We start from the raw sequence: 72,089 nt of genomic DNA, 5'->3' as shown, positions 1-72,089 counted from the left end.
GAGGCCATGGAGCCCTCACAGGACGATACAGGTGCCCCCTCGATTTTGTCTTCCTGGTGCCAGGACATCCCCTAATGCGGTTGGAACCAGGTCACGTCGTCTTTATAAGCTTCCCTTCTCCTGCCTTCTCTTCAATCAATTTTCTGACCTCTTGATGCTAACTTTGAGAGGGGTAGAACCTGTAGAGGGACCTTGTCTTCATGGATCACCCAGCATCATTGCCAAGGGATTCATCCATGAGGGCAAGCGGCTAAGAAAGGTGAAGGAGGACAAGAAGAGAAAGAGGCAGCGGAAGCTGTAGGCATGGGAACAAGGGAAGGACACCAACAATGACAACAACGATGATGATGGCAATGACGATGAGGTAGCCGACAATGTCGACTGGGACATCCTAGAGAACGAGGATATGCTGATAGGTATCAATTCATCATTATAGGAGTAAGGACCCTTCCCATTCCATGGAGGGGTGGGTACGTCCGAGGAGCTAGTGGAGGCGGGACATACCATTAGCCTCCCCCAGGAGTCAACAGGGGCGGACAGCTCTGCTGCCCTGCCTGAGATGTCGGTGGAGGCGGGCAGCTCCGTCGTCGTGCTCCAAGAGCCAAGGGGAGCGAGCCCCTCTGCCCAGGAGCAGGGAGTGGGCTCAAAATGGCCTCGCCCTAATGAGGTGGAGCAAAGGTCGAGGGGTTTGCCCCCCCCCCCAAACATATCAGCCACCTGACAACACTGAGGTGAGTCATCAACTCCTCTGTTTTTTTTTCTATTTTAGTCATATTTCATTGTGACTTATGCTTTTCGTCTCTTGCAGCGTCGGGAGGTAGCGAAATCCTTTGGCGTTGGCGCCAAAGAAGAGCATTGCCGTTCAAGTGAGGCGACAGTCATCGGCCGGCATCATGCCCATTTTGGGTGGGAGCGGCGCCAGCGTGACTGCATCGCCGTCCGGTCAGGCGCTGCCCACGGTGGCGCCCGTGCCCTCGACGGGATGGATGGACATGGGGGCTCAAGGGACGCCTTCGGGGGTTGTGGAGCAACTGGTGATGGTGGTGATACCGCTGTCGATGATGGGGCAGATGGGGCTACCAATAGCGCTCGTGGCGCCAACTGTGGCGGGCACAACATAGCCAGTCAGGACCCCGCTGACGTGGGTGAAGGTGGCGATGATTGTGACATGCGGGTCATAGCTAGGCGCTATCGTGGCGGCGCCTGAGGAACTGGCAAGACCTGCACCATCAGTGGCCTAGGTGATGGCATTTGGCGTGGGCCGGATAGAGGGGGACATGGCCAAGGGGTCCCCAGAGGTCATGGTGCTTGGAGAGGAGTTAGCGTCCGTGCCGCTGACCCTTTCCATCGCCAGAGGGAGTGTCCCAACGGGGACATCACAACGAGGAGGGTCTATGGAGATCAGAGCTGGCGAGGAACCATCCCTAGCCCTGATGTCGGTGGGCAATGACTCACCTACACAGAGTGAGCCCCTACTCTGGTAGGCGAGTCCAGAGGATCTGGCGTCGACACTCTTCACTCTCGACGACGATGCAGAGAGCATGGAGCGGGAGAGCCTCGATGTGGGGATTGCGTCCGTGCTTGAAGCCCTAGACCACGCCCAAGGTGGCTTGCACAACATTGTCATTTCCTCTAGCTAGGTATTCGCTTGACCCTGCTTCTCGCTCTATTCTTTCTCTATATATTTTTGTATTTTGACCATCGTCTCCTTTCAGTCCCTTATCGCTCGCAGCCAAGGGAAGTCTTGGTTCCTTCATGAGCAGAAGGGAACCTAGGACCGCCTCATCGAGGAGGCACGACTGTGTAAGGCGGTGACTACTTAGCTTGTTGCTACCCAATAGAGGGTGGCCAAGCTAACTCCCCTCGCTGAGGAGGCAGACAGTCTTCGGTCACGGGTGGCCAAGGCCCGTCGGCATGCTAACAAGGCTGAGAGGGCATTTGAGGCCCTATCGGCGAGATCATGGAGGGACGAGGAGGAGGCTACCAAGGTCAGCAAGGAGCAGGATGAGCTGCTCTAGAAGGATGTCGAGACCTACCAGTAGATCCTCGACCTTCTAGCCAAGGTCGAGAAGGAGAGGGAGACGAAGCTGGGGGCCGAGGAGAAGCTCGCGGCCCTGGAGAAGAAGACAAGCCTAGATGCCGCAATGGTTGCTTAGATGAACAAGGAGTGGGTTGAGCTGCTCCAAACCGTGGAGAGGCTTCGCTCGGAGCATAGCACGACTCATGAGGAGCGTGACCAAGCCTACCAGGACTGTGATGACACGCAACAGAAGGTCGGCTCTCTTTAGGCTGAGCTTGGAAACACGACGGCCCAGAAGCTATAGGCCAAGAGCATTTCTATCGAGCTGGCCGTGGACCTCACTGAGGTGAGGAGGAATCTTCAGGCAGAGAGCGATGAGCTTGGTATCCTAAGCACCGCCCTCGGAGTGGTCTGCGATGACCTTGAAGTGGTGCGGTCGGAGGGGACTAGCTCGCTCGTGGCCTATGCCGTCAAGATCACAGCATGGGTGTGCCAGCTTGAGAGGGATGCCCTTCACGCTAGGGTCAATCAATCCTTCGTAATTGCTCATTCTCACTATGGGGACAACATCGATCTAGAGGCGATGAGCCATGGCTTTGCGTCTGGCTATGAAGCCCACAAACTGGAGGAGATGGAGACGGCGGTGGCTCCCCTTTTGTAGGACCTGGCGGATAGAATAGAAGACATAGTTCTTCCCCAGAGGGGCTAGTTAGTCAGATAGGTCAGATGATCATTTTTATAATCAACGGACAAGTGCTGACCTTTGTATAACACTTAAACAAACTTATCATTTTGTTTCGTTTGACCAAGTATGTTATTTTGTTTTGGTGCGTTTCGACCCTTCCATTTGTTAAGATCATAGAGCTCTAGAGAAACTCTAATCACGCTGGTAAGCAAGAGTGCTATAGCCGCTAGGGCATAGGTTTCTCACATTTCGACTAGTCTTGCTCAGTCGTTTGTTTCCGCTGACCTTGCTACTAGGTTTAACATGAGGAAGGGTGCCAGGCATGGTGACTGTTCCAAAAAGGGTGTATGTGTACCCTTATCCCGAGTGAGACCCGACCCCTTGCCGTTGCTGGGGTCAGGTGTTACTAAAGGATTGAGGAGAGGATAGCGAAACTAGTAGGAGAAAGCGTATCTTGTTTTCATGCGTACCCCCTCCCTAGGATCTGAGCTTTGTTCTATGGCCGTGCGTTCAGTCTCCTTGCGAGTCCAACTTTCTTTGAGCCCCCACGTGTAGCAGGGGTCCAGTCGAGGGTCGGCTCATCTTTATGATCATCGCCCCATCTATGGTTTCCGTAGCCAGAGGGGTTGAGCTAACGTCACTTGCCTCGATGGCTCGAGTGACGTGCTCGGTGAGCTCGCTAACGAGCATGTTTGAGTGTAATCCGGGTCCATCGTTTATGATGGGGTTGGCATAGCCCTCATGTGGTATTCCACTGCTCCTTAACTCGCCTCCTGGTAGATGCCCGTGTCGCTCTAGAGAGTGTCTCAGGTGGCCTACTGGCTACTGTCCTCTCCTTGATGGAGATTCTATGGGCTTGGTTCGAGGTTAGGATCAAACAAGAAGGTCAAGATGACCCTATCCACCTCTAAGCAGGTCGGGCGAAGGCTGCTGGGGCTCATCTGTGTTTTCCCCCTAGCTCTGTTCGAGGTGAGGTGGCCTCGGGCCCTTCATGAGCTAGCCTTCAAACCCTGGTCTCCTAATTTTGGGTTGGGTGGCTCAAGTCCCTGAGCCCCATGGGGGTCGGTAGGGGTCAGCCAGATTTCATGTGTCACCACATCCTTGGTTTCCATAAAATAGAGGGGCTAAGCTAATAACACTTGCCTTGATGGCTTGAGTGTCGCACTTGGTGAGCTCGCTAACGGGCACGTATGAGTGGAATCCGAGTCCGTCATTCGCTGATAGGGTTGGCATAGCCCTCATGTGGCATTCCACTGCTCCTTAACTTGCCTCCTGGCAGGTGCCTGAGCCGTTCGATTGGCTTGGGTGGCCCATTGGCCTCTGCTCGATGGAGATTCTATGGGCTTGGCTCAAGGTTAGGATCAAACGAGAAAGGTCTAGATGTCCCTGTCTGCTTTTGAGTGGGGTCAGGCAAGGCCACTAGGGCTCATCTAAGTTTTTCTCCCCTAGCTCTGTTTGACACGAGGCGGCCTCGATCCCTTCGCGGGCCAACCTTTGAACCTCGGTCGGTCGCCGCTCATGCCAAATGAGACGACTACCGCTTCGTGACTCGACGCCAAGCGTTGTGATGCAATAACTGCATATGCAATGCTTGGATGTATGAGATGAATATTTGGATGAATGTATGAATGACTGTATGAATGCATGCATGAGAATGGATGAATGAATGTTCATGTATTGGAAAAGTAAAGTGGGGGTTGGTAAAGTTACCTCGATGGCTCGAGTGACGGGTTTGGGGAGCTCTTACCAAAATATGCCCGTGCGGGGTCCGGGTCCTTTGTTCATGATGGGGTTGGCATAACCTGCATGGAGCATCCTATTTTTCCCTACCCATCTCTTGGCAATGGTTTGAGTCGTTCGATCGACTTGAGCGACCTACAGGCCTCTTCTCAGTGGAGATTCCACAAGTAGGCCCCTCAAAACCCTTCCAGGGAAGGAGGAGGCTAGAGCTTGGGGTACGAGGACAAAAACTCTAATCACGCTAGTGAGTAGAAACATCGTAGCCGTTGGGGCATAGGTTTCTAGTGGTCCGACTAGTTTTTTATAGAGTTTGTTTCCGCATACCTTGCTTTTTAGTTTTTTAACGTGAGAAGGAGTCGGACATAAAGAATGTCTAGCAAACAGATATTCTTGCCAGCCTCCGAGCGAGGCCCGACCCCCTACCGTTGCTGGGGTTAGGGCCTCGATAGCAAAATTAATGTGTGTAAAGTATGGGTGACCCACTGACACGGGAATTACCTCGATGGCACAAGTGACGGGTTTAGGGAGCGCTTACCGGATATGTTCAAGTGGAATCTAGGTCTGTCATTCATAACGGGGTTGGCATAACCTGTGTGGGGCATCCTGCTGCTCCCTACCCATCCCTTGGCAGTGGTTAAGCCATTCGGTTGACTTATATTGCCCCACTGGGATAGGACTTACTTGCAGAGATAGAGGATGAGAACATCCCGTGCAAGAATTTAGTTTGGCAGATAAGCCAGGCGGCGAACTTGTAATAAATGGACAAGCTCTTAAATTTTGTTACAGCCAAATAGCTTTTTAGCCCTTCCCCCCTTTTGTATAAAAAGGTTAGTGCATTTCAACAATTTCCATTGTTAAGGTCGTAAAGCTCGGGGTGCGGGTGAGCAAATTCTGATCACACTGGTGAGCAAAGGCTTCATAGCCGCTGAGGCGTAGGTTTCTCGTAGTCTGACCAGTTATACTCAGAGCTTGTTCCTGCAACCCTAGCTCCTAGGTCTTAACATGAGAGGGGGTCAGGCATGGAGAGTGTTCGTCAGGCAGATAGACTCTTAAACACGTACCAACACTTTCTGTGGCTATGGCCAAAAAGCCCAGGGTGTGGAAAAAAACTCTGATTACGCTAGTGAGCAAAGGTGTCGTAGCCACTGAGGCATAGGTTTCTCGTAGTCCGACTAGTTTTACTCAGTGTTTGTTTTCGTAAACTTCGCTTTTAGGTCTTAATCGTGAGACAGGGTCAGACGTAGAGACTGTCTATCGGATACGTATGCTCTTATTAGCCCCCGAGTGAGGCATGACCCTTTGCCATTGCTAGGGTCGGGTGTTACTAAAGGCCGGGGAGTTCGATAGCGAAACTAATAAGAGAAAGTGTGCGTTTATTAAGGGTAAAAGCGACGTAGCTGCTCGATGTTCTAGGCATTAGTGAAGATCTCACCGTCGATGGTCTTGAGCTTATAGGCGCCTGGCTGGAGCACCTCCGCAATGACATATGGTCCCTCTTGCGGCGGAGAGGACTTATGGCAGTTCTTATTGCTCTGGGTGATGCAGAGCAGTAGGTCCCCGACGTTGAAGGCCCGACCTCACACTCGATGGCCGTGGTACTAGCGCAACGCTTGCTGGTACTTGACTGAGCAGAGGAGGGCGACGTCATGCGCTTCATCTAGCTAGTCTCCTTCATGTGCTCTTCCTTGTTGAAGCCCCCAGACAAGAACCGCTTTAAGAGACCATAGTCCTTGTATAGGTGCTCGATGGAGAAAGCATGGTTCGGGCATGGCCTTTCGAGCAGCCTCTCGAAGTGGTTCGGTGTGGGGATATGACCCCCGGTATCCACAAGACAAGACATGGGCCGCACCATCAGAGGTGGCCCATCCCACAAGATCAAGGCGTGCACAACACTAGTCGACATGCACCGTAAGATATTGTATAGTACCAAATAGGATACTTTTCTTATAACCCTACTCCTCCAGAGTATATAAGGAGAGGTAGGGGTCCCCTAGTGGGCAGCTACATACATCTCCATAGATCTCATATTCAATACAATGCACTAAAGACACAGGACGTAGGGTATTACGTCGATCAGACGGCTCGAACCTATCTAAATCGCTGTCTCTACGCCTTGTGTCACCATCCGGTTCCTATCACATGCACCTCCGCAGATCAATCTACCTTTATGGGGTACCCCTCGGAGGACTGCCGAGCATCTTTTGTCGATATTCAGGGTACCCTCGATGGGCTTCTAGCCTCCCTTATGGTCGGCAGTGTCCATGAGCGAGCCCTCGCGCTGCTGTTTGTTCTTCTTGTTGGGACGGTTGGAGACACCTTCGTCGGCGTCCTCGTCCCATTTCACCTTACCCTTGAGGATGCGTCGGCCAAAGGCATGAGATCACAACAAGTCAGAGCTTGAGATTTGATCCTCGCCGCTGTCATAGCGTCTACCACGACATGGGTGGTAGCTATGGCTAGCCCCCTCCCTCGCATCGCCGTAGGTATGCCTACGGGCATGGAGGGTGTCGCGTGCGTCGTGGAGGAGGCCAAGATGCTCATGCACCAAAACCATGGCGCATGACCTGCTGCCTTGCTACGCCTGGTGGACCGACATGTCCTTGATGGGTTGTTTTGAGGGCACGTCATGCCTACGGGTGTTGAGGGCGCCGCATGCGTCATGGTGGGGGCCAAGACGCTCATGCATTGGAACCACGGCGCACGGCCTGCCTCCTTGCTACGCCTAGTGGACCGACACCTCCTCACCGGGTTGTTCTGAGGGCGCGCCACGCCTACGGGCATTGAGGGTGTCACGTGCGTCACATTGGGGGCCAAGACGCTCATGCACCGAAACTGCGGTATACGGCCTACATGGGAGCGCTGTCGGGGCGCTCTAGACGAGGTATTCCAGAGAGAGCATCTCTCCTTCGGTGAGCCATGTCTTGATGTTGGTGAACAAAAAGGTGAGGTGGCGCAGGTCCTCTCGGGATGGTCGAGGTCCTAGAAAGGCGCTGAGCTGGCACTCTAGCCTCCCGTAGTCGAAGCAGGAGGGCTAGTCGCTCCTGGAGGTGCAGGCCTCTAGTGCGTGTAGCTATAGCTCCTCCAGCGCCTCGGTGATTGCACCGAGGCCGGTGGAGTGGGGAGGTTGGACGGCGGTGGGAGCCTATGCCAACTCTCCTTGCATCATGACAATGAAGTCTAAGTCCCTAAAGCGCACACAGGCGTCTAGGACCCAACTGACATTGCGATTAGCCATCCGAGGCCTGGTGTAGATGTCGAGACACACAAAATGCCCCTACCTAGTGCACCAACTGTCGGTGTTTTGAGTTGCCACCAATAAGTAAATTTCTAATATTGTGCGTCCAGCTTGGATGGTGTGCTCAGAGGACACGGGGTTTATACTGGTTCAGGCAGAATATCCCTACATCCAGTTTGATGCTGTTGCTCATATTACTAGCACTGAAAGTTCATAGTAGGGGTTACAAATGATCGAGAGGCACAGATCCAAAGTCTCTGGTCAAAGGAATGGATGGGTGCCGAGAGCTCAGACACCTCTCGGCTGTATGTTTGTGTGCACTGATCAGTTCAGAGTTTGAGTGTGCAATGTGCTGTGATGTGATCCGATCGTTGGTTCGATGCCAGATGCCTCTTGTGGGATATCCTGCTTTCTCTTTTATAGGCCAAGGGAAAGCACGGGTTATAGTCGAGGGAAAAGGGGAGAACAAGAAGGAGAAGAAGTCTTCTAGGATCGCTGAGTCCTTCTTTTCCTCCACGTGGGTCCCGCCAACCCTATAGATGTCAATAGGGACAACTTCTCGTTGCGGCCTTGTCCTTCACTGGTGCTATGTGCAGGCGTCATCTGCCGGTCATGGCGCTTCACTCCGTCCTGGCAGGCGTTGTGGCGAACTGACGCGCCCGTCAGTGTTCGTATGGGGGTTAGGTAGAACAGTACTAGTACACCTGATGTGTACCTAACATGAAGCCCCAGGTTTGTCCCATTGTGGGTCATGGGCTACATCGAGGTGTGTCAGTCTCTTTCCTGGTGTCAAAGCTTTGACCCAGGCCCATGTGTTTGGACCTAGAGTGGTTGGCGGCGGTATGGGTCTTCGTCGGGCGAGACGGATGCACCTGCCTCAAGGTCAGGCGAGGCGAAGCCCATGGCCTCGATGTCGGGTGAGACAGAGCCAACCCTTAGGGGTCGGGCGAGGCAGAGCCTGTGGCCTCGATGTCAGGCAAGGTGGAGCCAATCCTTAGGGGTCGGGTGAGGTGGAGCCCGTGGCCTCGGTGTTGGGTGACATAGAGCCAACCCTTAGGGGTTGGGCGAGACAGAGCCCGCGGCCTCGGTATCGGGCGAGGTGGAGCCAACCCTTAGGTGTCGAGCGAGGTGGAGCCAGTGGTCTCGGTGTTGGGTGAGGAGGAGCCAACCCTCAGGGGTCAAGCGAGGCAGATCCCACGACCTTGGTGTCGGGCGAGGCATTGCCAACCCTTAGGGGTCGGGCAAGGCGGAGCCAGCCCTCAGAGGTCGGGCGAGGCGAAGCCCGCGACCTCGATGTTGGGCGAGGCAGAGCCAACCCTCAGGGGTTAGGCTAGGCAGAGCCTGCAGCCTCGGTGTTGGGCGAGGCGGAGCCAACCCTCAGTGGTCGGACGAGGCAGAGCCTGTGGCCTCGGTGTCGAGCGAGGTGGAGCCAACCCTCAGGGGTCGGGCGAGGCGGAGTTTGCGCTCTTGACAGCTCGGACGAATCAATATTGATAGTTATTAGCGCCTTCTCTTTGGGTACCCTATTATTGGTCCCCGATAGATACTAAGCTAACTATCATCTTCATCAAGCAAAGTATTGGATTCAACTAACAAACCCTTAGCTTGGTAGATTAAGGATATATCTTTATTTCTACTAGTGATTTAATATATATAGAAACAAAGAGCATTTAACTACCATAATGCTTAGTCTATTCTAAAGCTACAAAAATTACAGTGAGCACATAATAATACCATAAAGCTACTATAAAAATTCTAGGAGTAAAGTTGTCACCAATTTACCACAAAAATTCATACAATGATTAATTTAATTATACAAAGCATTCTCAAACGATTTAATAACTCCTAATATCAACACATATAAGTATAAACTAAATACACCAACAGATAGAGCACAATTTTAGAAACCTAAGAAAATTTGTTTTACAATTTCTGGACATCTACATGATCTTATATGATTTACCAAAGATCAGCTCAGAATTTAAATTAGAAAACCATTACTAATTCCTTATAAAAAAAGAAGATTGAATCTCCCGTGCAGCCCACACGCGAGGCCCGCGCGACGCAACGGCCCGCTGGCGCAGCCCACGTGGACACCAGCCCACGCACACGAGGCGGCCCGTGGCGAGGGAGTTTCGCGCGCGTTGGCGCTTTTGCTAAAGAGACCTCGCACTTCTCCTGAATTACAACTAAGTGCTAACACTATTTTCCCCTCTCTCAGACCTTCTCACTTAAACCCCTGGCCTTTCCCTAATTCCCCCGCGCACACACCCTGCGACTCAGCGCACGGCAGCGTGGCGGGCGGTGACACGGCGCGACTGCGCCGAACACCAGAGGCTCGCGCTGGCCCGTCGATCGGGCCGACCTTCGACTACGGTCCAACCACCTACACCAAGCAGCAACGCTGGGCGGTGGGACGCACTAGAGCGAGCTGCAGCGACGCGCGGCCGTCCGCGATGGTGGCGCGCCTGCTCCGGCGAACCAGGGCATCTAAGGACCTAACCAGCTAGCGAATGAGCATTAGTAGACTGCCATGGACCTAGCCGAGGTGACGGTTGGAGAAGAGGGTGATGGAGAAGGGCTGGCCACGTGCGGCCGAGCCATGCGGCAGTGCACCGTGATGGCACGGTCGCGTCAGCGACAACGGGGAGGCGGTAGCGGTTCCTCAGGCATGCACAAGGTGGAGAGGGAGGGAAGACAAAGCTAGTGGTGCAGGTGAATTGGCTCGAGAGGGATGGTAGGAGGGATGCCCTCGACCATGGCCGAGTACGGCCTTAATGGCAAGGCGACGGGAAAAGCTCCAAATTGGAGCTTGGCCTTGCACGGTTCAAGGTTGGGTGGGGCCGGGCAGCGAGAGAACCTGATGGTGAAGCCGCAAACATGCTGAATTGAATGGAGGTGATCACATGAAAACCAAATTGATGGCATGGCTCGACGGCGACAGCAGAGAGAGAGACGGGACGCGCTTTGGTCGTCCTCACCTTGGTAGCTAGCGGTCGACCGAACTCATGACTGTGCCTGCGCACTCGCTACGCGACACGTGACCAGACCACGTGCGTGTGCGGGGAGGCAAATGGGGGCGCAGCCTACGCAGCCACAGTGCCATTAAGGCGAGGCGGCGGCGCGAGCATAGCCAGGATAGCCCATTTGCACGCGGTGGCAGAGCAAGCGGCAGCAACGCAGCACGGCGTCATGGTGGCGTCGGTAGCGGCAACGCGAGGCAGAGCAGGAGTGCGCGGACACAATGACGAGGTGATGGCGCCGGTAGCGACTTCGTCGTGGCGCGGGGCGGGGCAGGCGGCAGTAGCGGCGGCACCGTGCGGCGGGGCCAGCGGTGGCCGGGTTGCAGCCAGGCCAGAGGCAGCCACGGCCGGCCACGCGTGCACGCACGACCAGCGCGGTGATGCCGAGCGCCCGAACTTGGTGACCACGTCCACCCGACGAGCCAGCCCAAGAACATGTCGTGCACACATTTTAAAACACCTATAACAACTAAACGGTTGTTTCTAGACCTACACCATTTTCACCATGCTCAGGATGGCATATGAGGCTACCAACCCATGCTAAAACACGACACCACCTCCTTACTCGATTTCACAAAATAAATTGTCAAACATGGCATTGTCTAGCTATCAACATACTTGAAAATATTCTGTCTTTGAACTAAATTCAATTTCAAGTTGCATTTCTAGGCTATTAGAAAAGTTAGCTAGCAATGTTATTTTTCCACGGCAATTATTTCATTGCCATCTACAAAGTTCATACTCCAAACTTTATTTAAGCGCCACATATATGTTCTATAGCATTTTTGTTTAATAAAAATTAGTTCTAAACCCTACTTGATATACATGAACTATTGAATCAACTTTCATTTAACATTTTTATGTCATTTTAGGTTACAAGAAATTGATCTACACACTTTATCATATGTTTTATCACATAAACATGATACTCATGACATGTTTTAGTAGTGTGTTTAGGGCGTTACACCGAGGGTGTTACAGCTAAGCCCTTGTTTCTATGCGCTTTCTCTGAACAAAAAAAAATCAAAAGTAGAATTACATATGCTATTTGTTTTACCCCATAATCTGTTGTAGAATTCATAAGATACCCTATATTTTAAGATGGAGAGAGTCTCAGGGTGTTGATCCCTTTGGAGTTTGATGGGAGACTTGGTGAGATGGTTGACGATTGGCTCGACGGTGATGCCATATTGAGGGAACTGAGGCAAGAACGGCAATGAAGCGGCATAGTGGGATACTAGATGGAAGAACCAAAGGAGGATTACCGCGGGGAGAAGAGTGTAAGTGACGTTATTAACTGTCACCGCATGGTGCAGTAGATTCCCATCTTCTACTCTTGAGTCCTGAACTCAGGGACAGGTCCAGGGGGGCTGCCCGGGCTGCAGCCCCCCTCGGGAGCCTTAAATTACATGTAAAATACTGTTCATTAGCCTCTAAATTATCATTTTTTTTAACTATAATTCTAATCTTTATTATTTAGCCCCCCCCCCCCCCCCGGGGGCTTATCCTGGATCCGCCCCTGCCTGAACTCATTTGCCCCAACCAAAGATGATCCTACGAGCAAGTGCGGCCCCGTCCATGGACTTGCTGCTTCTAGCCGCCCTCAAGTCCAGGTCCTATTCCTGCCCCTTTCTTCGAGGCATTTCTTGAGGGCGCAACGAGCATGGAACCATCACAGATTATAGTATGGTTACTTCTTGTTCAAGCTCCGCACTCTCAAGACTTCATTCTCCAGATTCATTATTTCTTCTTCCTGATAAATTGTGAAACAAGCTTCTGAATGGATAAAGATTACAATCACTTGTTCATAATCCGTTCCATGCATGTCTTAATCATGAGTTTCACGTGCATGATGTATACTTTACTCCATTGCTATGACCCAAATAAGTAGTTCGATCGGCGAGCTTACTGATCAGGTTGCCAGCAAGTTTACTTGACTGAACACACACACCGGCGGCGCCCCTCCCCTCCCTCTCTTCCCCGGCCCCTCCCTCACCGGCGGCGCTCCTCCCCCGGATCCGCCGCCCCGCCCCTCCGCTTCCTCACCGGCGGCGCCCCTCCCCCGGGATCCGCCGCTCCGCCCCTCCCCTCCCACACCGGCGGCGCCCCTCCCCCGGATACACACAGAGTAGCTGATATGGCTGCGAACAAAGTTGCTGCTAATCAAGGGAGCAGCGAAACAACGGCTCCCGCCGTCGCCTGCGGCCCTTTTGAGCCCTGCGTGTGGGGCGACTTCTTTGTGGCCTACACACCTCCTCCCCTACAGGCAGGCGGACATGCATCTCGATCGATCCATTGCCAAATACTGTATATATAATCGTATTAGTTTACATTATACTAGTATGTTTAATTATTAATTAGCTCTTTGATTGTATATTGTATAAATCGTGCATGCATGCATAAGCAGAGGACAGAGTGGATGAGAGGGAGGGCGGAGCAGCTCAAGGGGGAAGTGCACCGGATGTTTGAGGCCGGCAAAGCCATGAACGACGCGTCCGACACGGTGAGTCTAGTGGACGCGCTGGAACGCCTTGGCATAGACAACCACTTCCGCGAGGAGATCGACGTCGCGTTAAGCCGGATCCATGGCGAGGACGACACGGACGTTGGCAGCTCCCACGACCTGCACACAGTTGCGCTCCGGTTTTGCTTGCTTAGGCAACATGGCTTCTGGGTACCTACAGGTATCGATCTGCTAGCGACGCAAAAACTCGTCTGATCTTTGCAAGGAAGAAACTTTAGTGAAGATTTCCATCATGAGTAACCTGAATATATTCATGCAGATGTTTTTGACAAGTTCAGAGATGGCATGGGAAATTTCAACATAGAACTAAGCCGTGACCCTAGGGGCCTGCTTACCCTGTACAACGCAGCTCACATGGCAGTCCCAGGAGAGGCAGTCCTTGACGACGCCATCGCCTTCGCCAGGCGCCACCTTGAGGCTGCAAGAGGCAAGCTCAGGTCGCCGCTGTCGGAGCAGGTGTGCCGTGCCCTGGAGACCCCGCGGCCCCGGTTCATGCGCCGACTGGAGACCATGCACTACATCAGCGAGTACGAGAAAGAGGAGGGCCATAATAAGGCCCATAACGCCACGGTGATCGAGCTCGCGAGGCTGGACTTGAACCTCGTCAGATCTCTCCACCTCAAGGAGCTCAGGTCTCTCACCTTGTAAGTCCTCCCATTTCCATACTTTAATCAACACTTATATCTTCGATTCTCATCACATCACAATGATGGACGACATGGCCGGGTTAATCAATGCAATTTCGTCTGATGAAAGATGGTGGAGGAATCTGTATAACGATGTGAAGCTGCCCTATGCTCGGGACCGCATTGTAGAACCGTATTTCTACGCTTGTGGCATTTTTCATGAGGAGGAGAATTCGCACATACGGATAATTTTCACCAAGGTGTTTGTGTTGTTGGGCTTGATGGATGACACCTACGATGTCCACGCCACCTTGGAGGAGTGCCAAACGTTAAATGAAGCAATACAAAGGTATGCATATATAGTTTACATCAGGTTTTGGCTAATACAGTATTTTGCATAAGCTCGCACTAGTGATGATCGATCCATAGCTGCAACAGCATATTAATTAGTAATTACATTACATGCTAGTTGTTGGCCATTGATATTCATATACAAAACCAACATATTAATTAATTAATTAGTAATTACATGCTAGTTTTCTTTTGAAACAAATAATTACATGCTAGTTGTTGTTGGGCATTGATATTCATATATAAAACTATTTTCTATATGTCTCGATTACAAATAATGACGCATGAATAAAAGATTCTTTAGTCATGATTATAAAAGAATTACACTAGTCAAACTAATTCAATGTATATGTCACTATTATCTGCAGATGGGATGAAACTGCTGCCTCTTTTCTACCGAAATATATGCGCATGTTGTACATCAAAACACTGAGCAACATCAATGGAATCGAGGATATTCTAGAACCTTTTGAGAAATACCGCATGATGGCTCACATACAAAAACAGGTATGTCCCCTCACCGAATAGTCACGGTGTCGACCAGCTACTGAATCTGAGGTTCTGTTGTTTCCTTGACCATATGTCTTAATCATTTGATTGTCTGTATATAGCTTTTTAGTCCGTTTTGGTATATTTTCTATAGTTGACCACAAATTTCCTAAATGGTGTTTTTGAATTACCTAAAACTGCTAACCATAAGGCATATTTTAACTGTGCAGTACAAATTACAGTCGAACAATTACCTTCAAGAGGCTAAATGGTTTAATGAAAAGCATATCCCAAGTTTGAAAGAGCATACGGATATGACGCTTATGTCGACAGGTTTACCAGTTCCTGTTCTCCCTGGCGCTAATGGCCGCGGGCCAGGTGGTAACCAAGGAAGCACTTGAGTGGGCGCTGAGTGTGCCTAACATGGTGCGTGCTAGTGGAGAAATAGGTCGCCTCCTCAATGACATATCCTCTTACTAAGGTAATCCATGTATTCTTAATTAATCCCTAAGATCCGTTTGATTCTTGGAATTGAATTCATTATAATAATTATAATTTAGGCATGAATTAATTAAGCTAATATAGTTGTATATAAAATATATTTGTATATTATTGGTATCCATACAAGGGAGATACTTATATGTTGCATTTCTATGGTAGAGAAGTGAGTTGAAGAGCATGCTATAAAGTTGTAGAGTAGAAAAATAACATAGTGATCTATAGAATTAATTTTCATCTCTCATGCTATAAATTTAAGATAGGCTCATTTCTGAGCTCGAAAAAGTAGTGGAATGTTAAATTCCAAGCCAAATAGCTTAATACATTAAGTAGATTCTAATTTCTCTAAAATGAAGGGATCCAAATAGTAAAGAGTCTTTTTTTTCTTCTTTTGTCTAAAAGAGTCACCTATCTCTCTGCATCCGAGTCGAACCACACCCTCGTTTATTGTATTTTTGTCCACCTAGAGAAGTCCATACATGATTAGGTGCACATGTAAAACCTCCATTTTTGTTGCAACAATTTGGGCACCTTACCATAACATATGCATCTATATGCGCAGAGAGGAAAGAACAAGAACGATGTGGCTAGCACCGTGGAGAGCTACATGAAGGAACATGTTGCGACGGGGGAGGAGGCGATTGCGGCTATCAAAACAATGGTGGAGCAAGCATGGATGCGGATAAATGGGGCGTGTATGGAGCTAGGCCGCACCATGCAACCAGCGCTCCAATGGTTGGTTGACATGACAAGGATGCTAGAGATTTTCTACCTTCATGGCAGGGACGGCCTCACCTACGGCTATGACATCAAAGAGATTGTCGCCTTCCTCTTCCTGAAGCAAGTCCCGGTTTAAGCCACCTTAATGTTGTTGTCTCCTTTTTCATTTCTTAAATTCCCCTCTTTCGCCTCCTTTTCTGCTTCTCTTGGTGTAACTTTGTACTCTTTTTTCTAAATAATTTCAAGTAGGGGCTGAGGCCCCTCCTATTCCCTTAAACAAAAAAGTTGTTGTTAGCACACAAGGACCAATCCATGAGATATACTCCACAAGTCCGTATCTCACAATTGTTGTATACTGGTACCACTTGGTTCTAGTAATAAAACAAATATGCTCGCCTATCCTGTTGAGCCTTGCCACTTGGCTTAGCTCCACTATCCGAAAACCTCAAAAAATACTGATAGCGGCTCATCTTCTCCTTCTTCTTCTTCTTCTTCTTTTTTTTTTTTTTTTTTTTGACATCAACGGCACATGTTCTTTGGTCATGGTCCAAGTAAGGTCCGCCACTTGTGACTACTGAAAAGTGACTCTTGTTGTTAGCATCTGCAACTTCTCATGGGGATGACGATCCTTAGTTATGTCTGTCACTTTTAACTTGACAAACGATGAAGACGGGCTTCCATATTTGTCCGTCACCTTTTACCTGACGTCTACCCCCTCTGTCTCAGATCGAAGGACGTTGTAGAAGTTCTCACAGAGATCAATGTCCGAGCAAGAAGACCTACATGGGAACCTGGCCGGTGACGGTGATGTGCTGCAGAATGGAGCTTGGGAGCAACTCTCCGGCTGAGAAATACTTTTTTATTCTATTCTCCACACTGTATAGGCCATCAGTACGCCGCTTTTTTGCTTTTTAATCTGTCTTCAGGCGAGTGGATACCGTATGATGGTAAGTTGGGTAGGATTAGTATGTTGGCCTATAACGTCCAGTATTGAGGGACAATTTTTGAATCCTACAGCGACTTGCATTTTCGGACTGAGGAAATATGTTAAAAAGCTCTCCCTTCGTCTCTCTCTCATCATCCTTCCTCTCTCTCTCATCATGCATATGTGTAACAGTGTTTATGAATCAATATAAAAAATCATTCTCTCTATTAGATTTGTCTCTAATTTAAGGGCCCCTCGAGAACACATGAATTTTACACAAATCGTACATGTATTTCATAAAAATCAATTCATTTTTATAAAAGTAAAATTTTATGGTGCTCAGTAGAGCCAACCATCTGAATAAATCGGATGGCTATAAAATAAGAACTAATGTCGAGGAGCAAGTTGTGGACCGGAACCAGAAATACATGGGTCCAGAACAAAAAAAAAATGAGTCAGGAATATTTCCAAAATAAATTTAAAGGGTAGAATAGTACTTTCTCCGCGGGCTGACACACTGTTGCAGGGAGCCGGCGCGGTGGTGGACGTCGGCATGTGGCCGCCAGGCACGCAGCAAGGCGCGGCTTCGGGGCAGAGGTGAGCGCGGCGGGCAGTGGTCGAGCACGACCCTGGCGCGAGCAGGCGGTGGTGCAGCACAGACAGACAAGCGTCATGGGCCAGGCGAATCGGCGGGCGGGCACTGCGGCGCGGCGCTGGCTCGAGCAAGCGGCGGCGCGGCATGGGCAGTCGAGAAGGACCAACAGGCAGTGCGGGCATGGCGAGAAGGACCGGGAGTGGGCGGTGCGCCCACGAATCATGCGGCCGGCAAGGAGCTCAACGCGGCTCGTCGATGGAGAGGGGTGCGCGACCTCGCAAGCATGGCGGCGCCGTAGCAGCACGTCAGAGCAGCGCCGTACAAGTCCCCGTGGAGAAGGAGAAGGGGCATCTCAGCTGGCGTCTAGGGCGTGCCGACGCGGGCCGCACGGCCGCGCGGAGCCGGAGTGCACCACGCAGCAGTCCGGTACGAGCGTCGAGCGGGGCAGCAGTAGCCTCCAATGGCCAGCCGTCAGCGTGCGACGGGCAGGCGGAGGGACGGGCGAGTGGGGTGAGGGCGAGGCCGCGACGGCAGGCGCAGAGGATGCTGGATGCGGGCGTCGACGAAGCCGTGTGCGTCGGATCTCTCGTGTTCGAAGCTGGCTACTCCCGTCGGGTTCACGGTGGGCCGAGGTAGGAGTTGCCTCGGTGCTGTTGGGCTGCCTCAGCCCTCAGGGAGTTATTACGTACAGTAAAAATACTAAACTACCCTCAATTACTTTTTTCTAATAAAAAATCCTGTAAATAATTTTCGGAGAGGAACCTGTGGTTCCTACCGAGCACCCTAACAAAGCTCTTATAAAAAATGCAGAATTTAGGGGAAATCCAGCGCGCGAATTAACGTGTACGATTTTTTATAAACCTAATTCAAAAGGTCCTTCTGTTAACAACAGATTTAGGAGTAGAGGAGAATTAGGGCAGGCTAGAAGAACAGCACGCGCTAAGGCATGTTCGCCAAAAAAAAAAAAATCCTTTTTCCACTCTCACGAATGACATACAAGGAATACACGACGGCGGCACGAGCAATTATTCTCTTATACGGTACCTTCAACAATAGAGTCAACTTGCTAACTCATATGAATTTTCTTTTAAAAAAAAGATAACCTAACATGCTAGGTTATAGAAAAATATCTAACCATACACACATGAATCATAGGAAAGTATGTGAGCTTAGCTCTTCATGGACAGTTAAATATTCTATGAGCTAACTCAAATAACATTGTTGGAGCTGTTACGGAGTTGATCCAATTGGGCCCAACGCGTGCGCCTTCTCACCTGTTTCCATCACGAAGTATATATTTGACGTACCCATTATTACAGAGAGCTCCTGCTCTATACGAGGTCTGGAGAAGAGTGTCAGTGGCAAGCCTTATTCTCGCCTGTGCAATGCAAGAAGACCGCGACTCGAGCCCGAAACCTTCCAGTCAGACTCTACCGCTTGCACCAGGCCCACCCTTCGTATATTTGTATCTAAGCTAACTAAAAGTATAACTTATGCATCCAATTGCTTAACCTCCTCATTTAACAAAAAGATACTCAAGACGAAACGAATCCATCCTGTGCTACTTAAGTTCTCCATCCATTCCAAATTATAAGATATTTTGGCTTTTCTACATACATTCATTTCACCATGTATCTAAATACAATGTAAACGCATAGCAAAAACTATGCATATAGAAAAGCCTAAACATTTTATATTTTGGAATGGATGGAGTAGATTAATAGCAATGGATTTCTGCCTAAAGCTGATTCATAGCTAGTTAGACACGTTACATGATAAAAAAAACAAATCAACAAACAGGAATGTTAATCTGAAAGAAATCTGGTCAGAGTTGTGTGCTCTCTTTGTAAGTAAGATGTTATACAGCGCACAGTTGTAAACGAATTTAATCACTCACACACCTCACGCGTACATGTCAACATTTTGGACAAGTACTAGTCAGGAGCACAAAGAGTAGCGCAACAAGAGTGAGACAATAGTATCCCAGAGCATTAACACGATGCTTCCCCTGCACTTGGAATGCCACGATTGCTCAGCAGAGTTGCTCCTCTATCCAAATCACATGGTAAGCATACGGCTAAGGCACCCGAATCGTGCCCCACAGATCATGCTATCTGTTTGATGCATAGCCCAATATCAGAAAACATGTCAAACACACCAGCTGAGGTTATATAGGTTGGAAACCTTTACCTTGCTGCATATGTGACTTGTGTTACATCACGTCATTCTATTTAGACGAATGTTCTGGCTTTTCCGTGGCATAGGCTCCAGTGATGCAATCACCTGAGGCATGGTCATACCTCCTGAAACAATTATTTCTGCAGGAACCAAAAAAATGAATAATATATTGGTTTATCAATCATAGCAAGCAATAATTTAAACGATTTGTATTTGTAATGCAAAATTGATTATATGGGAAAAATAAGTAACAACAATTCCAAGGAAAGTTGCCACACGGCATCATAATATAGAGGATAGGCATCATAGGAACCAAACTACCGTACCAATTCCTTCTCGAATGGATAAATTAGGTCTTATGATCTCCTCAGAGTTCACCAGAAATATGTCACCGATGTATAGATGATTTGTTGGCACATAGACACTACACAGTTCTTCATCGCCTTTGTCAGTCTGCAATAAGAAAAGTACATCCACATCAAAGGCGAGCATGCATGTATGACATGACAAAATCAAGAACTACTAGTATGTAGCAGTTCATTTTCTTTATAAAGCATCATACCGTCACTAGAAATATGAATTTTGCTTCAGCAACTTTTCTATATATAGAATATGAATTTTGCTTCGGCAACTTTTCTAAATATAGAAGATCAAGTACCTGAAGGACCACCGTTGATGTTATGAATCCAAATGCATATTCACCAATTCGTGGATGACGAATTATTGCAACTTCTTTGAAAGCTGTTGTATTTTGATCTGTCAACAAAATAATTACATAAGAAATCTTCTTGTGCAAAATATCTTAAAATATATACTTATAAAAAACAGAATCACATGCAATAGAAGCTGCCTAACCTGGTGAAATTGCAGTGCTAACTTGCTTTGACGCTGAATATATATGCCTTACAAATGGCATTTTCTTTATAAACCACTCTCCCACCCAGAAGATGGTTGAACCAACCCATGAAGAAACAAATATTCCAACCAGAAATATGAATACCAGAGAAGTCAAAAAACCAAGACCTGCAATCGATCATGAAGATAAATAAGCATTTGTGAAAATAAATAAGCATTTCAAACAATGGGTATAGTTCTTCTGGGCATCGTAGCAAGAATATATGAAGTCTCATCAAATTATTTATATAGAAGAGGATCTTAAGACAAGATTTTGTTCCACCAAATTTTCCAGAGAGCCAAAGTTTCAATACCATTCTCAGCATCATAATACCAAAACATAGCACAAACTGTTCCATTAACTCTGTTGAAGGGCTAATATTTCTTAGGATTATGGGTGATCACATTCATGGCACAGCTATATGGGTGACATGTCAACAAAATACCCTCAAGGATACAATAAGAGATAAAAATATAGGCTTTCCTTAGTTTACAATCACCATATACAGCAAGTTTGAAGTATTTGTACAAGGATTACCAAATATGTGGACTCCAAGTTTTGCATATAAGGGACTGAAAAAACCATCAACAAATTGAATAAACCACCATGTGATGAAGAACGTGACTGCAACAGGGAAAAGCACTACACTGCACACAAAAACACAAGAAATATATCATGCATGAATAAAGGTGATCCATAGATATGGCAACAAGTTTAGTTCAATTCTTGTGAAGGGCGTACCATCCAGTCATAAATTTTCTTGAGACCCAACTTTGAAGAACAGCACAGCATGCCTGCACAAAATATACCAGGTTAGCCATGAACAATATTTGTTACTCAGTCGGCGCATAATAAAGTTATGTTTGCAAAATAGTTAAGATTTATTCAACATGTCCTGGAGATGCAGAGGTCCAACATGTGTGTTGTCATAGTCCAACTGATAATGTATATAGCAAGACACGACAACAACAACAACAACAACAAAGCCTTTAAGTCCCAAACAAGTTGGGGTAGGCTAGAGTTGAAACCCAGCAGAAGCAATCAAGGTTCAGGCACGTGAATAGCTGTTTTCCAGGCACTCCTATCTAAGGCTAAGTCTTTGGGTATATTCCATCCTTTCAAGTCTCCTTTTATTGCCCCTACCCAAGTCAAATTCGGTCTTACTCTGCCTCTCTTCACGTTACTATCCTGGCTTAGGATTCCACTATGCACTGGTGCCTCTGGAGGTCTCCGTTGGACATGTCCAAACCATCTCAACCGGTGTTGGACAAGCTTTTCTTCAATTGGTGCTACCCCTAATCTATCACGTATATCATCGTTCCGAACTCGATCCCTTCTTGTATGACCGCAAATCCAACGCAACATACGCATTTCCGCTACACTTATCTGTTAAACATGTCGTCTTTTCGTAGGCCAACATTCTACACCATACAACATAGCAGGTCTAATCGCCGTCCTATAAAACTTGCCTTTTAGCTTCTGTAGTACCCTTTTGTCACATAGGACACCAGATGCTTAGCGCCACTTCATCCACCCTGTTTTGATTCTATGGCTAACATCTTCATCAATATCCCCGTCTCTCTGTAGCATTGATCCTAAATATCGAAAGGTATCCTTCCTAGGCACTACTTGACCTTCCAAACTAATATCTTCCTCCTCCCGAGTAATAGTGCCGAAGTTACATCTCATATACTCAGTTTTAGTTCTACTGAGTCTAAAACCTTTGGACTCCAAAGTCTCCCGCCATAACTCCAGTTTCTGATTCACTCCTGTCCAACTTTCATCAACTAGCACTACATCGTCCGCGAAAAGCATACACCAAGGGATGTCCCCTTGTATGTCCCTTGTGACCTCATCCATCACTAAGGCAAACAGATAAGGGCTCAAAGCTGATCCTTGATGTAGTCTTATCCTAATCGGGAAGTCATCCGTGTCTTCATCACTTGTTCGAACACTAGTCACAACATTGTTGTACATGTCATTAATGAGCCCGACGTACTTCGTTGGGACTTTATGTCTGTCCAAAGCCCACCACATAACATTCCTTGGTATTTTATCATAAGCCTTCTCCAAGTCAATAAAAACCATGTGTAGGTCCTTCTTCTTCTCCCTATACCACTCCATAACTTGTCTTGTTAAGAAAATTGCTTCCATGGTTGACCTACCGGGCATGAAACCAAATTGGTTCATAGAGACCCGTGTTATTGCTCTCAAGTGATGCTCGATAACTCTCTCCCATAGCTTCATAGTTGATGGGGGCAAAAAACATTAAGCAAAGTAAAAAATAAGTATGACGTCCAGAGAGGAATAACTGTACATTTTTTGCATTCATGCATCACAGATTTCTTTCCATGGGCAGGCACATAGTGCAAACACATCTTTGGGTGCTGAGTTGGAACCAAAGGACTGATTCGACCCAGATACATTAATGGTAACCTCAGATCGTTACAAGTGTGCTTCTTGGAGCGAATGAGCAATTTTTTTTTAAGAAAAAAAGAACATGGAAAACATAATTCATTTCTACAACATCCACATTTCTCTATATACCTGAGGTCATTATAAATTTCAAACTAGATCATGTTATACCACCTCGTAATTAATAGAGTAAAAAGTAAAGCAATACATAATTTCACGAACTATCTTGTATTTAAAAAATTTTGGGCTACGGTAAAAGACTGCGTGACAATACCACAGCAATTACACCACTTAAGCTCAATAACACATAAGGAACATACAATCACACAGCAATACATAACTATGCAGCAACCCCGCGACAACAATCATCTTCAGACTACAGGTGGACTCTAGCAAACATGCAATCCAACCCATAGGAATATCCCTGCTGATGACAATAACGCCCCTTTCGCAGTAATGTCAGATAAGTAGTTCGATCAAACTAAAGCAAAATTCCTAAATCTATACCAGCCCACAGCAAAATCGACGAATTCGTGGCTCGCACAATCATCCCGTAAGCCCGAAAGGACCCGGCCACCGGGAAGCATAAATCTACTCGTCGAACGGTCAGCAAGACCCTAAAAGGGCAGCACGGGCGCGCTACTAGCCCAATGCCGCCGCAACTCACGAGGCGGACGAAGGAGCGTAGAGGCTAGATCCGGACCTTGCGTGTAGAGGTGGTGGGCGAGCTGGGTCGCGGCGGCGACTTGGCCGGGTCCTCGGGGTCGACGGCCTCCGCCGCCTGGCTGAGCGGGATCGACGTCGACTCCTTCTCCTCCGCCATGGCTCCGCCGGGGTCTCCCCCTTCTAGAAGCTTCTCGCGGGGCGGGATGCGGGTGAGGCGTCGCTTCGGGCGGGCGAGCTGGGGGGACGGGCTGCTTTTGGCTGGCGGCGAGTAGCAGCAAGCAAAAGCGGTTGGTGGCGGAGTACGCAAGGGACGGGACGGGGACGGGCCGCCGAGAGAGAGACGACGAGTCGACGACGTCAACCCTGGTGGGGCGGAGTGACCAAGCTACCCCTCGAGACCCGCCTCTGACGTCTTGTCCCTACCTGTCAGAGTGTCTCCCCGTTCAGGAGCCGTCCTCCACGCGGCGGTCAGCGTATCGGTTGGACTGCGGGGACCACGCGTGACGCGGATGCCTCGCCGGAACGGTTTCGGATGGGGTGACGACGAGTCGTGACGGCGTCATCGGGGAAGCGCGTCCGTCCGTTGGCGAAAGAAGGATCGGCTTCGGCTTTGGGTCATGCCCGGGTGGCCCGTGAGCTGGCTCGAGTGGGACGGGCGGAACTCGCGCCGGCCGGCGGGTTGGTTCGAACCGAAAGTCCGAACTCCAGAGGTTTGTCGGCCCGAGAACCAGTTCAGCGATCAGTAATCCATGGACCCGACGGCTCGATCTGGAAGGATCGTATCTGCGGAAAAAAAATCCTGTGCATACTGGATGCAAGCACCACCTATGCAAACTGCCATCCACGCCGTATAAAGCAGCCGGCCAACAGCATCGGACGCCCACGTCCTGCCAACCACGTAGGAGAGCCTGGACGCTGGAGCCGAGCGCGTGAGAGCCCAGCGCATGCATGCTGTTGGATCGGCGAGATTAGACACGTGGTAGTTATCTATGGCATGTATGTATAAAGACATGGTGGATACAGTATGTATCTAGTTTTTTTCCCATATCTGTCTGTCTGGAACTCTGGACCCACGGATTCAGTTCAAATCGCCGGTTCTCGTCCTTGGGATCTACTCGAAGCCGCAAAACTAAGAGCATATTTGATTTTTTTTTTCTCTAAACTTTAGAGCTGTAAAGCTCCAAATAAGAAAGTACTATGGCTTCGCTGAAGTAACCACGGCAAAATGCTGGTGGGGAGGAGACAACGTCTGCTCAGGCATGGCATATGGAGTGCCCAGCAGAAGATTGCGCTGGAAAGGATGTGGAAGCGTCAAGCTGGGAGCATTTGGCGTCAAGTTTTGATCAATTGCAAATGCTTTAGTCTCTCTGCTGTGCAGGAGTTGTCAGTTACTTAGCTCTTAGTTTTTTTGGGTATTGGAGAGTTAAACTTTGTTCTTAATCTGTCTGGTGGCATCACCACCTGCTGGGCTGTAATAACGCACGTTTGTCTGTTGGCCATGGTTAATAGACGGGGGCTCGTCCCTAAAATTCAAAAAAAACTTCAAATAAGTATTCTAAAGTTAGCTTCAAATTTTAGTCCACCTCACGTTAGAGCTTTAGAGCTTAAAAGTGAGCTAAAGTGCTCTAAAGCTTTTATAGGGCTCTAGAGTTTAGAGGATGAGATCCAAACATATCATAAATCTATTTACGAGTTTACTACAATCAACTCTCTGGCAGATATTCGAACTAGACCGTGGTCGAGATGCTCGTGTAATTGAGTGTTGTAAGCCGAGAGGTTGAGCATGGAAAATTAGAGGGTTGATTTTAAAGACTTGTGTATATAATTAGGTCATGTTTGGATCCATGGTCTAAAGTTTAGTAAGTTAAAATTGAGTAAACTTTAGAATACTTCTCACTCATGTGGTCTAATGAACTAATGGTCTTTTGTGTAGGCTTTGATCCCATGGTGTTGATGTTTTTATCATCAACAAGTAATTAGATGTATCACACATAGTAAACCAGAGGGGTAGCAAGGGTGCCCTATGTCCGGTCTATAATGTGGCTTATATTGTTTGTGCGGCAAACACTGGAGTTCGGTGTGTAGATAAATGATCATTAGGAACTCCCTACACCGCATTATATAGCATGGGGTGTAACGTTATATGGGGATCACCCTTTAACAATTTATTTCCTATTCGGTTACAATCATACCTGAATTAGTTGGAATACATGCCTATATATGTCTAAGTCTTGTATGCCAAGTACATAAGACACCTCTAGATCATATTCGTCCTAGATCAATCTACCTGACCGATCCTTGTATGGGCATAGTTATAGCTTTTGTGAAAATACCCACGGTCCATATATTCGTCCACTGGTCACATGAGTTCTCGAGTTGAAAAAACTTTGTGATGGATTCATAGTCGGTGTTTGTGGACATATTTTCCTTCCATGGAGAAGCCTCTCCAGTCTCCACCCATTGGACGATGCTGCAGCAGATGTATATAGGAGTCTCTTGGTTAATGGTTACTGGGGTAATGGTAGACTTGCGGGTAAGGGCAAATGGTACGCATTTTCTATGGTACAATATATATTGTGGTTAATCGATCAAACGAACCAATTTCTCCAAAACTGATTTTGGTCAGATTTGAAGTTTTTTTCAAGCAAATTCACTTAACATTTCGTCAAAACTTAAATTCTTCGTCTTAATAAATTTAATCGAGCTGGTTTCACCAAATTAACCGAGTGTCCAGGCTTACTACCTAGTGTGCATAGCACCATTCGGCTATAGATACAAGGAAACATGGGCCGGATTAGGTTCTTCGATGGTGTGCCTCTTACACGGAACTAAAGAAGGGATAATAGCAATACAGCATATGGACTAGATTCAGACTTTCAGAGTAGCTCGGCTCATCTTTTAGCTAGCTGCTAGTATATGAGGCCCAATGGGCCACATAAACATCACGGTTCAAATCAGAATCATCGTCATCATCATTACCATTAATAAACAACGCCGTGGTATCTGGGCTTGATCAGTTTGGAATCGTTCCGTTTCATTTGCATTGTGTAATTAATTTTGATGCTGATACATGTAAAGAACAAATTCGACGATGATACCCAACTCCAAGGTCCAATATTTGTGTTATGATTATGATGATGCATGCCAGCACATAACGTTAAAAATCCCCTGAAATGAAAACATGCACGCTCTAGAAATTCCATGTGCCACTAAACTCCAAAATCCCCCGTACATAATGTAGCCCAGCTAATCCACAGATCAACTCTGAAGCTGTATTAACTTTGTCTGCTCTAGTAACCCACGACCTCGGGTACCTAGAAAATCCTCCATTCCATTTTGTAATCAGAAGAAGATTACTTTCCTAAGAAAAACTCTAATCAGAACATTGCAAGCAAGCTTTGAACGCGATACGTCCCGGAAAGATTTCGGAGAAATCTATACACCGTTCGAGAATGGAGTGGAGCTTTCAATCCTTTCATCTCTTAATTTGCAGCCAAAATCAAAGGGAAACAATGGGGATAGCCACATCGTCGATCAAAATTAATAATCAACAAACAAAGACCACTTGGGTGTCATCATACACGAAAGAAACGAAAGCATCTTCTTCCTCTTCTTGATCTGCTTTGCTTAGCTTTGCCGTCTCCATCCCAGCCGTACTCACCTTATTGTTCCAGACAAAGAAAGAAGAGGGGGGTCGGTCGGTTCCTAGACTGCTACTAGCTGCTGCTGCTGCTACTGAGTGTGAGGTGGCGGCGGGTACTGGCTCGAGTCGGGCCAGGCCAGCGTACTCTCCCAGTTCCAGTCGACCGCCGCGGCGGACGCCTCGCTCTGTTGCGAGTCGTGCGGCGACGAGTAGTAGTATCCCGAAGCAGAGGAAGTGGAGGATGGCACGGTGGCGACAGAAACAGAGGAGGGCGGGAACGAGTAGTAGGAGCCCAGGAACCCACTCGTGCTGCCACCGCCGGCGCCACCGTAGGGATTGGTCATGACGGCACCGCCACCGCCGTAGGGATTGCTCATGCCGCCGCCGCCGCCGCCGCCGCCGTAGAACGGAAGGAGGGTGCCTTGGCTGCCAGTGGACGCTTGCAGAAGCATCTGATACCTCAGGTAGTCGTAGTCCGACGCTCCCTGGACGCCGCCAGGGTAGACAGCCGGCCGGGAGGTCGAGGCCGACGCCGCGGCGAGAGGCGCCGACGAGGCGGCGGCGGGTGCACCCGCCGTGGTGGACGCCGGGTGGAGGCGCGCGTCCTCGGGGAAGTTGAGCTTGGCGCGGCTGCCGCGGAAGCGGAGCGCGGCCTCGTCGTAGGCGCGCGCCGCGGCCTCGGCGGTCTCGAACGTGCCGAGCCACACGCGCGCCGCCTTGTGCGGGTCCCGGATCTCCGCGGCCCACTTGCCCCACGGCCGCTGGCGCACCCCGCGGTACCGCCGCCGCGGCGTCTCGGGCCCCTCCTGCGCAGTCGCTGACGAGTGGTGCTCCTCCATGGCCGCCGCGCCCGCGCTCTGGGTGTCCGAGCTCAGCTCCGAGCCTATACATATATACACACACGCACACGGGCACACGAGGTGAGAGGTGTGTAATAAGCCAGGCACCCAAAAAAAAAAAAGGAAAAGCGGAGATGACGATCGAGCGACTAAGCTGTTCGGTTGGCTGGTTTATATCGTCGTTGGTTCGTGAAGAGGTACCGCTGACTAATTTGTGTGAGAGAAAATTACTATTTCGGTTGAAAATTTACGATCATTTACGATAAGCTACAACAAACATGATCGGCTTTGAACACTTGCCGAGCATATTTTGCATGTGAATGCGACGTCGCACTACACAGCAGGATTATCTAACTTTGCAAGCGTACATGTAGAGCGAATGCATCGATCGATCTCTGTCGACGCCAACAAGTTTTATTCCCGAAATGAAGTAGAAACCAGTGGAAAGAAAAAGGAAGCACTTCAAAACGGCAAAAAGAAAAAAAAATGCTAGTGCTACGGGACAGCGCGACCTTGGAACTTTTACAGCAATCGCTTGGTTTCCTCATCAGTAAAGTAATTTATTATTACGCCCTCTGTGAAGTGTGTGGTATCCTTGTTGGCAACATACAAACAAACAAAGGGTGAAGAAGCGTGCATGTATCTTAGCTCTGAAGTCTACGCGTTACGCAAGCGGAGCACGCACACGTACGTAGCGACTGCAGCGTACGGCCAACGGCCCCCACATGGAGATGGCTGGCTTGCTTAAGGGTCTGTTGGTTCGTCTAGTAGCTACTAAATTTAGTAGCTTTTAGTTATTTTAATAACTTTTTAACCAAACGCTATGACTAAAAGCTATTAAAAGAGCTTTAGTCCTTTCTAAACTCTGAAGTTACTAAAAGTGACTAAACCGTTTAGTAGCTACTAAAGTTTAGTGGCTCCGACCAATCCTCCATAATGCTAGTTGTATGCTTGTATCTGTATCCCTTGTTGCGTTGTGGAGGGTGCAGTGAATTTGCGGAAAAAAAAGGTTGTTGCGCATCAGGGTGCTGAACGGGCGTACAACTGTGCGAGCCGTTTGGTTGCAGTCCAGTCCAGTGTTCCAGACTCCAGATATGGTTCGTTCCATTTCTGATGTCAGCGGCGCTACAGATAACAGACATGGCGGTGACTACTGACCATGGGATGCAATGCACGCATCCCCTGCCCAAGAGCCCACACTGCCCTTGCCCTGCTCCTTCATGCGACTCGTAGCCTGTTCGTTGATTGATTTTTGGACTGATAAGTCCGACTAATGCTGATTTGTTGTGATGGAAAAACATTGAGCTGATCGGTTCCGTGGAAAGTTTTGGTACCAGGACAGTACTGCATGTCGCGATGACAAGTCGAGACGCCATGTTTATCGTGCCTTCTGCAACTAAATTGTGCCTCATTCACGCATTTCTTTTTATTTCATTGGTTGTCTCTTATTAGGACTTTCTTCTTTTCCAGATTGATTAACCACCGCGCCTGTTCCTTGATTAGAAAGAGATAAACTACATGCTCTGAAGAAGGCATTCAGATGTTACCTCGCGTATTATGACTCGACCACCAGACCAAGTTAAAAAGCATTAAGCACGCGATAGAGATATGGTGCAGAGCAAAGCAAATGCAATGAACAATAGAGGTGGAGGCGCGACAAGATTGAAAACAAATATGCTAAAAACCGTTCATGTGCACATCATGGTTTGTTTTGCTTGCTTTCGGAAAGAGGTTTCACAAACAAGGCATGGCATTAGCATCTCCTGCGCTTGGATGCATGTACAGAACTGTGCTTTTTTTTTTGTCAAGACGACAAAAGAATAGCCTAGTATACCACCATACAGCTAGTATGGCCCTTTTTAGTTCCTCCCAAGTTTACTCTCTATTCCATCAAATATTTAAACACATACATGTAGTATTAAATATAGACTAAAAATAATTAATTGTATAATTTATGAGACAAACCTTTTAAGCCTAATTAGTCTATTGTTTGACAATGTGGTGCTATAGTAACACATGCTAATGACGAATTAATTAGACTTAATATATTCGTCTTGCGGATTATTGACGGATTCCGTAATTTATTTTTTTATTAGTATCCGAACACCCCATGCAACACCACATGTGATACCCGACGTGACACTCCAAAACTTTACCCCTGGATTTAAACCAGTTCTATATTGCATAGTACAGTACTATGCACTGCCACGTCTCAAGAAAAGAAAAAAAAACAAAAACAATGACACAAGCGGGGGCATTCAAAACCTAGGTCGTAACAAAACACAGATTAAAGGAAAGCGTGCAAGCGCTTGGCGGTAAGCAGCGAAACACGGCAAGAGCGAAACACGGCAAGAGCGAACGCGCGCAAACGTGTTTGGCCAGGCTGGCTGGTTACCTGCGTGCTCCGGCGATGGCGTGCCGTGGTAGCTCCCCATCTCGTGCGCGTAGCCGCCGTGCATTGGCTGCTGCTCCGGGGCGCTCCCGCTCGGCGCGGCGGACCCGGCCCACGGGCCGCCCGCCACGACCTGGGTCAGCGCCGACACCATCGTCGACAGCTCCTGCGCCTGGTAGTGCTCGGACATCACCTCCCCGGGGCCGGCGGCCGCCATTGCCATCCCCGCGCCCTCGTCCTGCCCGCCTCCGGCTCCTGCACGCCGTTTCGCCGGCCACCCCGCGCCGCCGCCGTGCGGTCCGCGCTGCTGGTCCGCCAGCTCGAAGCACATCAACGTGGTCGCCCGCGCATGCAAAGACCGAACCGACCCTGCCCTGCCCTACCCGGCCACGCAAACTAAGCAGAGCAGCAGGCAGAGTCGTCGCGGCCAAGGGGGGCGGGCGGCTGCGGCGTATCTATCTACTCTACTGCTCCTTCCTCTATCTATCTATTGCATCAGACCTTCACGAATATTTCAGACGACGACCTGTGCATATATAGCAGTGGCGCCGGCGGCGCGCATTGCTTACTGGATTTATTTCATTCCTTTCCCCCCCAAAAAAAATATAGAAATAAAAGCAAAGCCTCGTGCAAGCAACGTGACAGAATAGCCGTCTTGAAAAGTTCGGTTCAAACTGGGGAGATCAATGCGTGCCACCGCCACCGTACGGTAAATACTGGCCAAATCTTCCCGAGCTTCAACCGGTTACACACCACCCCTGTAATTACTACCAGGTCGGCAGTAGGAGTACTGGTCTGCGTTACTGCGTAATTGGGTGGATTACATGAGATGAAGATGGAATATCGTGGCCGTGGTTTTGTTAATTATTACTCCTACTACGGTAGATTAACTATTATGAAAGAAATTAGCGCGTGAATGCATTTGGATTACGCTGTGCCGACATGGTGACGAGGTCCGGATGGAAGGAGACGTGTCGGCCTTGTGCGGTTGTGCCTCTGTGTGTGTGTCTGTGGTGCGTGGTTCACGCACACGCACTGGGAGTCTGGTTTGACGCGGTCAGCGTAGATCCTCTTGTTGATGACTGATGCGACGTGTAGCTACGTATACGTAGCGTAGCTGGTACTAGCTAGTAGTGTTGCCGGCGGCCGGACGCGCGCCCTGATCTAGTATTCTCCTAGTCTCGCTTTCTACCGCGTTCTTCCCTTTTTCACTAGAAAATTACTCTACTCTTCCAAAGTTTTGATCGTTTCTTGGGGATAATTTTCCAGCATGGGATGGGTATAGTGTGGCACACTCGTGCAACTTTTCTTCAGGTTGACAGGCATGCGGATTGTTCTTACCAGCTGTTGGAATGTTTGATTTGGGATAGTATGGTACGCTACTCATTGGTTAGATAGTTACACGTTCAATGTTTAAAGAACAAGCATGTTGTTCTTGCGTTGACACTTTCCACAACGTTAGGCCAATGTCGGAAGATGGTTTCCAGGGGGCGTAACCTTTGTTAAAGAATACTTACTCACCTGCCACGTGTTTCTAGGAGAACAACTGACCTGGGACTTCATTATATTGAGTATTATTTAGTTAAAGTTGTAGCCTAATGTTGTGGCATCTGGCCAAAATTATTCTTGCTGCCCCAACCGGCTCTCTCGGCATGTGTTCAAGTGGGTTGGACCCAGAATTAGCAGTGTTTGGTTTGGGATTCACCTGGGTTGGGTTCGCTCCCACACGGAATATACTTCGTAGATGCGGGTCAGAACGATTTCTGTGAAACGAAGGGGCAGGGTTCGACCCACTTCGTCACTCCGTCGGGGTCGAGGCGTGCGGGCGAGCATGGTCGCGGTCGGGGTGACCAGGCGAACATGGCCGCGGTCGGGGCAGATCTGGGACCTGAGCGGTCGCACGGGCGAGGTCGGGGATGGCCGGTCGGCGGCGGCGGCGGCGGCGTGGAGACCGAGCTCGAGCAGGGGAAGGCATGGAGACCAAACTTCGACTGGGGAAGGCTGCGGCAGCATCGGAAGCGGTGGCTCTCGCGCGGCCTCGGCGAGCTGTGTAGCTTGGCGAGCGGATGGATCCCTCAACCCACACGACGGCTGGTGCACTAGTAGAAGAAGAGTTCAGAGGCTGCCACATGGGGCCTCGGCAGTCAGTGACTGAACCCACTCAACAGAATCCCTAAAACCAAACACAGAACTGGGTGGAACCCAACCTTCTGAACCAAACATGAGATGGGTCCGTCCCATTCCAAAAATCTAGGTTGGGTTCAACCCAGCCCCGATGATCCCACAACCAAACACACGCTCAGTTGCCAAGCAAGAATTGTTTATCAACAGTTCTTTTTGTCCATTAAGGCTTGTCTGGCCCATTTCTAGCCGTGATTTTTTTCTAAATTGGCTTTGTTATTGTTTAAACTAAGAACAGAAATGTTTACTTACAAATGTGCAAGATATGGGAGCTCGGCGCGCACACCGTCAATTTCGCGTTGCTGCTCTCCCCGACTGTCCGATTCGTGCTCCCTCGCCCACCGTCTTCGTCCCCAGCTCCGGCGGCGGCAAGGGTTCCGGCAACCCGCACCACCCCTTCTTTCCCAACTCCGGCGGGCTTAGAAGAGAAGGGGCTCGGGGGAGGCAGGTCGGCCATGCGGTGGGACGACGGCAGGGCGGTTTAGGGGCCCTGACGACAGTGGAGGTGGCGGGGCCAAGTCGGGGTGGGCGCGCCATGGCCGGAGCTCGCGACGACATACGAGAGGGGGAGGGGACGAAGGATGTCGTCACGGGCGGTAGGATCTCGCCGAAGCTCTGTGGCCGCGGAGCACCGCGCGCGGGGCGGTGAGAGGTGGTGGAGGCGGGGGCACTCGCGTAGCTGGCAACGGGGGAGGAGGCGTCGGTGAGGGAGAAGAAGAATAATAATAATGCGGGTGTGGGGAGAAGAAGCCGCGCGGGCAGATTTATCTCCACCTGCGCACACGGTGTTTAGTAAGGCCCAACTAAACATATATGTCTAATTAAGTCATTTCCTTTTATTCTACAAACTCCAAATCTTGCTTGAATTTCAAAGTTTGGGCTATGCAAAAACCGTACCTTAGACTGTCTACAACTGGTGACTCATAAGGACATCCAAATTCAAAATGGGTCTCCGACAGTACTGTATCGGCCTCCAACAGAGTACCTATGCAGGAGACTCATTTTATGTGACAGGAGAGCATAACCTAAATCTAAGTATCATCTCTCCTTGAGACCCATTTGTCGAAAGGGTTCTCATTCGGATCTTGTTGTTGGAGAAGACCAAAAATAGGTATGGAACCATTTGGCTGTAGCGCTACTCAAACATAGAATGAGTCTTGTATATTTTCGGTGCCGTTGTTGGAGATAGTCTAAAGTAAAGACTATCATATTGTAAAGGAAAACCTTAACGATCACCCTATTGGTTACTTTAAAAGTTCAAATCAAAACTCGCAAAGCTTGAACTTTTCAAATCAAAACTCACCTCACATTGATGGGCGGATCGCTCTCACATTGCTGAATGGATCGCATTAAAATCCTAGCTACCCAGTTTGGCAAATCAAAGTTGTGGCATGGGGAGTAATTAGTTTGTGCCATAAGCAAGCCAAACCAAAATTTGGCAATGACAAATTGGGGCAAGGCTGCTAAAACGTGGCAAAAAAGTAAGGTATTTAGTTCCTGACCAAAACAAATTGGGCGCGCCAAAAATCTAGAGAACAAAGGGTGTATGGGTTTAGACCCTGACAAATTTTGCCAAATATTATGAGTCCTCTGTTTTGGTGAGAAAAACATGAGGAACATTATAATGCAAACCGATTGTAATTTGGATACATGATTTAAGAGATATTGGACACGTCTCGGTCGTTGACCGTGGACACCATCAAAGCTTCGATGGCTGCTGCGAATTTGTCACAGCATTGCGCAGGCAGCCGATGATGCTTTCTAACTAGCCTATGCACAGCCAAGTCCAGCCAGCCAAACTGGTTTGGCAGGGCATGTATCGGCAAAAACCAAACGTACCCATTACCATTTGAAATTCAATGCTAAAATTTATTGGACTACGTGAAACCACAAACAAGCCCCCACATCGCCTTTCATTTGTTTTGGCCGGTTAAGCCAAAGCCAGAGGCAACCAAAAATGACAGCACGTGGCTTGCCCTGCCCTCCCGCTCCTATTTACCGTAGTTGGCCATGGCCAAAATTTCTAAGGCAAGCCAAAACTTAAAGTAAAGCTTGAGATTAGTCGACTCCTTGAAATACGAAATATATACTTAATTTTGAGATTAGTCGACTCCTCAAAATAGGAAATACGAAATATGTTCTGCTGCACTACTTCAACGGTACTTTCCGAAGCCATTATCTTAGTCATGTCCGGCTTCTACGAGCGGATAGAGCTAGGTAGGATCTCAGTTATGTACTGATGCATTCACAGCTTCGAAGATATAGCACAAAAAATGTAGACATCAATGACGCAGCCTGCGACGATGGCATTAGACTGCCCGGATGATGAACCACCGGCCATGTCTTTCTCGCGTGATTTAAAACGACCATGAGGAGAAGGGATCACTAAAAATCAAAGGAAAAGGAAGACAGTGGCAGGAACATGCTGTCCGAGGTGTTCTACAAGAATGTCCCGACTTCTCCTGACAGTGGGATGCCAGTTGGATTGCCCGTAAACCCGTATGTATGCTTAATTTTAACGGGTTATATGGAAAACCTGCAAAATTAAGCTTGTTTACGAATTTGTGGGCAACCTGATAAATAGCCCTCAATGCACAAGTATAGTTTTTGTACAAGATTGTGTCGTGAATTTGTTCTGAAACCTAACCTTTAGTCGGCATTGTTCGGTTTGTGACCAAATTGAATAACAAACAAAACTTTTTATTAGCATCACAAAACTATGACCCTTTTCAGATCAGCCAAAAAATTTTATACTCCCTTTGTCCCAAAATAGTGGACGTTTTAGGATTGTGCATGGATACTAAAAGACCAAAGTGCCCCTATGGGAAGGAGAAAGATATATAGAGAAAGAGGTAGAGATGTATTGGAAAAGGAGAAATGTGTATTGAAAAGCGAGAATGTCAAATATTTTGGGACAAGATTTGAATGGTATAACGTTAACTATTTTTGGATAGAGAGAGTAAGTTGGATAGTTGAATAGTTTAAAATGAACTATAAGTTAGGCTTTTTGGATCATCTAGAGTTGTTTTTTAGCAGCTATCAACTTATTTTAGTCAATCTAAACATGATCTATATGACGCGCTCACATATACATGGCCCCTAAAGTTTTGGCGAAGAAACATATTATAATTGCAATGTATACTTGTTTGTATTTTTGTCTAGCCAAGCTTCGTTAGGGCACCACCGACGCTGGCGTATATGGATGTTAGCCTGAAGAGTGCACTGTCTCTCCACCGCAGGCTATACTAGACAAATTTGCTTCTCATTCTCTCTCTTCATAGAGTCCAAAGGCTTTTGCTTCAGTTCGTCAGCTTTGTCAGTTCAAACTGGCTCTAGGGAATCTGCTTTTACCCCACAGTGCACTCTTCGACAGCTGCTTCTGCGTTGTGTCAGTTGGGGCAATTGGCTCCTCTGCAAGCTATACTGATGCCCTGCGGGGATATCAACTGGGAAGCTTTTTTGTCCGAGCCTGTCTGGCCTGACCAAGCATATATACAGCGTGGAGCGTTGTAGAAGGCCTTAGAGACTTAGAGCTAGTTTTCGATATGAATGAGTTTTGCCGTTGGGAGATTTATCGATGATTGAACTCCGTAGTGCGGCATCGATGATTGAGCTCTCCGTAGTGTTTAGATTCGGTTGCTCTAGCACTGAATCGAACCATGCATCGTACGCTCGATTCTCCGTTTCTAGGAGTCTAGGGATGGGTTTCACTTTCACACACGCCACTCTGAAGCTGCTCACTGCCGGGGCCATTGCAAGTTGGTTCAGCTTCGGCATGCGGTTGCTAAAATCGAGCGTTGGTACCACAAGGACCACACAGCTCATAGGACATGCTATTTCAGAGCACGTACGTACGACTGGCCCGTGGCGGATACGCAGAGAATCTATCTATCGGAAGAGATCCGCGGACGAATCGCGATCCCGGTCGTCCTCGTCATCCTTGGCGCCGGAGTTGCGCGAGGGTGCGGATCCCGGCCTGCCGGGGTTGGTGCTGGCCCTGCATCCCCTGATCGATCGACTGGTGCAGGACAGCAGGAGCGATTTCGTCGCGTGCCCTCGAGCCATCTGGTCGCGGGTGACGCGGAGCCCCCGTGGCCGTGGTCCCCTCGCCCGAGATGCTGCGAGGAAGTCGGCGGCCCGCCTTTTGGGTTCGTGCTCGACTGCCCGCCGTGCTTTTCCCACTCCCCTTGCTGGGAGCCTGGGACTGGAACTTGATTGGGAGGTTGGAATCATTGGCATCGGCACGAGCCGGTCCCGTGTTTCCGACGGGATTGGGGGTGGCCTGCGCTGCGCGCCGGTGGTAGTGCCGTAGTGGTAGTGCCCTCGTCACATCAATCAGTGTCGTATGCGTTTCCTGAATCAACAGTTGGCCTCGTTTAAAGTTTGAGGTATCACACGTATAAAATATTCAGATACTAATAAAAAAAAATAAATTATAGAATCCGTCAGTAATCTATGAGATGAATTTATTAAGCCTAAGTAATCCGTCATTATCATATGTTTACTGTAGCACTGCATTGTTAAATAATAGATTAGTTAGGTTTAAAAGGTTCATCTCGTAAATTAGTCGTAAACTATGTAATTAATTATTTTTAGTCTATATTTAATACTCTATGTGTCAAACATTTAATATGATATGAAGTAAATCTTAGAGAGAGGAACTAAACAAGTCCGTGTCAATTCCGTGCTGACAAAAAAAAACAGATGCTCAGTTCGCGTGCTCAGCGTCAGCGATCAGGAGTTCAGGACCGGGGGTGACCGGGTGTCTGCGTTATTATGGTGCATTGGAGGAGGAGAAACACGACAAACGGGGCCATAAAGGGCGACGATCCCGTGGAAGATTTGGTGTGCATCGATCTGCGCTGCCTCGCGAGTTGACATGGACGTGACGTGGACCAAGGACGGTAGAGATCGATCGAGGAATCAAAGCGAGCGAGCAGCTTTAGTTTACGCCAACCATGCATCAGGGCTGGATCTGATGATGATCTGATCGATCTCCCCAATCATTGCACCACAAGGAGACAAGGACACAAGTTTGCGGAATAATGCGGAGCGGAGTGCTTGCTTATCCGAAGATCGCAGCTGAGCCGCCGGTGCGCCCTCACATGACACGGATCACTCACTGGGCATCTGCCGAGCGTACACGACGGGTGCGCGCGCGTGTGCGTCACTAATCACTAGTACTCGCCAGATTTAAAGATTTGGCCTGGGTTGGATAAAGATAGTATAGCCAATGGAGCGAGGGGACGACACAGCTTTGTGAGGCTTAGTTTTAGCTACTTTTGGACCGTTTCTTGGCGTCTCATTGCCCGATCAGTCATGGAATGGGCCCCGCGCTCCAACGGTGGATCGGCTAAATCTCTCGCTTTAATCGTTGCCTCTAACGCCTTAGTTTTTAGGATTTATTTCTCGAGAAAAAAAAGTAAAGCACACATATTCTTTCTAAACAATGTACATCATCCAGGGGCACATCATCTACTGCTAAATAAACACCACCATTGGACTTGAATCTGAGTGGACATATTATATTCCGCCAAAACTAATCTAACCAATCATATAAGTTTAGTTTGGAATTGTATGAAATTTATTCAGAAGGTATTATAATTGAGGTGAATCAAGAAATCGAATACTGGTTTCCTATGGGCCAAGCTTTAGTACTTAAGTCCAACGATCACAATGTGCGGATGACTGCAAAATGCTGAGGAAGAACCTCACTAAAATTGTGTGGTGTTAGAACCACAGAATGTGGCACCCCACCTTATGCTTATCTAATTGCACTCGTATCAACGAGGAGGCTAAGGATTGTGATCCAGTGCAAGCAAGGACAAGGCACACACCAATGCAATAGTGGCATGGTCCCTACTCGCCGCTTATCTTCTTTCCCCACTGTCCTGTAATTGTAAGTAGTACAATTACAATCACAAAGAAGGTCATTGGTCGGTGGGTGACGTACGGTCAGCATAAACCATTTCCAGATGGCTACAATACAATGCATACAATATGCATGAGCATGAATAGTATCTTAGTAGGACTTGCGACAGCGTGCATGCGTGCTACGACGTTTTGTGCTCGTTGGCATATCAAAAGGTTGCCATCACGCATGGATCTTGCACTATACCTGCACAAGAAAAGCACATGGCAAAGCTGGATTCAAAATAGACTACTACCTTACGGAATCTCAGGAACCTGAAATGGAAGACGGGGTGTCGGTGTTTTCGGACCACCGACGAGTAAATTTGTATTTGCGCGTCTGGCTCGGATGGTGTGCTCGGTGGACACAAGGGTTTATACTGGTTCGGGCGGAACGTCCCTACGTCCAGTTCGTTGCTGCTCGTGTTACCGGCACTTGGTTTGTAGTAGGGGTTATAGACAGTCGAGAGAGGGAGAGGATCCCAAGTCTCTAGTGGAAGGAGTGAATGGGTGCTGAGAGCTCGCTTGCCGCTCAGCCGTGTGCTCATGTCGTGCTCTTGTGTCAAGATCCCCCATCCAACTCCCTCCTTCATGGGGCGCCCTGCTTCCCCTTTTATAGGCGAAGGGAAAGCGTGGGTTACAGAGGAGGAAAATGAACAGAACGAGAGGGAGAAGAAGGCTTCCAGGGTTGCCAGGTCCTTCTCCTTCTTCATGCGGACTCCACCGATCCTATAGATGTCAACAGGGATAACTCCATATCGTGGCCCTGCTCGTCACTGGCGCCATGCGCAGGCGTCATCTGCTGCTGGTCATGGCATTCCACTCCGTACTGGCGAACGTCGTGGTGAACTGACGGTCTGACGCGCTTGTCAGCGTCCGTACGAGGATTAAGCATAATAGCACTGGCACGCCCGACACTGTTCTTGATGTGAATCCCTAGGTATGGCCTATCGTAGCCACGGGTTACATCAAGACGTGCCAGCCTCTTCTCCGGTGTCAGAGTTTTGACCTAGGCCCATACGCTTGTACCTGAAGTGGTCAGCGGCGGTATGGGTCCTTGTGGGATGAGACAGAACTCACGTCCTCGAGGTCGGGCGAGACAGAGCCCACGGCCTCGAGGTCGGGCAAGACGGAGCCCACAGCCTCGAGGTCGGGTGAGACGGAGCCCACGACCTTGGATGAGACAGAACCCGCGTCCTTGGGGTTAGGCGAGACGGAGCCTGCACCCAAGGGGTCAGGCAAGATGTAGCCCGCGGCCTCGAGGTCGAGCGAGACGGAGCTCGTGGCCTTGGGGTCGGGCGAGACCTTTTAATACGTCTCGAGCCATCCTGGGAAGTCAGCGTGGGCGCTAACATCCTTGCTTTGGGTATCCCTAATAGAGATACCCGACAGTAGCCCCCAAGCCTGTAGGGGAGTAGAATACTCCTTTGGAGGCTTTTTCGGATGGGAGAACTCTGAGGGCCTTGGCCTTCTTTTTGTAGCCCGAGGCATGTCCTGGTAGGACGATGATTCTCTTTTGTCACGATCGGTCTCCTAGGGGGCATGTAACCATAGAATTCGAGAGGTCAGAAAGATTATTCTTGATTCCAGTCCCCTAGGATCCGATCGGTTTGCCATCGTACTGCGACTGCGCGTTCGGTCTCCTTGCGAGTCCAACTTCCCATGAGCCCCCACACGTAGCAGGGGTCCGATCGAGGGTCAGCTTGTCTTTTTGATCGTCATCCCTCAAACATTTTTTTTGATAAAATGGAGGGACTGAGCCATGCCACATTTTCCTCGATGGACGAAACATGGTGCTCGGTGAACTATTAACGGGCTAGTCCGAGTGGGGCCCTAGCTTCCTGTTCGCGGGGGTCCAGCATGGGTCAGCTAGTGACCGACTCTAGACTCTTAGCGGCCAATCCATATAGTTCTTGGGTCCATTCGGCCGATCCCAAGGGCTCGTTGCCTTTCTTTGAGGAAAAACCACAGATTGGGAACCGACCAAGACTCGAACGTGGGCTGGGATGCCCGCGGTGCTTGTGCATCTAGGTACTAGCCACTAGTGACCCATCTCTTTCCACCCCTCACTCTAAGGGTGCCCTGGAGTGGCTGTGAACTCGTTGGTGGGCCAGCCTTTGAACTCCTGGTCCTAAATGGGCCGTAGGAGCGTTTTTAGCTCTGTATCCCTTCTTACCTGTGATGGTTCTTGACCCATCGACCGGGCGAACCGTCATTCGGCGTGTCCTTTTAGGGCGCGGCCAGAGATAGTGTGCGCACGATCTTCGAAGGAAGGTGACATGACGTGGCGTAGTAGGCGCTTGAACCTAGGCAGATAGTTCACCTTCTCGCCCCGCTCAGTCCTATAAATAGCGGCCTCCCCCTTCACATTTCTGCACACCAAAACCACAGCCTTACCTTCTCTATTTCTCTGCCGCCACCATTTGGATCTGTTGTGCTTGTTAATCTGCCACTGAAGCCCTAGATCTATAGCTTCCGCTTCTCTGCCACTGCCTTTGCTTCTCTGCAGCTGCCTCCATCCTCCATGGATTCATGGTACCACTCCAATGTTACCCATGCATGCATGGAGGGCCTCGTCAAGCGTTGTCTTCTCCGTAGGAGGACCGATGCAGCGGAGTGGCTTGTGCCCGGACGTGAGGATGCGCCGGCACCGCCCGATGGCTACATCGTCTCTTTCATGCCCTTCCACAAGTATGGACTCGAGGTTCCTCCCCACCCATTCTTTCGGGGTCTGCTGCACCACTATCTGATCGAGCTACAACACTTGAACCCCAATGGGATCCAGACATCGTGGCCTTCATCGCGATGTGCGAGGGATACCTAGGGATCAAGCTCCACTTCGAGCCGTGGAGATATTTTTTCTCCATCTCCTTGATCAAGAAGGAGAGAGGCTAGGAGACCTCGGTGCCAATAGGATGTGCAGGCATCCACCTCCGGTGGTAGTGAGCGACCGAGTACATGCCATGTTGGCTCTCTAGATCTAACAAGGGGTGGCACTCGCATCGGTTCTACCTAAAGAACGACCCTGCCGCTCCCTTGCTGGTCTTCTCTAGGCGCCTGGTCGAAGAGGCACCACTGTCATGGCCGTGGGGGCCACCCGTCAAGGAGAAGAAGAGGATGCACGACCTCCTCGAGGCCATCGCATTCCTAAAGACCCACGACCTCCGCGAGGCCGATGTCATGCGGGGGGGTATCACACGAGGAGGGTGGCACCGCTGATGGCGCGCGTCCTCCCACTATACGGGATAACACTCGGCGCATAGCTCGTCATGACGACGCTCGCCCAGGGGCTATTCCACAACAGTGAGGTAATGCAAGGCATCAAGGAGGCCACAGGGGAGGCCGACACTGTGTTCCCGATCCCTGGGCATCCTGTGATGCGGCCGGACGTGGGCTTCATTGAGCTACCGGTGAGGTTAGTCTTCTATGACTTTATCGTGCCGCTGCCAGAACATGCGCCCGTGAGGGCGGCAAACCATGCCACGGATGAATAGAGGATGAAGAAAAGGATGATGAGGAGAAGAAACGATGGTCAAAGCAGCGAGCGAAGCTGCAGCGAGGGAAGTGGCGCTGAGGTTCGTCGGGAGAAGAGAAGGAAGAAGAGGAGGACGAGGAGGATGACGGCTCTGGGTCACCCATCCCATGAGATGATCTAGCCATCGGGGACAAGGACCCACCTTCGCCATAGGTGGGGCCCTTCCTACGGCATACCCGGGGTAGGAGGGGGAGGACGCATCCTCGGAGCCGACGGAATCAAACCGCCCCACCCCGTCCGAACCTTCTACAGTGGCCTCAGAACAGGCGAAATCAGGCCACCTTGCCTTGTCTGGGCCTTTGACGGCGGCCTCAGAGCCGGTGAAATCCAAACATCCTACTCCGTCTAGGCCATCTATGGTGGTCCTAAAGCTAGCAGAAATAGGTCACCCCACTTTGTCCGAGCCCTTGACAGCACCTCTAGAGTCGGCGGGAGGCAGCCATTCTAATTCGTCTAAGCCCTCTGAGCCGAGGGAGGGCTCAAAGCGACAACGTGCCAACAAGGAGCAGCTAGGGTTGAGCAAGCCGGCCCCAAAACATCCTCACATGATGGCATCAGGGTGAGTTAAGAGTTTTTTGTCCTTTTATCTTAACGAACTAACCACCATGCCCTTACAGCGACAGAGGATGTGGGACTCTCCTGTGGCTCACTCCAAAAATGATCCTCCTCCGGCAAATGCACCAGGAGCTGACTGGCGCCACACCGGTGGTGAGCATGAGTGGCCTTGGGGCATCCACGGCGTCGCCTAGGGAGTTACAGCCGATGGCTGTGTCCATGGGAGAGTAGGTGGAGGAGGGCACGTCCAGGGTGCCCATGGCGGGCGTGGCACGGCCGATCATGTCCTCGACATCGCAGGCGGAGGCGGCACGGCCGGATCTATCGTCCATGTAGGTAGCCATGTTCATAGTGGGGCGGATGGAAGAGGGCACACCCGAGGCATCCTTAGTGGACGTGGCGACAGGGTAGGCCTCCGTGTCCACGTCACCTGCCCCCTCTATCGCTAGAGGAGCTGCTCTAGAGGAGCTGCCGCCGCAAGAGAGGTTGGTGATGTTTGAGGTCAACGCGAGGATGTCACGGTCTCTAGTTTGGGTGGCTGCCCTCGATGAAGTAGTAGAGGAGAGGGAATGGGGGAGCATCCACACAGAGGTTGGGGACACGGTTCACACCCTGACCAACATGCTGAGCTCGATGCGCGATATTGTCGCCCTGGTTTGCCAAGTATGATATGACCATGCTTCCACCCCTCATGTTCTCTTTCCATGCCTCTAAGTCTTGTCTTCTTCGCAGATCCTTATGTCCCACAGCCGGGAGAAGTCCTAGTTCCTTACTAAGGAGACACGGTGGAGTGAGGGGCTAGCCGCATAGCTCACTGTCGCTTGTTAGGAGGTGACTGAGCTTGCCCCTGCCACCCGGAAGGTGGCTGACCTTTGAGTCAGGGGGCAGGACGCTTGCGACGATGCCCGCAAGGCCGAGGAGAAGCTTGCGGCCCATATCGAGAGGGTACGCATGAACGCCGTGGAGGTCGAGCAGCTACGGAAGGAGCGGGATGATTTGCTCTGGGCCATAGAGGCGCTCCGTATGGGGATTGACCTGGCTCGCCAGGAGCGCGCCGATGCTCAGCAGCGGATTAATCACCTCGAGGATGAGCTTTAGGGGGGAGAGGGGCCTAAAGGTTGCAGCCAAGGGTGTGGCCACAGGGCTCACCGTGGAGGTCGGTCAACACCAAGAATAGGTCCAGCGCCTAGAGGCCGAGGTGACCCGATAGCATGATAAGGTGCACAGGCTTCGAGCGGACATGAATGATAAGTCTCTGGTTTTCCTTATTGTCTTTCTCCCTAGAATCCATGGTAAGCCTTTTGACACGGTCAGTATGTGACTTAGGCAGGTCTTGATGACAAGCTTGAGGCGAAGGTGGTGAAGAGCCACGGCCTAGACAAAGAGCTTAGCAAGGTGAAGGACACCCTCTAGAAGGAGAAGGACGAACACAACAGCCTGTGCATCGCCATCTAGCTGGTCTACGACGAGCTTGAGCTAGCCCTAGAGCGGGAGACAAGCTCGCTCATGGTTCATGCCACCCGGATCATGGACCGGGCATGTGAAGAGTCGAGATGGCTACTAGAGGGGCGGGGGGTGAATAGTCATTTCTAAAACTTAATCACGCCGGCTAACCAAAACAAGTGTGAAATTAAAACTATCGGTCTAGCCATGACTACACCCCTCTATCTATGTTCTCTAGCACCTTGCAAAGATCATAATTAAGCAACAAAGGTGCCGGGTTAACTAGAGCTCACCTAACCAATTCTAGGAGCAAGGTCACACAAACCTATACCACTAGTATTTCAAGCAATGAGGGAGCTCCTACACATGCTAGTAAGCAAAAGCACAAATCCAACTAAGCTCACTAGCAATGCTCAATAACAAGGCAACCAATGCCAAATTAGAGAGCGCAAATACTTAGCTACACAAACTAAGTAAAGTGACTAACAAGGTGCTGTGACCAGACTCACAGGTGCTGATCGGATGCTGGACCCAGCGTCCGGTCGTTTTTCGTGCCAGCGTCCGGTCACAGACCTTTCAGCGCTAAAACGGTTATAACTCTTAGCTCCGAACTCTGATTTTAATGATCTTGGACAATTTGGAAAGCTTACTCAGAGGGCTACACATACCACATGCATACTTGATCCAAATCACAATGGATCAAAATAGTATTCTAATCCAAGGACCATCCTATAGTTCGGAGTACACCGAAAAACCTTTTTCTCTTCTCTAAGTTGATTCACGACAACTCTAACTTCTTCTCCTTTGCAAATGTGCAAACACCACCAAGTGTGCACCACCATGTTTATGTGTGTTAGCTTTTCACAAACATTTTCCAAAGGATTAGCCACTCAACTTGCCACGCCACTCGATCCTAGCGATGATGCAAAGTTAGATCACTCGAGTGGCACTAGATGACCGATATGCAAACAAGTTTGCCCCTCTTGATAGTATGGCCATCTATCCTAAACCTGGTCATCAAGTTCTCTACACACTTATGACCGGTGAAATGAAATGTCCTAGGTTATACCATTGCCTTGCGTATTTCATTCCATCTCCTCCAATGTCGATGCAACATATGCACCAACATGATCAACAATGATATGATCCACTTCATATCATCACATGATCATATTGGTTCATCGATCTTGACTTCACTTGCTTTTCACCATTGCCTTCGTCCATCAGCGCCAAGTCTTGCTCAAGATTCATCGCCACGTGGTCCATCGCTCCAAAGCCTCCGACTTGCCCTTTATGCTTGCAACCGGTCCATCAAGCCAAGTCTTGTCTTGATCTTCTCCACCTTGATCACATGACTCAATGTCATGTCTCATGTGCAATAAGCTCCTTCATCATCACATGTGTGAGCTTTGCAACATCTCCAAACTATTTTCACCTTCACGGCATATGTTGCTCACACACATGTACTTGTGGACTAATCACCTGTGTATCTCACATAAACACAATTAGTCCACCTAGGGTTGTCACTCAATTACCAAAACTACACAAGGCCCTTTCAATCTCCCCCTTTTTGGTAATTGATGACAACTCTACAAAGATATGGAAATTAAGCTCTTTTGAATTCATGTTGCTTGCCCAAGCAATTTTACCATGTGTAAATGATTTTGGACAAGTACCACAAACCCAAAATGTTAGTATTAGCTCGCCCTGCATATGTGCTAGAGTGTTTGTTTTGAAGCTCGCACATATGCATAGATTGAAATTGTGGTAGAGTAATTACTACTAAATGATGCTAAGGTGTATAGAGTAAACCTCTAAAGCGTGATACCAATCGGAGTTGCACCTTTAAGTTCATCCTTAGCACTATGGTTAGCTAGATATCACTTAGAAATAAAATCACTAGATACCTCGTGAGATCAACATTAAAACCAAGGTACTAGTATTACTTGAAAAGCATACCAAGTGTCTAGCTATCATCTTATGCATGCTAGTTTTTATTTCATCAATCAAATTCTACAACTAGCATACCTCACACAAGCATGCATATTGAATTTAAGAGCTTATGCAATGCAAGCAAGCACATGAATATGCACATATCAAATGCAATCAATCAAAGTTCATGAGCTTGCTCCCCCTATTTGTGTGCTCCTCTTGTCCAAGAATTTTAATCCATCTCTTTTCTTTAATGTTGATCCCTCTTTATCCATGTCCATGTCCAACCTCTACTTCTTTGTCTCAATCTCTCCCAAAGGTTTCATATCTTATCTCTCCCCCTTGTACAATCTCAATCTCAAGGCTTTCATATCTTTGTACAATCTCTCCTCCTTTGTCATCAATTTTTATAAAAGGTATGCTTCTCATTGATGCAAAGGTATGCATTTGGGGTAGATGGTTGAGGCTTGAATCTTGTATTTTTTATGGACATCACTTGATTGTTGGAATGACACCACTTGTAGATACCACTTGTAACTTGTGCCACTTGTATCTTGTGTAGGGCTTCTTGAGATACCACACATAGGATCTTTGATCTTGATATTAATTTGTGGGACATCTCCCCCTATGTGATAGCATGGGTCATCTATTTGATACACTTGAGCTCTTGTAGGTGAGGGATGCATTCTTCATTTGATGATCACTTAAAGTTGAGGATCACTTGTGGAACCATCGTCTTGCATGATTGATACTATGTGTAGATGTGATACCACTTGAAAGAATCTTTTAGTATGGAACCACTTGTTGGATTTATCAATAAAAAAACATTTCTTGAATATTTGCTATCTTCATGAGTACCACTTATAGGATATCACTTGTGAGTTGATCTAGACATCACTTATAGATTCTTAAAGAAATACTTGAGTCTAGATACCACTTGTAACAAAAACTAGATATCCATTTGCATTGTTGTCTTGTGCTTGTACTCTTATCACTATCATGAGCTTCTATGGTTGACTTGAACTAAATTGATTTGCCTAAGCTTCCAAGTCCGGTTTGAACCAATGACAAGCTTCTTCACACCTCTTATAAGGGTTATCTTGCCAATGTTGTACTTGTCTCTTGTTAGCAATCCAAATAAAATCAAGTACTTGGGTTCACTAGCTCATGAACAAATTCATATACTAACCACTAGATCAAGTAATCATTCAAGCAATAGTGGTAGGCTATGAATTTAAATATTTCATTTATTATGCATGATCCTATGAATCATGTACTATATGCACTAATCGCATACTAGTAAGGGATGAAATAATCATGCACATTACAATGATACCTTTGCTATGTTGGAGTAGAGGATAGTCACATAGATTCAATTCATTACTCCAATATTAATGTGAAGTCTAATTATAAGCTTGGTGAAGACCAATAGATACCATTTTGAATTCCATTCTTCACCCATATGAAATGAATACCACTTATGATCAAATGCCCTTTTTTGTTGTGGTTGGCTTGCTTCTTCTTTTCATCTTTACTTGCATGAGAGCATCAATTTGAGAACACCAGTTGAAATATCATGACTAGCTCTCTTTTGGGTGTTGCTTGCTTTTCTTGATCAACCCCTTTTGATTGCTTCAACTAAGCATCTCAAATATTTCTCAGATCACCACTTCCATGTTAGCCTTCCAAGTACCACACTTGATTTGCCTACTCATAGGCGGCAAGCCCCTACATTAGGGAGAAGTGACCTCTCTCTAAGAACCATTCTTGATACTCACTTGAAATAACTTGATTGATTGATCCAAGTGATGGACTTAACTTGATGAGTAACCTCGATTCCTTCTTTAAGTCTTTTTCTTTCTACCAAATGATTTCCAATAGTCACTAGAACTTAAACTTCAACTTCATCTTGAGTTTGATCTTGATCTTCCAATTTGAGTACCGAATGTGTGCAAAGTACACTCCATAATCAAATGACCTTGTACTCTTTGCTTGTCATGCTTAAAGATCATCTCAAAACCAAACTTAGGTACCTCAAACAATTGTAAACATGTTTTCAACTTGAGGACCTTTCAATCAAAGTGACTCTAGATCAATCCAATATTTGTTACTTTTCTAGCAGATTTTGTACCCTTCAAAGAAATAAGCATATCTCCTAAAGTACAAATCCAAATATCACAAAATTTTATGGCGGTGTGCTTCACTAAGTTATCTAGCAGCTGTAAAAATTTAAGATTCATTTGACTTCTATATTGCTACTAGATTTCAATTATTCCAGCACTGCTACATGCTAAAAACTGCTGCACTATAGCTGACAAGTTTCACTCCAAAACTGAGGCATCTCTTATCCAATTCTCATAAAATTTCTACAGCATCTCATAACATAAGTCTAAAGCATGTACACCAATTTTCATGCCAATCTAATAAGTTTTGATCACTCAAACATGGCTAAGATCACAGCTAGCTCGGATTTTCAATATAGGACAGATTTCAATCACTTAAGCTATACTTTATCAAGTATGAATCAAACTTGAAACCAACTTGTTTGAATACTTTCACAAGACATAAATCCATTCAATCCACTTACTAAATGTCATCTTATGAATTTATCCAACACAAATCAATCCAAACTTGATTACTAAGCAATTATCCATTCAATCAACTTATAGCAAGCAACATTGCATATTTATCCAATTCAATCAACTCATATGCACCCAAATGAAATGATCAACAAGAGATATACCTTGGTTAGCTCATGATCATCCAATTAGCAAGTTTCAACTCAAATATTTTTGCAAGCCACCAAATATTCCAATAAATCACCCCAACTTGAATATGACATTTGTATGTTGATAGCACTTGGACTTCACTCAATTTTCACTTGGCATTGGGTTTGGATGTGCACTAAGCTTCATATCTTGACTCAACATATGATGATCAATATGAAATCAATTGAATCAAGTCTCCAATGCCAATGGTACCTACAATCAATCATCCACTTTTTGATGTTATCCAATCAATTTTGGGTCCTCTCAAGTTAGGAGCAACATACTTAGGCATAGTCTTAGTATGAGTAGCGGAATATTTTGCAATAGCAACCATAGAGGTACCATTACCATCCTTTCTAAGCATATAATCATCATTAATTGAAATAATCTTAGGAGTGTTACCTAGGGGACATGAATGTGCCATGTGTCCCCTTTCCCGGCATGAGTAGCACTTTCTCTTTGCTTGAGCCTTTTCTTCTTTGCTCATGTTGTGCTTCTCATTGCCTTGCTTGTCCTTATTTGCTTGAGCCTTCTTCTTAAGCTTGTTTGGACAACCCAAAGCTAGGTGGCCCAATGTGTCACAACTATAGCATCTCATGTGAGTAATCTTCTCCATTTTCTCTTCTTTGTTCTTGCCCATTTGCTTTGCATCTTGATTCATCCTTGGACGCACTGCTCTTTCTCTTGCTTTTCCACCCCTTCTAGTTTTCTTCTTCTTTATCATCAAATCACCACCATTTTCATGGTTTATCTTGATTTGCTCTTGAGGTGTCTTCTCTTGCTTAACTTGTGGCTTTGGTTGAGGCTCTTCTAGTTGCTTCACCAATTGCTTGGTTGGGCACATTGAGGTAAGATGACCCTAAGTGCGGCACTTGAAGCACTTCACATGCTTGAGCCTCTCTTCTTCTTTTATCTTCTTGAGCTTCTCAATGTTAGGGAAACCATTTGTAAGGTGTCTCGCTTCATAACACCAGTAGCACATGGTATGAGAGAGCTTTCTTTGTTGTAGCTTCTTCATCTTTCTTTCTCTCTTTCTTTCGCCCTTTGTCATCTTCTTCTTGAAGCCAAGGCCACACTTGTCACCATAGTTTTTTGAGTCTTCAACATGTGCTCAAAGGTGACTTTTGAGTTGTAGCACCTCTCTAATTTGTTGCTTAAATTCTTCACTTCATTTTTGAGCTCATTGTTCTCCTTCAAAAGGTTAGTCTCACACGACATAGAAGTAGAACAAGTATCTATTTGTGAAGAACATGGCATTTCTAATAAATCATCACAAGAGGTGGATACATGCTTCTTGTCTACATCACAAGGGTTAGCAACATTTTGCAATTTATCATTTGATCCATGTGATGAGCTCTCATTATTTTTAAGTTTCTTTATAAACACTTTAATGAGAGAAGCATGTTGTTCTAATAATTCATCATGAGATGCAAGTAGTGTCTCATGATTCAATTTTAGCTCATCATGTGAAGATTTAAAAGCATCAAGTAATTTCTTATGTTCTTCACAAGAGTTCTTTATAAATGAGTTTTCATTTTCTAATTTCATTGTTTTAGCTTTCTCATTTTCTAAAGACATGGTCATGCTAGCAAGTCTACTAACAAGCTCATCATATGAATCAACATGATCAACCACATTATCATTTGATACCTTGGTGTCACCTTGGGACCTAAAGCATTGTGGTGATGGAGAAGAGCTTGTAGTAGCATCACAATCATGGCCCGAGCATGAACCATCATCATCAAGATCACCATCAAGTGTGCTTGAGGTAGAATCTTCATGTGCAACACTTGTGACGTCATCATCAACCTTGTCAAGTGAACTTGTGGTAGATTGATCATCATCATCACTTGACCATGAGGTGGAGCAATCTTCCACAATCACCAAGTTGTGGTCATGCTCAATATCCTCATGCACTACTTTCTTGGGTTCATCCTCCTTGAACTTGCCATCATCCCATGTGGAGGAATCACTGAAGGTGCGCTTGATGGACTCCCATACCTCACGAGCGGTTCTGTGTAGTTTACTTATTTCATCAAATCAAAACTCAATGCATCCATTAGAAAACAACAAGCATGTGCATCAAGTTCATAGAGAACTCTTTGAGCTTTGGTGAGATTTCTATGGTATAAGACAAGGGTGAGACCACTAGTGACAATCCACCAAAACTTAGGCCCCTTTGCACGAAAATGATCAAGCATGTGATTTTTCTAAAATGCACGAAAATTAGAGAACGCAAATACTTAGCTACACAAACTAAGCAAAGTGACTAACAAGGTTACACAAACCAAATTAGCCATGCAAGGGAGCTACTTCTATGATACACAATCAAAAAGGTAACTAGTGAGCTACACAAGCTAACTAATTACAAGAGCAACTACACAAGCACAATGTACATAAAAGTAATCACAAGCTTGTGTAAGGGGATTGCAAACCAATGGGAAGAACAAGGTTGATACGGTGATTTTCTCTCGAGGTTCACGTGCTTTCCAACACGCTACGTCCCCGTTGTGTCGACCGCTCACTTGGTGGTTCGGTGGCTAATTGGCATAACCCACCAAGCCCGCACGTCGGGCACTGCAAGAACCTATCCCAAAAGTGAGGGTAGCTCAATGGCACGCTCAACTAGAGTTGCTCTTCGCGGCTCTCGCGGGGCGAGCACAATGCCCCTCACAAAGCTCTTCTCCAGAGCACCACACAAGCTTCTTGCGGGCTTCGATGGAGACCGCCACCAAAGCCATCTAGGAGGTGGCAACCTCCAAGAGTAACAAGCACCACCGGCTTGCAACTCGATCACCTAGTGCCACTCGATGCAATCTCACAATGCAATGCACTAGAATCACACTCACTCGCAATCGATTCGCACTCTTACAAGCACAAGTGAGTTAGAGGGCATCCAAGCACTCCTACACAAGCCACATAGGTGTGAGGGTGCTAAGCAACCAGCCCAAGGCTAGACACACACTCTTTTTATAGCCCCAAGGGCTAAAATAGCCGTTACCCCTTTACTAGGCAAAACGCGTACTGGCCGAACGCGTAGGTCATAACGACCAGACGCTGAAACCCAGCGTCCGATCACTTATAGAGAGGTTCTAGCGATGTTTTTCAGCGACCGGACTCTCCTATCGTCCGGTCGCTTTTGGACATGCTAAAAACACTGACCGAACACTATGATCAGACTCGCAGGTGCTGACCGGACGATGGACCCCAGCGCCCGGTCGTTTTTTGCGCCAGCGTCCGATCACAGACCTTTTAGCGCTAAAACGGCTATAACTCTTAGCTCTGAACTCCGATTTCGATGATCTTGGACATTTTGGAAAGCTTACTCAGAGGGATACACATCCCACATGCATACTTGATCCAAATCACAATGGATCAAAACAGTATTTCAATCCAAGGACCATCCTATAGTTCAGAGTACACCGAAAAACCTTTTTTCTCTTCTCTAAGTTGATTCACGACAACTCTAACTTCTTCTCCTTTGCAAATGTGTCAACACTACCAAGTATGCACCACCATGTGTATGTGTGTTAGCTTTTCACAAACATCTTCTAAATGATTAACCACTCAACTTGCCATGTCACTCGATCCTAGCGATGATGCAAAGTTAGATCACTCGAGTGGCACTAGATGACCGATATGCAAACAAGTTTGCCCCTCTTGATAGTATGGCCATCAATCCTAAACCCGGTCATCAAGTTCTCTACACATCTATGACCGGTGAAATAAAATTCCCTAGGTTATACCTTTACCTTGTGCATTTCATTCCATTTCCTCTAATGTCGATGCAACATATGCACCAATATGATCAACAATGATATGATCCACTTCATATCATCACATGATCATATTGGTTCATCGATCTTGACTTCACTTGCTTTTCACCATTGCCTTCATCCATCGGCGCCAAGTCTTGCTCAAGCTTCACCGCCATGTGGTCCATCGCTCCAAAGCCTCCGGCTTGCCCTTCACGCTTACAACCGGTCCATCAAGCCAAGTCTTGTCTTGATCTTCTCCACCTTGATCACATGACTCAATGTCATGTCTCATGTGCAATAAGGTCCTTCATCATCACATGTGTGCGCTTTGCAACATCTCCAAACCATTTTTACCTTCACAGCATATGTTGCTCACACACATGTACTTGTGGACTAATCACCTGTGTATCTCACATAAACACAATTAGTCCACCTAGGGTTGTCACTCAGTTATGAAAACCACAAGGACCTTTCAACACGTGATATGGCAAGGGGCGCACTTTGCTTTGGCGTTCACCGATCATTCGCAATCGCCCGTTCTCATTACAAGAACATCAATCTGGCGGTGATGAGCCAAGGCTTCATGCCCGTCTATACCGATGCTGAGCTAGACGACATCAAGAAGGTGGTGGCTCCTTGGCGCATGACCTTTCTCGCCCTAGGATCCGAGCCATCGTCCTACGACCGTGCATTCGGTCTCCTTGCGAGTCCAACTTCCCTCGAGCCACCACACATTGCAGGGGTCCGATTGAGGGGTCAGCTTATCTTTGTGATCGTCATCCGTCAAGCGTTTTTTTCGATAAAATGGAGGGGCTGAGCCATGCCACATTTTTTCTTGATGGACAAAACATGGTGCTCGGTGAGCTATTAACGGGTTAGTCCGAGTGGGGCCTCGGCTTCCTGTTCATGGGGGTCCAGCATGGCTCAGCTGGTGACCGACTCTACATTCTCAATGGCCAATCCATATAGTTCTTGGGTCTGTTCGACCGGTCCTAAGGGCTCGTTGCCTTTCTTTAATGAAAAATCATAGACTGGGAACCGACCAAGACTCGAACATGGGCCGAGATGCCCATGACGCTCATGCACCCAGGTACTAGCCGCTAGTGGGCTCATCTCTTTCCACCCCTCACTCTAAGGGCACCCTAGAGTGGCTGTGAACCCATCGGAGGGCCAGACTTCCAACTCCTAGGTCGTAGGAAAGTTTTTAGCTCTGTATCCCTCCTTACCCATGACGGTTCTCACGCCTGTCTACACCAATGCCAAGCTAGACGAGATAGAGGATGAGATCATCCCTCCAAGAAATTAGTTAGGTAGATAAGCCAGACAACGAACTTATAATAAGTAGACAAGCTCTTAAATTTCGTTAAGGCCAAACAGATTTTCAGCTCTTCTCCCCTTTTTGTATAAAAAGGTTAATGCGTTCTGACCCTTTCTATCATCAAGGCTGTAAAGATCGAGGCGCAGGTGAAAAAACTATGATCACGCTGGTAAGCAAAAACACCATAGCCGCTAGGGCGTAGGTTTCTTGTAGTCCAAAAAATTTTACTCAGCGTTCGTTTCCGCAACCCTTGCTTCTAGATCTTAATGTGAGAAAGGGTCAAGCACAGAGAATGTTTGCAAGGTAGATATACTCTTTAATGTGTTCTGACTCTTTCCGTAGTTAAGGCTAAAAAGCTTAGGGTGCGGGTAAAAAACTTTGATCACGCTGGTGAGCAAAAACGTCGTAGCCGCTGGGGCGTAGGTTTCTTGCGATCCGACCAGTTTTACTCAGCGTTTATTTCTGCAACCCTTACTTTTAGATCTTAACATGAGAAAGGGTTGGGCATAGAGAACGTCTACTGGATAGATATACTCTTTAATGCGTTCTGACTCTTTCCATAGTTAAGGCTCAAAAGCTCGGGGTGCAGGAAAAAACTCTAATCACGATGGTGAGTAAAAATACCATAGCCACTGGGGTGTAGGTTTTTTGTGGTTTGACTAGTTTTACTCAGCGTTCATTTTTATAATCCTTGCTTCTAGATCTTAACGTAAGAAAGGGCCAGACATAGAGAATGTCTACTGGATAGATATGCTCTTATCAGCCTCCGAGTGAGGCCTGACCCCTTGCCGTTGCTAGGGTCGGGTGTCACTAAAGATCGAGGAGTCAATAGCGAAACCAATAATAGAAAGGGTGCGTAGATTAAGGGAAAATCGACGTAGCGGTTCGATGTTCTAGGCGTTGACAAAGACTTTGCCGTCGATGGTCCTGAGCTTATAGGTGCCTGGTCAGAGCACCTTCGTGATGACATACGGTCCCTACCGTGGCGGAGAGAGCTTATGACAGTTCTTGTTGCTCTGGATGAGGCGGAGCACCAGGTCCCTCGACATTGAAGGCCTGACCTTGCGCTCGACGGCTGTGGTACCGGCGCAACACTTGCTGGTACTTGGCCGAGCAGAGGAGGGCAATGTCACGTGCTTCATCTAGCTAGTCCATGGCATCCTCTATGGATGCCTCGGCTTCTGACCCCCTTTGTGGTCGGCAGTGGCCACGAGCGAGCCCTCGCACCGCTGCTTGTTCTTCTTCTTGTTGGGGCGGTTGGAGGTGGCTTCGTCGGCATCCTCGTGACCGCTTTACCTTGCCCTTGGGGCGGTCAAAAATCACCCCGACCGCCTCCTCACCCGAGGCATGGCTGGTGGCAATACCGAGGAGCTCCTTGGTGGTTCGTAGGCCCTAATGTTCTAGCTTGTGAACCAGGGACTCATAGGTGGTCCCGGACATGAAAGCTCCTATGACGTTGGTGTCGACGATGTTGGGTAGCTCGTTGCACTGCTAGGACAAGCACCGGATGTACCCACGAAGAGTTTCCCTGGACTTCTGTTGATAGTTTTTGAGATACGATGGGTTCCCAGGACGCGCATATGTGCCCTGGAAGTTTTCCACAAAGATTTTTTTTTGGTCCGCCCAACTTTGGATTCAGTTGGGCGGAAGGTGTTCCAACCATGTTCACGCCGAATTGGCCAGGAACAATGGAAGGTTGTGGATAATGAAATTGTTAGTATCCGCTCCACCGACTTGGCAACCAAGCCTATAATCCTCAAGCCACAGTCCGGGGTTTGTTTCCCCAGAGTATTTCAGGATGTTGCTCGGCGGTCGGTACCACGGTGGGAAGACAGCGTTGAGAATGTGTTAGCCAAAGGCCTGAGGTCCTGGCAAGTCAGGGCTCAGGCTTCGGTCCTCGCCATTGTCATAGCGCCCACATGACAAGGGTGGTAGGCATGGCTAGCCTTCTCCCTCTCATCACGGTGGGCACGCCTATGGGCATCTAGGGTGTTGCGCATGTCAAGGTAGAGGCCGAGATGCTCATGCACTGGGGCCACGACGCATAGCCTACCGCCTCGCTGCGCCTGGTGGACTGACACATCCCAATTAGGTCATTCTGAGGGCGCATGGTGGCTAGCGTCGAGCTCGCATTGTCGGGACAACAAGCTCTCGGTCTATTGCGCCGCCACACACTCGAGTATCATGTGACTCTCGCGATGGGCCTAATGATCCTCGAGCATCACGGGCCTCGAAAGCCCTCGAGCAAGGCCTCCGCGGCAGCGATGTTCTGTCTTACCAGGGTGAAGTGTGAGAGGGCTTCATCGTCCTCGATGATCCTCTGGTTCACGTCACGAGCCACGACACACGCACGCCCACCGTCTCCATGGCACTCGATCTATCGCTTGAGCTCCGTGCATTCCTACTCGAGCTAGAGTCGTGCTTCTTCGAGCTCTTGGTGCTACGCCCTCAGCTGCTCTACCCACAGGTGAGGTGGGCCCCTGCATCCCCCTTGACCTCGTCATCAAGGTCATCTATTAGGGTAGCCCCTCCCTCGTGGATGCTTTTGATATATCCCTCGGGGATACCTACCATGAAACATTCTCATGAGGGGTGATGGCTCTCCCTACTAGAGTCAGAGTCGGAGGGTGACTCCAATTCTCCCGCGAGAATGTCGTGGAAAGATTCAAAGACATATTGGGTCATCCCCATGAACTTATCGTTCATCGGGAATGGGGGCGTGCGCTGCGCCACAAGGTGGCCAACGGCATTGCGTGGACCGAACAAGAGCCCTATTAGGGCGCTCTAGATGAGGTATTTCAGGGAGAGCGGCTCTCCTCCGACAAGCTGCGTTATAACATTGGCGAACAAGAAGGTGAGGCAGCGTAGGTCTTCCTAGGACGAGCGGGGTCCTAGGAAGGTGCCAAGCTGGCGTTCTAGCCTCCCATAATTAAAGCAGAGGAGCTAGTCACTCTTAGGGGTGTGGAACTCTAGTGCATGCAGCTATAGCTCCTCAAGCGCCTCGGCGATCGCATCGAGGCCTATAGAATGGACATGCTGGATGATGGCAGGAACCTGCGCCACCTCTCCCTCCGTCATAATGATGAAGTCTAGGTTCTCAAAGCGCACATGTATGCCTGGGACCTAGCTGACGTCGTGACTAGCTATCCGAGGCCTGATGTGGACGTCGAGACGCGCAAAAAAACCCCTATCTGGTGCACCAACTATCGATGTTTTTGGACCATGGACGAGTAAATTTGTATTTGCACATCTGGCTTGGATGGTGTGCTTGTAGGACACAAGGGTTTATACTAGTTCAGGCAGAACGTTCCTATATCTAGTTCGTTGCTGCTCGTGTTACCAGCACTTGGTTTGCAGTAGGGGTTATAGATAGGCGAGAGAGGGAGAGGATCCTAAGTCTCTGGTGGAAGGAGTGAACGGGTGTTGAGAGCTTGCTTGTCGCTCAGTCGCTCAGCCACGTTTCAAGATCCCCCGTCCAGCTCCCTCCTTCATGGGGCGCCCTGCTTCCTCTTTTATAGGCGAAGGGAAAGCGTGGGTTACAGAGAAGGAAAAAGAGAAGAATGAGAGAGAAGGCTTTTAGGGTTGTCAGGTCCTTCTTCTCTATGGGGGAATAGACCCCCTATACCCTCATAGGTATACATGGGCTGCACCACCGGAGGTGGCCCAGCCCACAAGATGAAGCATGCGGAGCACGCTATATTGTAATTGTACTAAATTGCATGCGTGCTACGACGTTTTGTGCTCGTTGGCATATCAAAAGGTTGCCATCACGCATGGATCTTGCACTATACCTGCATAAGAAAAGCACATGGCAAAGCTGGATTCAAAATGGACTACTACCTTACGGAATCTCAGGAACCTGAAATGGAAGACGGGGTGTCGGTGTTTTCGGACCACCGACGAGTAAATTTGTATTTGCGCGTCTGGCTCGGATGGTGTGCTCGGTGGACACAAGGGTTTATACTGGTTTGGGCGGAATGTCCCTACGTTTAGTTCGTTGCTGCTCGTGTTACCGGCACTTGGTTTGTAGTAGGGGTTATAGACAGTCGAGAGAGGGAGAGGATCCCAAGTCTCTAGTGGAAGGAGTGAATGGGTGCTGAGAGCTCGCTTGCCGCTCAGCCGTGTGCTCATGTCGTGCTCTTGTGTCAAGATCCCCCATCCAACTCCCTCCTTCATGGGGTGCCCTGCTTCCCCTTTTATAGGCGAAGGGAAAGCGTGGGTTACAGAGGAGGAAAATGAACAGAACAAGAGGGAGAAGAAGGCTTCCAGGGTTGCCAGGTCCTTCTCCTTCTTCATGCGGACTCCACCGATCCTATAGATGTCAACAGGGATAACTCCATATCGTGGCCCTGCTTGTCACTGGCGCCATGCGCAGGCGTCATCTACTGCTGGTCATGGCATTCCACTCCGTACCGGCGAACGTCGTGGTGAACTGACAGTCTGACGCGCTTGTCAGCGTCCGTACGAGGATTAAGCATAATAGCACTGGCACGCCCGACACTGTTCTTGATGTGAATCCCTAGGTATGGCCTATCGTAGCCACGGGTTACATCAAGACGTGCTAGCCTCTTCCCCGGTGTCAAAGTTTTGACCTAGGCCCATACGCTTGTACCTGAAGTGGTCAGCGGTGGTATGGGTCCTTGTGGGATGAGACAGAACTCACATCCTCGAGGTCAGGCGAGACAGAGCCCACGGCCTCAAGGTCGGGCAAGACGGAGCCCACAGCCTCGAGGTCGGGTGAGACGGAGCCCACGACCTTGGATGAGACAGAACCCGCGTCCTTGGGGTCAGGCGAGATGGAGCCTGCACCCAAGGGGTCAGGCAAGATGTAGCCCGCGGCCTCAAGGTCGAGCGAGACGGAGCTCGTGGCCTTGGGGTCGGGCGAGACCTTTTAATACGTCTCGAGCCATCCTGGGAAGTCAGCGTGGGCGCTAACATCCTTGCTTTGGGTATCCCTAATAGAGATACCCGACAGTAGCCCCCAACCCTACGGGGGAGTAGAATACTCCTTTGGAGGCTTTTTCGGATGGGAGAACTCTGAGGGCCTTGGCCTTCTTTTTGTAGCCCGAGGCGTGTCCTGGTAGGACGATGATTCTCTTTTGTCACGATCAGTCTCCTAGGGGGCATGTAACCATAGAATTCGAGAGGTCAGAAAGATTATTCTTGATTCCAGTCCCCTAGGATCCGATCGGTTTGCCGTCGTACTGCGACTGCGCGTTCGGTCTCCTTGTGAGTCCAACTTCCCTTGAGCCCCCACACGTAGCAGGGGTTCGATCGAGGGTCAGCTCGTCTTTGTGATCGTCATCCCTCAAACATTTTTTTGATAAAATGGAGGGACTGAGCCATGCCACATTTTCCTCGATGGACGAAACATGGTGCTCGGTGAACTATTAACGAGCTAGTCCGAGTGGGGCCCTAGCTTCCTGTTCACGGAGGTCCAGCATGGGTCAGCTAGTGACCGACTCTAGACTCTTAACGGCCAATCCGTATAGTTCTTGGGTCCGTTCGGCCGATCCTAAGGGCTCATTGCCTTTCTTCGAGGAAAAACCACAGATTGGGAACCGACCAAGACTCGAACGTGGGCTGGGATGCCTGCAGCGCTCGTGCATCTAAGTACTAGCCACTAGTGACCCATCTCTTTCCACCCCTCACTCTAAGGGTGCCCTGGAGTGGCTGTGAACTCGTTGGTGGGCCAGCCTTTGAACTCCTAGTCCTAAATGGGCCATAGGAGCGTTTTTAGCTCTGTATCCCTTCTTACATGTGATGGTTCTTGACCCATCGATCGGGCGAACCGTCATTCGGCGTGTCCTTTTAGGGCGTGGGCAGAGATAGTGTGCGCACGATCTTCGAAGGAAGGTGACATGACGTGGCGTAGTAGGCGCGTGAACCTAGGCAGATAGTTCACCTTCTCGCCCTGCTTAGTCCTATAAATAGTGGCCTCCCCCTTCACATTTCTACACACCAAAACCACAGCCTTACCTTCTCTATTTCTCTGCCGCCACCATTTGGATCTGTTGTGCTTGTTAATCTGCCGCCGAAGCCCTAGATCTATACTCTGCCACTGCCTTTGCTTCTCTACAGCTGCCTCCATCCTCCATGGATTCATGGTACCACTCCAATGTTACCCATGCGTGCATGGAGGGCCTCGTCAAGCGTTGTCTTCTCCGCAGGAGGACCGATGCAGCGGAGTGGCTTGTGCCCAGACGTGAGGATGCGCCGGCACCGCCCGATGGCTACATCGTCTCTTTCATGCCCTTCCACAAGTATGGACTCGAGGTTCCTCCCCACCCATTCTTTCGAGGTCTGTTGCACCACTATCTGATCGAGCTACAACACTTGAACCCCAATGGGATCCAGACATCGTGGCCTTCATTGCGATGTGCAAGGGATACCTAGGGATCAAGCTCCACTTCGAGCCGTGGAGATATTTTTTCTCCATCTCCTTGATCAAGAAGGAGAGAGGCTAGGAGACCTCGGTGCCGATAGGATGTGCAGGCATCCACCTCCGGTGGTAGTGAGCGACCGAGTACATGCCATGTTGGCTCTCTAGATCTAACAAGGGGTGGCACTCGCATCGGTTCTACCTAAAGAACGACCCTGCCGCTCCCTTGCTGGTCTTCTCTAGGTGCCTGGTCGAAGAGGCACCACTGTCATGGCCGTGGGGGCCACCTGTCAAGGAGAAGAAGAGGATGCATGACCTCCTCGAGGCCATCGCATTCCTAAAGACCCACGACCTCCACGAGGCCGACGTCATGCGGGGGGTATCACACGAGGAGGGTGGCACCGCTGATGGCGCGCGTCCTCCCACTGTACGGGATAACACTCGGCGCATAGCTCGTCATGACGACGCTTGCCCAGGGGCTGTTCCACAATAGTGAGGTAATGCAAGGCATCAAGGAGGCCACAGGGGAGGCCGACGCTGTGTTCCCGATCCCTGGGCATCCCGTGATGCGGCCGGACGTGGGCTTCATTGAGCTACCGGTGAGGTTAGTCTTCTATGACTTTATCGTGCCACTGCCAGAACATGCGCCTATGAGGGCGGCAAACCATGCCACAGATGAACAGAGGATGAAGAAAAGGATGATGAGGAGAAGAAACGATGGTCAAAGCAGCGAGCGAAGCTACAGCAAGGGAAGTGGCGCCGAGGTTCGTCGGGAGAAGAGAAGGAATAAGAGGAGGACGAGGAGGATGACGGCTCTGGGTCACCCATCCCGTGAGATGATCTAGCCATCGGGGATGAGGACCCACCTTCGCCATAGGTGGGGCCCTTCCTACGGTATACCCGGGGTAGGAGGGGGAGGACGCATCCTCGGAGCCGACGGAATCAAACCGCCCCACCCCGTCCGAACCTTCTACGGTGGCCTCAGAACTGGCGAAATCAGGCCACCTTGCCTTGTCTGGGCCTTTGACGACGGCCTCGGAGCCGGTGAAATCCAAACATCCTGCTCCATCTGGGCCATCTATGGTGGCCCTAAAGCTAGCAGAAATAGGTCACCCCACTTCGTCCGAGCCCTTGACAGCGCCTCTAGAGTCGGCGGGAGGCAGCCGTTCTAATTCGTCTAAGCCCTCTGAGCCGAGGGAGGGCTCAAAGCGGCAACGTGCCAACAAGGAGCAGCTAGGGTTGAGCAAGCCAGCCCCAAAACATCCTCACAAGATGGCATCAGGGCGAGTCAAGAGTTTTTTGTCCTTTTATCTTAATGAACTAACCACCATGCCCTTACAGCGACAGAGGATGGGGGACTCTCCTGTGGCTCACTCCAAAAATGATCCTCCTCCGGCAAATGCACCAGGAGCTGACTGGCGCCACACCGGTGGTGAGCATGAGTGGCCTTGGGGCATCCACGACGTCGTCTAGGGAGGCACAGCCGATGGCTGTGTCCATGGGAGAGTAGGTGGAGGAGGGCACGTCCGGGGTGCCCATGGCGGGTGTGGCACGGCCGATCATGTCCTCGACATCGCAGGCGGAGGCGGCATGGCCGGATCTGTCGTCCATGTAGGTAGCCATGTTCACAGTGGGGCGGATGGAAGAGGGCACACCTGAGGCATCCTTAGTGGATGTGGCGACAGGGTAGGCCTCTGTGTCCACGTCACCTGCCCCCTCTATCGCTAGAGGAGCTGCTCTAGAGGAGCTACCGCTGCAAGAGAGGTTGGCGATGTTTGAGGTCAACGCGAGGATGTCACGGTCTCTAGTTTGGGTGGCTGCCCTCGATGAAGTAGTAGAGGAGAGGGAATGGGGGAGCATCCACACAGAGGTTGGGGACACGGTTCACACCCTGACCAACATGCTGAGCTCGATGCGCGATATTATCTCCCTGGTTTGCCAAGTATGATATGACCATGCTTCCGCCCCTCATGTTCTCTTTCCATGCCTCTAAGTCTTGTCTTCTTCACAGATCCTTATGTCCCACAGTCGGGAGAAGTCCTAGTTCCTTACTAAGGAGACACGGTGGAGTGAGGGGCTAGCCGCATAGCTCACTATCGCTTGTTAGGAGGTGACTGAGCTTGCCCTGCCACCCGGAAGGTGGCTGACCTCTGAGTCAGGGGGCAGGACGCTCGCGACGATGCCCGCAAGGCCGAGGAGAAGCTTGCGGCCCATATCGAGAGGGTACGCATGAACGCCGTGGAGGTCGAGCAGCTACGGAAGGAGCGGGATGATTTGCTCTGGGCCATAGAGGCGCTCTGTATGGGGATTGACCTGGCTCGCCAGGAGCGCGCCGATGCTCAGCAGCGGATCGATCACCTCGAGGATGAGCTTTAGGGGGGAGAGGGGCCTAAAGGTTGCAGCCGAGGGTGTGGCCATAGGGCTCACCATGGAGGTCGGTCAACACCAAGAATAGGTCCAGCGCCTAGAGGCCGAGGTGACCCGATAGCATGATAAGGTGCACAGGCTTCGAGCGGACATGAATGATAAGTCTCTGGTTTTCCTTATTGTCTTTCTCCCTAGAATCCATGGTAAGCCTTTTGACACGGTCAGTATGTGACTTAGGCAGGTCTTGATGACAAGCTCGAGGCGAAGGTGGTGAAGAGCCACGGCCTAGACAAAGAGCTTAGCAAGGTGAAGGACACCCTCTAGAAGGAGAGGGACGAACACAACAGCCTGTGCATCGCCATCTAGCTGGTCTACGACGAGCTTGAGCTAGCCCTAGAGCGGGAGACAAGCTCGCTCATGGTTCATGCCACCCGGATCATGGACCGGGCATGTGAAGAGTCGAGATGGCTACTAGAGGGGGGGGTGAATAGTCATTTCTAAAACTTAATCACGCCGGCTAACCAAAACAAGTGTGAAATTAAAACTATCGGTCTAGCCATGACTACACCCCTCTATCTATGTTCTCTAGCACCTTGCAAAGATCATAATTAAGCAACAAAGGTGCTAGGTTAACTAGAGCTCACCTAACCAATTCTAGGAGCAAGGTCACATAAACCTATACCACTAGTATTTCAAGCAATGAGGGAGCTCCTACACATGCTAGTAAGCAAAAGCACAAATCCAACTAAGCTCACTAGCAATGCTCAATAACAAGGCAACCAATGCCAAATTAGAGAGCGCAAATACTTAGCTACACAAACTAAGCAAAGTGACTAACAAGGTGCTGTGACCAGACTCACAGGTGCTGATCGGATGCTGGACCCAGCGTCCGGTCGTTTTTCGTGCCAGCGTCCGGTCACAGACCTTTCAGCGCTAAAACGGTTATAACTCTTAGCTCCGAACTCTGATTTTAATGATCTTGGACAATTTGGAAAGCTTACTCAGAGGGCTACACATACCACATGCATACTTGATCCAAATCACAATGGATCAAAATAGTATTCTAATCCAAGGACCATCCTATAGTTCGGAGTACACCGAAAAACCTTTTTCTCTTCTCTAAGTTGATTCACGACAACTCTAACTTCTTCTCCTTTGCAAATGTGCAAACACCACCAAGTGTGCACCACCATGTTTATGTGTGTTAGCTTTTCACAAACATTTTTCAAAGGATTAGCCACTCAACTTGCCACGCCACTCGATCCTAGCGATGATGCAAAGTTAGATCACTCGAGTGGCACTAGATGACCGATATGCAAACAAGTTTGCCCCTCTTGATAGTATGGCCATCTATCCTAAACCTGGTCATCAAGTTCTCTACACACTTATGACCGGTGAAATGAAATGTCCTAGGTTATACCATTGCCTTGCGTATTTCATTCCATCTCCTCCAATGTCGATGCAACATATGCACCAACATGATCAACAATGATATGATCCACTTCATATCATCACATGATCATATTGGTTCATCGATCTTGACTTCACTTGCTTTTCACCATTGCCTTCGTCCATCAGCGCCAAGTCTTGCTCAAGATTCATCGCCACGTGGTCCATCGCTCCAAAGCCTCCGACTTGCCCTTTATGCTTGCAACTGGTCCATCAAGCCAAGTCTTGTCTTGATCTTCTCCACCTTGATCACATGACTCAATGTCATGTCTCATGTGCAATAAGCTCCTTCATCATCACATGTGTGAGCTTTGCAACATCTCCAAACTATTTTCACCTTCACGGCATATGTTGCTCACACACATGTACTTGTAGACTAATCACCTATGTATCTCACATAAACACAATTAGTCCACCTAGGGTTGTCACTCAATTACCAAAACTACACAAGGCCCTTTCAATCTCCCCCTTTTTGGTAATTGATGACAACTCTACAAAGATATGGAAATTAAGCTCTTTTGAATTCATGTTGCTTGCCCAAGCAATTTTACCATGTGTAAATGATTTTGGACAAGTACCACAAACCCAAAATGTTAGTATTAGCTCCCCCTGCATATGTGCTAGAGTGTTTGTTTTGAAGCTCGCACATATGCATAGATTGAAATTGTGGTAGAGTAATTACTACTAAATGATGCTAAGGTGTATAGAGTAAACCTCTAAAGCGTGATACCAATCGGAGTTGCACCTTTAAGTTCATCCTTAGCACTATGGTTAGCTAGATATCACTTAGAAATAAAATCACTAGATACCTCGTGAGATCAACATTAAAACCAAGGTACTAGTATTACTTGAAAAGCATACCAAGTGTCTAGCTATCATCTTATGCATGCTAGTTTTTATTTCATCAATCAAATTCTACAACTAGCATACCTCACACAAGCATGCATATTGAATTTAAGAGCTTATGCAATGCAAGCAAGCACATGAATATGCACATATCAAATGCAATCAATCAAAGTTCATGAGCTTGCTCCCCCTATTTGTGTGCTCCTCTTGTCCAAGAATTTTAATCCATCTCTTTTCTTTAATGTTGATCCCTCTTTATCCATGTCCATGTCCAACCTCTACTTCTTTGTCTCAATCTCTCCCAAAGGTTTCATATCTTATCTCTCCCCCTTGTACAATCTCAATCTCAAGGCTTTCATATCTTTGTACAATCTCTCCTCCTTTGTCATCAATTTTTATAAAAGGTATGCTTCTCATTGATGCAAAGGTATGCATTTGGGGTAGATGGTTGAGGCTTGAATCTTGCATTTTTTATGGACATCACTTGATTGTTGGAATGACACCACTTGTAGATACCACTTGTAACTTGTGCCACTTGTATCTTGTGTAGGGCTTCTTGAGATACCACACATAGGATCTTTGATCTTGATATTAATTTGTGGGACATCTCCCCCTATGTGATAGCATGGGTCATCTATTTGATACACTTGAGCTCTTGTAGGTGAGGGATGCATTCTTCATTTGATGATCACTTAAAGTTGAGGATCACTTGTGGAACCATCGTCTTGCATGATTGATACTATGTGTAGATGTGATACCACTTGAAAGAATCTTTTAGTATGGAACCACTTGTTGGATTTATCAATAAAAAAACATTTCTTGAATATTTGCTATCTTCATGAGTACCACTTATAGGATATCACTTGTGAGTTGATCTAGACATCACTTATAGATTCTTAAAGAAATACTTGAGTCTAGATACCACTTGTAACAAAAACTAGATATCCATTTGCATTGTTGTCTTGTGCTTGTACTCTTATCACTATCATGAGCTTCTATGGTTGACTTGAACTAAATTGATTTGCCTAAGCTTCCAAGTCCGGTTTGAACCAATGACAAGCTTCTTCACACCTCTTATAAGGGTTATCTTGCCAATGTTGTACTTGTCTCTTGTTAGCAATCCAAATAAAATCAAGTACTTGGGTTCACTAGCTCATGAACAAATTCATATACTAACCACTAGATCAAGTAATCATTCAAGCAATAGTGGTAGGCTATGAATTTAAATATTTCATTTGTTATGCATGATCCTATGAATCATGTACTATATGCACTAATCGCATACTAGTAAGGGATGAAATAATCATGCACATTACAATGATACCTTTGCTATGTTGGAGTAGAGGATAGTCACATAGATTCAATTCATTACTCCAATATCAATGTGAAGTCTAATTATAAGCTTGGTGAAGACCAATAGATACCATTTTGAATTCCATTCTTCACCCATATGAAATGAATACCACTTATGATCAAATGCCCTTTTTTGTTGTGGTTGGCTTGCTTCTTCTTTTCATCTTTACTTGCATGAGAGCATCAATTTGAGAACACCAGTTGAAATATCATGACTAGCTCTCTTTTGGGTGTTGCTTGCTTTTCTTGATCAACCCCTTTTGATTGCTTCAACTAAGCATCTCAAATATTTCTCAGATCACCACTTCCATGTTAGCCTTCCAAGTACCACACTTGATTTGCCTACTCATAGGCGGCAAGCCCCTACATTAGGGAGAAGTGACCTCTCTCTAAGAACCATTCTTGATACTCACTTGAAATAACTTGATTGATTGATCCAAGTGATGGACTTAACTTGATGAGTAACCTCGATTCCTTCTTTAAGTCTTTTTCTTTCTACCAAATGATTTCCAATAGTCACTAGAACTTAAACTTCAACTTCATCTTGAGTTTGATCTTGATCTTCCAATTTGAGTACCGAATGTGTGCAAAGTACACTCCATAATCAAATGACCTTGTACTCTTTGCTTGTCATGCTTAAAGATCATCTCAAAACCAAACTTAGGTACCTCAAACAATTGTAAACATGTTTTCAACTTGAGGACCTTTCAATCAAAGTGACTCTAGATCAATCCAATATTTGTTACTTTTCTAGCAGATTTTGTACCCTTCAAAGAAATAAGCATATCTCCTAAAGTACAAATCCAAATATCACAAAATTTTATGGCGGTGTGTTTCACTAAGTTATCTAGCAGCTGTAAAAATTTAAGATTCATTTGACTTCTATATTGCTACCAGATTTCAATTATTCCAGCACTGCTACATGCTAAAAACTGCTGCACTATAGCTGACAAGTTTCACTCCAAAACTGAGGCATCTCTTATCCAATTCTCATGAAATTTCTACAGCATCTCATAACATAAGTCTAAAGCATGTACACCAATTTTCATGCCAATCTAATAAGTTTTGATCACTCAAACATGGCTAAGATCACAGCTAGCTCGGATTTTCAATATAGGACAGATTTCAATCACTTAAGCTATACTTTATCAAGTATGAATCAAACTTGAAACCAACTTGTTTGAATACTTTCACAAGACATAAATCCATTCAATCCACTTACTAAATGTCATCTTATGAATTTATCCAACACAAATCAATCCAAACTTGATTACTAAGCAATTATCCATTCAATCAACTTATAGCAAGCAACATTGCATATTTATCCAATTCAATCAACTCATATGCACCCAAATGAAATGATCAACAAGAGATATACCTTGGTTAGCTCATGATCATCCAATTAGCAAGTTTCAACTCAAATATTTTTGCAAGCCACCAAATATTCCAATAAATCACCCCAACTTGAATATGACATTTGTATGTTGATAGCACTTGGACTTCACTCAATTTTCACTTGGCATTGGGTTTGGATGTGCACTAAGCTTCATATCTTGACTCAACATATGATGATCAATATGAAATCAATTGAATCAAGTCTCCAATGCCAATGGTACCTACAATCAATCATCCACTTTTTGATGTTATCCAATCAATTTTGGGTCCTCTCAAGTTAGGAGCAACATACTTAGGCATAGTCTTAGTATGAGTAGCGGAATATTTTGCAATAGCAACCATAGAGGTACCATTACCATCCTTCCTAAGCATATAATCATCATTAATTGAAATAATCTTAGGAGTGTTACCTAGGGGACATGAATGTGCCATGTGTCCCCTTTCCCGGCATGAGTAGCACTTTCTCTTTGCTTGAGCCTTTTCTTCTTTGCTCATGTTGTGCTTCTCATTGCCTTGCTTGTCCTTATTTGCTTGAGCCTTCTTCTTAAGCTTGTTTGGACAACCCAAAGCTAGGTGGCCCAATGTGTCACAACTATAGCATCTCATGTGAGTAATCTTCTCTATTTTCTCTTCTTTGTTCTTGCCCATTTGCTTTGCATCTTGATTCATCCTTGGATGCACTGCTCTTTCTCTTGCTTTTCCACCCCTTCTAGTTTTCTTCTTCTTTATCATCAAATCACCACCATTTTCATGGTTTATCTTGATTTGCTCTTGAGGTGTCTTCTCTTGCTTAACTTGTGGCTTTGGTTGAGGCTCTTCTAGTTGCTTCACCAATTGCTTGGTTGGGCACATTGAGGTAAGATGACCCTAAGTGCGGCACTTGAAGCACTTCACATGCTTGAGCCTCTCTTCTTCTTTTATCTTCTTGAGCTTCTCAATGTTAGGGAAACCATTTGTAAGGTGTCTCGCTTCATAACACCAGTAGCACATGGTATGAGAGAGCTTTCTTTGTTGTAGCTTCTTCATCTTTCTTTCTCTCTTTCTTTCGCCCTTTGTCATCTTCTTCTTGAAGCCAAGGCCACACTTGTCACCATAGTTTTTTGAGTCTTCAACATGTGCTCAAAGGTGACTTTTGAGTTGTAGCACCTCTCTAACTTGTTGCTTAAATTCTTCACTTCATTTTTGAGCTTATTGTTCTCCTTCAAAAGGTTAGTCTCACACGACATAGAAGTAGAACAAGCATCTATTTGTGAAGAACATGGCATTTCTAATAAATCATCACAAGAGGTGGATACATGCTTCTTGTCTACATCACAAGGGTTAGCAACATTTTGCAATTTATCATTTGATCCATGTGATGAGCTCTCATTATTTTTAAGTTTCTTTATAAACACTTTAATGAGAGAAGCATGTTGTTCTAATAATTCATCATGAGATGCAAGTAGTGTCTCATGATTCAATTTTAGCTCATCATGTGAAGATTTAAAAGCATCAAGTAATTTCTTATGTTCTTCACAAGAGTTCTTTATAAATGAGTTTTCATTTTCTAATTTCATTGTTTTAGCTTTCTCATTTTCTAAAGACATGGTCATGCTAGCAAGTCTACTAACAAGCTCATCATATGAATCAACATGATCAACCACATTATCATTTGATACCTTGGTGTCACCTTGGGACCTAAAGCATTGTGGTGATGGAGAAGAGCTTGTAGTAGCATCACAATCATGGCCCGAGCATGAACCATCATCATCAAGATCACCATCAAGTGTGCTTGAGGTAGAATCTTCATGTGCAACACTTGTGACGTCATCATCAACCTTGTCAAGTGAACTTGTGGTAGATTGATCATCATTATCACTTGACCATGAGGTGGAGCAATCTTCCACAATCACCAAGTTGTGGTCATGCTCAATATCCTCATGCACTACTTTCTTGGGTTCATCCTCCTTGAACTTGCCATCATCCCATGTGGAGGAATCACTGAAGGTGCGCTTGATGGACTCCCATACCTCACGAGCGGTTCTGTGTAGTTTACTTATTTCATCAAATCAAAACTCAATGCATCCATTAGAAAACAACAAGCATGTGCATCAAGTTCATAGAGAACTCTTTGAGCTTTGGTGAGATTTCTATGGTATAAGACAAGGGTGAGACCACTAGTGACAATCCACCAAAACTTAGGCCCCTTTGCACGAAAATGATCAAGCATGTGATTTTTCTAAAATGCACGAAAATTAGAGAACGCAAATACTTAGCTACACAAACTAAGCAAAGTGACTAACAAGGTTACACAAACCAAATTAGCCATACAAGGGAGCTACTTCTATGATACACAATCAAAAAGGTAACTAGTGAGCTACACAAGCTAACTAATTACAAGAGCAACTACACAAGCACAATGTACATAAAAGTAATCACAAGCTTGTGTAAGGGGATTGCAAACCAATGGGAAGAACAAGGTTGATACGGTGATTTTCTCTCGAGGTTCACGTGCTTTCCAACACGCTACGTCCCCGTTGTGTCGACCGCTCACTTGGTGGTTCGGTGGCTAATTGGCATAACCCACCAAGCCCGCACGTCGGGCACTGCAAGAACCTATCCCAAAAGTGAGGGTAGCTCAATGGCACGCTCAACTAGAGTTGCTCTTCGTGGCTCTCACGGGGCGAGCACAATGCCCCTCACAAAGCTCTTCTCCAGAGCACCGCACAAGCTTCTTGCGGGCTTCGATGGAGACCGCCACCAAAGCCATCTAGGAGGTGGCAACCTCCAAGAGTAACAAGCACCACCGGCTTGCAACTCGATCACCTAGTGCCACTCGATGCAATCTCACAATGCAATGCACTAGAATCACACTCACTCGCAATCGATTCGCACTCTTACAAGCACAAGTGAGTTAGAGGGCATCCAAGCACTCCTACACAAGCCACATAGGTGTGAGGGTGCTAAGCAACCAGCCCAAGGCTGGACACACACTCTTTTTATAGCCCCAAGGGCTAAAATAGCCGTTACCCCTTTACTAGGCAAAACGCGTACTGGCCGAACGCGTAGGTCATAACGACCAGACGCTGAAACCCAGCGTCCGGTCACTTATAGAGAGGTTCTAGCGATGTTTTTCAGCGACCGGACTCTCCTATCGTCCGGTCGCTTTTGGACATGCTAAAAACACTGACCGAACACTATGATCAGACTCGCAGGTGCTGACCGGACGATGGACCCCAGCGCCCGGTCGTTTTTTGCGCCAGCGTCCGATCACAGACCTTTTAGCGCTAAAACGGCTATAACTCTTAGCTCTGAACTCCGATTTCGATGATCTTGGACATTTTGGAAAGCTTACTCAGAGGGATACACATCCCACATGCATACTTGATCCAAATCACAATGGATCAAAACAGTATTTCAATCCAAGGACCATCCTATAGTTCAGAGTACACCGAAAAACCTTTTTTCTCTTCTCTAAGTTGATTCACGACAACTCTAACTTCTTCTCCTTTGCAAATGTGTCAACACTACCAAGTATGCACCACCATGTGTATGTGTGTTAGCTTTTCACAAACATCTTCTAAATGATTAACCACTCAACTTGCCATGTCACTCGATCCTAGCGATGATGCAAAGTTAGATCACTCGAGTGGCACTAGATGACCGATATGCAAACAAGTTTGCCCCTCTTGATAGTATGGCCATCAATCCTAAACCCGGTCATCAAGTTCTCTACACATCTATGACCGGTGAAATAAAATTCCCTAGGTTATACCTTTACCTTGTGCATTTCATTCCATTTCCTCTAATGTCGATGCAACATATGCACCAATATGATCAACAATGATATGATCCACTTCATATCATCACATGATCATATTGGTTCATCGATCTTGACTTCACTTGCTTTTCACCATTGCCTTCATCCATCGGCGCCAAGTCTTGCTCAAGCTTCACCGCCATGTGGTCCATCGCTCCAAAGCCTCCGGCTTGCCCTTCACGCTTACAACCGGTCCATCAAGCCAAGTCTTGTCTTGATCTTCTCCACCTTGATCACATGACTCAATGTCATGTCTCATGTGCAATAAGGTCCTTCATCATCACATGTGTGCGCTTTGCAACATCTCCAAACCATTTTTACCTTCACAGCATATGTTGCTCACACACATGTACTTGTGGACTAATCACCTGTGTATCTCACATAAACACAATTAGTCCACCTAGGGTTGTCACTCAGTTATGAAAACCACAAGGACCTTTCAACACGTGATATGGCAAGGGGCGCACTTTGCTTTGGCATTCACCGATCATTCGCAATCGCCCGTTCTCATTACAAGAACATCAATCTGGCGGTGATGAGCCAAGGCTTCATGCCCGTCTATACCGATGCTGAGCTAGACGACATCAAGAAGGTGGTGGCTCCTTGGCGCATGACCTTTCTCGCCCTAGGATCCGAGCC

At 47.8% G+C, this 72,089-nt stretch overlaps 2 protein-coding genes and 1 pseudogene across 2 annotated transcripts; 1 reads left to right on the top strand and 2 right to left on the bottom strand.

Annotated features, from left to right (window-relative positions):
- The first annotated feature begins 13,107 nt into the window (after positions 1–13,107).
- Positions 13,108–16,156, top strand: LOC136453654 (eudesmanediol synthase-like; annotated as a pseudogene).
- Positions 16,157–19,208: 3,052 nt separating this feature from the next.
- Positions 19,209–23,882, bottom strand: LOC136450824 (protein LIKE COV 2-like). Its single transcript, XM_066451453.1, has 8 exons — positions 23,623–23,882; positions 21,246–21,298; positions 21,042–21,151; positions 20,465–20,632; positions 20,268–20,365; positions 19,936–20,062; positions 19,622–19,749; positions 19,209–19,545 (listed from the first exon to the last, which is right to left on the bottom strand). The coding sequence occupies exons 1-7, from the start codon at positions 23,740–23,742 to the stop codon at positions 19,649–19,651; spliced, it is 777 nt and encodes a 258-aa protein (XP_066307550.1). The 5' UTR covers positions 23,743–23,882; the 3' UTR covers positions 19,209–19,545; positions 19,622–19,648.
- Positions 23,883–26,600: 2,718 nt separating this feature from the next.
- On the bottom strand, positions 26,601–30,824 carry LOC136450823 (ethylene-responsive transcription factor ERF114-like). Its single transcript, XM_066451452.1, has 2 exons — positions 30,463–30,824; positions 26,601–28,111 (listed from the first exon to the last, which is right to left on the bottom strand). The coding sequence occupies exons 1-2, from the start codon at positions 30,788–30,790 to the stop codon at positions 27,318–27,320; spliced, it is 1,122 nt and encodes a 373-aa protein (XP_066307549.1). The 5' UTR covers positions 30,791–30,824; the 3' UTR covers positions 26,601–27,317.
- Positions 30,825–72,089: the final 41,265 nt, after the last annotated feature.

This window comes from Miscanthus floridulus, chromosome 5 (genome assembly GCF_019320115.1).
Source record: "Miscanthus floridulus cultivar M001 chromosome 5, ASM1932011v1, whole genome shotgun sequence".
Taxonomy (NCBI): domain Eukaryota; kingdom Viridiplantae; phylum Streptophyta; class Magnoliopsida; order Poales; family Poaceae; genus Miscanthus; species Miscanthus floridulus.
This window is presented reverse-complemented; position numbering and strand designations above follow the sequence as displayed.

Coding starts and splice junctions, on each gene's coding strand:
- LOC136450824 (XM_066451453.1), bottom strand. CDS start 23,742: ATGGCGGAGGAGAAGGAGTCGACGTCGATCCCGCTCAGCCAGGCGGCG. Junction 20,366..20,464: donor TAGCACTGCAATTTCACCAG/GTTAGGCAGCTT, acceptor TTTTGTTGACAG/ATCAAAATACAACAGCTTTC. Junction 20,063..20,267: donor CATCAACGGTGGTCCTTCAG/GTACTTGATCTT, acceptor TTCTTATTGCAG/ACTGACAAAGGCGATGAAGA.
- LOC136450823 (XM_066451452.1), bottom strand. CDS start 30,790: ATGTGCTTCGAGCTGGCGGACCAGCAGCGCGGACCGCACGGCGGCGGC. Junction 28,112..30,462: donor GCCATCGCCGGAGCACGCAG/GTAACCAGCCAG, acceptor ATATATGTATAG/GCTCGGAGCTGAGCTCGGAC.